The sequence below is a fragment of the Schistocerca serialis genome, chromosome 3, assembly GCF_023864345.2.
Source record: "Schistocerca serialis cubense isolate TAMUIC-IGC-003099 chromosome 3, iqSchSeri2.2, whole genome shotgun sequence".
Taxonomy (NCBI): domain Eukaryota; kingdom Metazoa; phylum Arthropoda; class Insecta; order Orthoptera; family Acrididae; genus Schistocerca; species Schistocerca serialis.
Genome location: NC_064640.1, coordinates 611,911,905 through 611,983,993, shown reverse-complemented (window position 1 = coordinate 611,983,993; position 72,089 = coordinate 611,911,905). Strand labels below are relative to the sequence as shown.

General features: G+C 39.6%; 1 protein-coding gene across 1 annotated transcript; it reads left to right on the top strand.

Annotated features, from left to right (window-relative positions):
• The first annotated feature begins 49,244 nt into the window (after positions 1–49,244).
• LOC126470491 (uncharacterized) lies at positions 49,245–68,808 on the top strand. The gene is made up of 3 exons (XM_050098364.1): positions 49,245–51,240; positions 54,366–54,571; positions 65,392–68,808. Exons 1-3 carry the CDS (start codon positions 50,969–50,971, stop codon positions 65,406–65,408), a joined length of 495 nt encoding a protein of 164 aa, XP_049954321.1. The 5' UTR covers positions 49,245–50,968; the 3' UTR covers positions 65,409–68,808.
• The last annotated feature ends 3,281 nt before the right edge of the window (positions 68,809–72,089 follow it).

Here is a 72,089-nt window from a genome sequence, read left to right as displayed (position 1 = left end):
GGCCTACACGTGAATAGGAGACGGATAGATAAGATGGCCGAGCTTCCTGCAGATAATATATTGGGGGGGGGGGGGGGGGGGAGGATGGGGAGGGTGAGGCATCATCCCACAAAGCAAGATCCTTGTTGTTACTGGTGTCAGAGAGGCACATTTAGGTTAGAATCAGGATTCAGGCACTCTGTTTTGAAAGAAGTCCCACAAAATGCTTAAGAATGCACAGAGAAGTAAGACATGTCATGCTATCAGCCATTATCCAATTGGGAAACAATTATATGTGGTGTCCCACAAGGTTCCATCTTAGGGCTCTTACTTTTTCTTGTGTATATTAATGACCTTTCATCTGTAACATTACCATATACTAAGTTTGTTATGTTTTTCAGATTATAGAAACAGTGCAATAAATAATCTTAGAAAGATTAGTTAGTGAAATTTTCATGGACATTAATAAATGGTCCCTAGGCAGTTCTTTGTCATTAAACTTTGTAACACACATTACATACAGATTAAAACCTGTAGGAGGTTTTCCACCAGTAGATGCATAAAATATGAGGACAAAGAGATAAAAGAAGTTGACAGTGGTAAAACTTGGGATTACAGCTTGATAATAAATTCAACTGGTAGGAGCAGACCACAGGACTGTTGAAGTGCCTACACAAATCTCGATTTGCAGAGTGAATGTTGTCAGACTTAAGTGATATAAAAATAGAAAACATAGTGTACTATGCTTACTTTCATACCATAATGCAATACAGGATTTTTTAATTTTTATTTATTTATTTTTTCATTGACTTCTGGCAGGCATACTACAGCATTAATTGATAAGCCATCTGGAAAATAATGCAGGAATTCAGCATACTAATGAATTGCATTTGCCTGATTGCAGCTTGTTACTGTGGACCCAGTTACCAAGTATGCTTTGCAAATCTAATGTGGGGCACCCTTCACAGTTGAGAATGGGTCAAGACAGGGTGATTCTCTGTCACCAGTTCTCTTCAGCTTTGCACTGGAAGAGGTGAGATGTGCAGTTGGCTGTAATAGAATGATGGAGATGGCTGGAAGTGAGACAATCCTTGCATTTGCAGATGATGTGGTGATTGTGGGCAAAACTCTAAATGAGGTGACAGCAAATACATTTTAATTATGCTAGAAGCAGGCTAAGTAAGGTTACTTGTCAATGATGAGAAAACAAAGTATATGGTAGCAACTATGAGGCACAGGTAACTAGACAGACAATGAAAGAATGCATCTTTGCATTTGATAGGAATATTTTAAGGAAAATTTTTGGTTTGGTATACAATACAGAAACTGGAAGGTGGGAAAGAAGGCACAATGAAGATCTGTGGCAGTGATTTAAGAAAGTTGATACTGGGAGAGTGCTTGTAAGAATAAGACTACAGTGGGCAGGACATGTTCTCTGTGCAGAAGGTACTCTCCAAGTATTAGTAAATCAGCCAACTGGTAGACATTCAAAAGGCTATTTGTGAGCAAGGTGGAAAGACAAAGCTTTAGTAACCCTTGAAGAAGCAGGTCTAACAACCAGAATTGAGGCTGCCTAAGACAGAAGTAAATGGACAAACATATGCAATCAATGCTTGCGATGTTACAGTCCTATTTAGTCATGATTCATGGACTAGATGCGTTGATTATTTCATTACATTTTATGTTCATGTATTTCTATATTTTTTGTCTTCTGCCATGGGCCTAAGTGGCCTGTTTACGTGCAATAAATTATATATTTTGACATTTGAAGGAGAAAATAGGTGATATCATCGGAACGAAAATGCCTTTGTTTTATTGACTGCCACCTGAACTTACTTATCATATCCATGATTCTATCTTCCCTATTTCATTATAGTACAAAATGAGCCTTCTATGAAGTTTTTCGATGTCCTTTGGCAGTCCTGTGTGGTAAGGATCCCACACTCCAGAAGGGGATGGAAAAGTGTAGTGTTGGCAGTGTCTTTAGAGGTTTAGTGTCATATTGCAGAAACAAGCAGAAATAGTAAACTATAAAATCTTCACACTATTTGCATGATGAGATAAAAGAAATTATTCAGGTAGTTAAGGGAGATGAAAATTTAATAGTGATGGGGGACTGGAAATCAATAGTAGGAAAAGGAAGAGAAGGAAAAACAGTAGGTGAATATGGAATCGGGGAAAGGAATGAAAGAGGAAGCTGACTGGTAGGATTTTGTACAGAGAATAATTTAATCATTGCTAATACATGGTATAGAATCATGAAAGAAGGTGGTATATGTGGAAGAGACCTGGAGGTACCGTAAAGTTTCAGATTGATTATATAATGGTAAGACAGAGATTCAGAACCAGATTTTAAACTGTAAAGACATTTCCAGGGGCAAAGATATGGACTCTGACCTCAATTTATTGGTTATGAACTGTAGAGCTAAACTGAAGAAATTGCAAAAAGTAGGAAATTAAGGAGATGGAATCTGGATAAATTGAAAGAACCAGATGATGTTTAGAGTTTCAGAGAGAATATATGGAAACGATTGAGAAGAGAAGGGGAAATAATACAGTAGAAGATGAATGGAGAGCTTTGAGAAATGAAATAGTGAAGGCAGCAGAGGATCAAATAGGTAAAAAGGCAAGCCTAGTACAAATTCTTAGATAACACAGGACATACTGAATTTTACTGATGAAAGGAGAAAATAAAAATACAGTAAATGAAGCAGGCAAAAGAGAGAACAAATGTTTAAAAATGAGACTGACAGGAAGTGCAAAATGGCTAAGCAGAAATGGCCAGAGGACAAATGTAAGGATTTAGATGCATACATCACTAGGGGAAAGATAGACACTGCCTACAGGAAAATAAAAGAGGCCTTTGGAGAAAAGAGAACCAGCTGTATGAATATCAAGAGCTCAGATGGAAAATCAGTCCTAAGCAAAAAAGGGAAAGGTGAAAGGGGTACACAGAGGGTCTATGCAAGGGTGATGTACTTAAGGACAGTATTACTGAAATGAAAGAGGATGTAGATGAAGATGAGATGAGAGATATGATACTGTGAGAAGAATTTGACAGAACACTGAAATACCTAAGTCAAAATAAGGCCTCAGGAGAAGACTACATTCCATTGGAACTACTAATAGCCTTGGGAGAGCCATTCATCTCATGAGCAAGATGTATGAAACAGATGAAATACCCTCAAATTTTAAAAAGAATATAACAACTCCAATTCCAAAGAAATTAGGTGCTCACAGGTGTGAATATTACTGAACTACCAGTTTAATAAGTTAAGGTTGCGAAATACTAACATGAATTCTATAGAGACTAATGGGAAAAAACTGGCAGAAGCCGACCTCAGGTAAGATCAGTTTGGATTCCGGAGAATTGTACATACATGCCAGACACTGATGACACTATGACCTCTCTTAGAAGATATGTTGAGGAAAGGCAAACCTACCTTTATAGGATTTGACGACTTAGAGAAAGCTTTTGATAGTGTTGAGTGGAATACTGTCTTTGAAATACTGAAGGTAGCAGGGTAAATATAGGGAGCAAAAGACTCTGTAAACTTGTACAGAAATCAGATGGCAGTTATAACAGTTGAGGGGCATGAAAGGATAACAGTGGCTGAGAAGGAAGTGAGACAGGGTTGTAGCCTATCCCTGATGTTATCCAATCTGTACACTGAGCAAGCAGTAAATAAAACAAAAGAAAGATGTGGCGTAGGAATTAAAGTCCAGGGAGAAGAAATAAAAACTTTTGAGGTTTGCTGATGACACTGTAATTCTCTGAGAGACAGCAAAGGCCTTTGAAGAGCAGTTGAACGGAATGGACAGGTTCTGGAAAGGAGGATATAAGGTGAACATCAACTAAAGCAAAACAAGAATAATTGCAGGTAGCCAAATTAAATCAGGTGATGCTGAGGGAATTAGATTAGGAAACAAGACACTTAAAGCAGTGGAGATGAGTCCTGTTATTTGGGCAGCAAAATAACTGATGATGGCCAAAGTAGAGAGGGTATAAAATGTACTCTGGCAATGGCAAGAAAAGTGTTTCTGGAGAAGAGAAATTTGTTAATATCAAGTATAGATTTACATGTCAGGAAGTCTTCTGTGAAAATATTTGTATGGAGTGTAGCCATGTATGGAAGTGAAATGTGAACGATAAACAGATTAGACAAGAAGGGAATAGAAGCTTTTGAAATGTGGTGCCACAGAAGAATCCTGAATATTAGATGAGTAGATCACATAACTAATGAGTAGGTGCTGAATATAATTGAGGAGAAAAGAAATTTGTAGCACAGCCTGACTACAAGAAGAAATTGGTTGATAGGATACATTCTGGAACATCAAGGGATTACCAGTTCAGTACTGGAGGAAAGTGTGAGGGGTGAAAAGTGTAAAGTGAGAGCAGAAGATCAATACAGCAACCAGACTCACAAGAATGTAGGTTGCAGTAGTTATTTGGGATGAAGAGGCTCGCATAGGATAGAGTAGCATGGAGAGCTGCATCAAACCAGTCTTCAGACTGAAGGCTACATCATCATCGTCATTGTATCTCTTGTTGAGATGGAGATTGATATGCCACAGAAATGCAAACAAAGTGACAAGAGTTGCAAAGATTTCATTTACAGACTACATCTTGTTGCCATGAACAGTCACAGAAAAGGAAATGGCTGATGAAAGTTATCCCCCCCCCCCCCCCAATATGAATTCCTCCCTTCCTCATTAATTCATAGATGGAATGAGGATGAGGTGGTGTGTGAGGGGAATTGTATATGCTGTCATATATGAGGACTCATCTGCTGTCTTATGTTAAAGTTATTATGTAAAATAATATGTTGCATCATAATAACCTTTTTTTTTTTAAGGACACTTCAAGGTCTTCTATAAGAAGAATATCAACAACCTTCCAATAATTACCAAATAAGTTTCTGAGCACTTCCATAACATTCTGATATTAGGTAGACTATTTGGTTACAATTTTATCAACTGCATCTGCTACAATGCTGAAAGCTCTTTCAGGATGATGACTATAAACATTAAGTTAGTGCTCAACAACAGACTATTAGATGAAACTTTTCTAAATGTTACTAACATGAAAAACAAAAAAAACAGTACACTGACTTCTTCATAATCACATCTATCAATAATACTAGAGTGTTCATAGACTGCAAAATGCATGGGATCTGTTTGTAAGTCCACATCTAAATGTTTATTTGCTAAGCCTGTAATCAACACTGAAAAAATCCTTATATGAGAAACTAGTGCAGAAATGTTACTATTCAGTAGAAGAATTCATAAATGACAACCTGAAAATTTGAGCAGGAGGGAGCAAGTACTTAGGGCTGTTAATCTTAAAAGTTTGTTACTTTTGAAGAAAAATTATTAATTGTTTAATTAAGTAATTATTCAGTACTGTATATTACATTACTGGTATTATAAGGAAAATTGTAAACCAGTTTTTGTGTTTTGACGAGTCTCCTGTACTTTTAAGGCAATGGCTTGAAATTTTATGTTATGAGACAATAAATGTCTACTTCTACTTCAACATCTACATCTATACCCTGCAAACCACTGTGAGGTGCACTTACTGCTCAAGTCCTGTGAAGATACATTGTTTAGATTTTGAGAAACTTGTTGAATTATGCAGAATGTGTGAGGCAAAACTCAGGTCTCGGAGATTCAAAACAAATGAAGAAATAAAAATAAACTTAAATGATCTTTCAATTTCAAGGTTGTTAGATATGAAATACCAGTGTAGACTGGACAAAAATGAGCCACAGGCGAATGACTTCAACCCATTGTCAAAAAAAACTCTTTTTTATCAGTAAGTTAGCAGTCAGTTAGTGCATCAGTAGTAAGAAAAATTCTCAATTGTTGTGCTTGAAAAAATCTTGGAAACATTTCTAACAGTGGAAAATCCAGGATGGAATGTAACAATATTATGAAAAGGAAAGTTGCTACTCACCACATAGCACAGATGCTGAGTTTCAGATAGGCACAACAAAATGGTGTCACAAATAAAGCTTTCAGCCATTAAGGCCTTCGTCAACAACACACACACAGACACAGACACAGACACAGACACACACACACACACACACACACACACACACACACACACACACACACACAACTCTCACATATGATTTCAGTCTCAGGCAGCTGAAAACACACTGCCACTTCCCATAAGCATCCAAATAGAGGCTGTGTTGCCAAAGTATCTGTACAGTGAGGGTACATCCATAGACTATGTTTACCATACCTGTCCACTTTAACTGACAAGTTATTCTAAGTTCTCAAACAGTTCCCATGTAAGCCATTGATCTCAAGGGTAAGTATTTGCATTAGCAACATTTCTTCAGTCTGTGTAACACTAATATAATGCTACAATATTTTGCCTACTTTCCAATGAAATGTTAAGAGATGTATCTAATTTCACAGCCAATAATGCCTCAGTGGGGTGGGGGAGGTGGATTGGGAAATCTGAAGAAGAACCAATATGCATTATCATGTAATTTTTAGGTGGGGGATATGAACTGCAGATGTTAAGGAGGTACATTAGCTTTACATATTATTGAAAGACGTGTATGCCAACAAAGGAAAAAATCCTCAAGGTTTTATCCAGTGACATAATGACTCTTGAATAAGAATACTGTCTGAAAAGTCTTGGCACTTTTGACATGAAAATGTGCACAGGGAACTCATAGGAATGCTTGGAATTAATTAATTAAAAAATAAGATGCATTGGAATTGCTTGAATTACACATAAACAGAAAATTTATCCACATCCATCATTTAGTTGTTTAATGAGCATCAAAAACTGTGTATTGTAAACACCAAAATGCTAATGTTTTAGTCCCTGTGGACCCCGAAATACAAAACAGAATACCAAAAATATTTATAAAATAGTTATAGTGAGAATTAGTATTTTTTAAAGTTGGTATCATACAGTGATTACTCATCTGCTTGTTCCATCTTCACAACATTATTATCCACCATTGCCTTGGTTGACCTGTGTCTCTCCTTCCTTTCAGATAGGAGTTCAGGATTCTCTTGAGTAGTTGTTCATCTCTCATTCTATCCATATATCGTCCACCTATCTCTGTACTCCATTATTTCCTTGTTATTAGCATACACAGGCAACTCATTACAAGTGTTTTCACTTCTAATTAGATATTTTCTTATACAGGCTTTCACTTTCCCCAAGACTCTAATCTCTGTTTCTTGTATTTCGCAGTCATCTTGCTTTTTATTTATCTATCTCCCACTGTCACACAATGGTAATTGTAATTTGTTCTCTATACATTTTCATGTTTGTAATTGTATCTTATTATTATTTTACATATATCGCCTAAACTTTTTTCTTTTTATCTATATCATTATCATATTCATAACCTCTGTCTTAATCCTGATATTTAAATTAATCATTTAAAATTAGTATTCGTATTTATCTTGAAATGAGATAACTTTCATCTTGTCTACTGAAGTTTTAATGTTGTACTCTGACTTCATTTGATTTAGCCAATGTATTGATAGCTTGTGGTTCATGGTGTGGGTTCCTGTAGTCATGTCCTAGTTCATGAACCATGGGAAACGTATGAGTGGCCAAGTAAGTGGTCCCGACAGTCGGGATGCCAGTTACTTTGGAATAAGGCTGGGCATCTCGAACATATTCTGAGTCGTGGTCACCTTTGTGCTCATATAGCAAAGACTACCAAATCCACCAGTTAGTCCCTCAGCCATTAGGGGTAAAACCCAATGGGACTTGGGGCAAGTAAGGCTAGCAACCTGCTTCCCTGGTACTTTAAATATGATGCTGGCAACAGTCAGAGCAAAATGCCTCGGACCTATGGAGGTGACAGAGTCCCACCTCTAACTGACAAACCAGGGACTCCTAAGATACGATTTGGCAAACAAATGGTAGTGAGATGGGGAGCTATTAATATCAATGGGGGCTACTCTGGGAAGAAGGTAGAGCTGGCAGAGGCTGCAAGCAAGATGGGGCTGGACGTTTTAGCTGTTAGTGACGTTCGGGTAAGGGGTGAGAAAGAAGAGGAAGTGGGAGAATACAAGGTCTACCTGTCAGGAGTCAAAGCAGAAATAGCACAATGGGGTGTAGGGCTTTATATCAGGAAAGAAATGGAACCCAGCATAGTTGCAATAAGGTATGTAAACGAACGACTGATGTGGATAGATTTGACAGTGTCTAGCAAGAAAATTAGGATTGTGTCAGTATATTCGCATTGTGAAGGGACAGATCAAGATAAGATAGATAGTTTTTATGAGGCACTCAGTGATGTAGTTGTTAGAGTAAAGGACAAGGACAGTGTTCTGCTCATGGGTGATTTTAACGCCAGGATTGGAAATCGAACAGAAGGGTATGAAAAGGTTATGGGTAAATTTGGAGAGGATATGGAGGCCAACAGGAACAGGAAACAACTCTTGGATTTCTGTGCCAGTATGGGCTTAATAATCACAAACTCCTTTTTTAGACATAAAAACATTCACCGGTATACTTGGGAAGGCAGGGGAACCAGATCTGTCATTGACTATATAATAACAGATCAGGAATTCAGGAAGGCTGTGAGGGACACACGTGTGTTCAGGGGATTCTTTTATGACACTGATCATTATTTAATCTGCAGTGAAATTGGGATTGTGAGGCCGAAAGTGCAGGAGGTCAGGCCCATATGAAGGAGGATAAAAGTGGAGAAACTTCAGGATAAGGAAATCAGGCACAAGTACATAACAGTGATTTCAGAAAGGTTCCAGTTAGTTGAATGTAGTCAATTACAGTCATTGGAAAAGGAATGGACAAGGTACAGGGACGCAGTACTAGAAGTGGCTAAAGAATGTCTTGGAACAGTAGTGTGTAAAAGTAGGATGAAGCAAACAGCATGGTGGAATGACACAGTCAAGGCAGCCTGTAAAAGGAAAAAGAAGGCGTATCAAAAATGGCTACATACTAGAACTCAGGTAGACAGAGAAAGTTATGTTGAAGAAAGAAACAAAGCCAAACAGATAACTGCAGCATCCAAGAAGAAATCTTGGGAAGACTTTGGAAACAGGTTGCAGACCATGGGTCAAGCTGCTGGAAAACCATTTTGGAGTGTAATTAGCACTCTTCGAAAGGGTGGTAAGAAGGAAATGACAAGTATTTTGGACAGGTCAGGAAAACTGCTGGTGAATCCTGTGGATGCCTTGGGCAGATGGAGGGAATATTTTGAAGGGTTGCTCAATGTAGGTGAAAATACGATCAGTAATGTTTCAGATTTCGAGGTAGAATGGGATAGGAATGATGATGGAAACAGGATCACATTTGAGGAAGTGGAGAAAATGGTCAATAGATTGCAGTGCAATAAAGCAGCTGGGGTGGATGAAATTAAGTCAGAACTCATCAAATACAGTGGAATGTCAGGTCTTAAATGGCTACACAGGATAATTGAATTGGCCTGGGAGTCGGGACAGGTTCCATCAGACTGGACAAAAGCGGTAATGACACCAATCTTTAAACATGGAAACAGAAAAGATTGTAACAACTACAGAGGTATCTCTTTAATCAGCGTTGTGGGTAAAATCTTCTCAGGTATTGTTGAAAGGAAAGTGCGAGTATTAGTTGAGGACCAATTGGATGAAAATCAGTGTGGGTTTAGGCCTCTTAGAGGTTGTCAGGACCAGATCTTTAGCTTACGGCAAATAATGGAGAAGTGTTATGAGTGGAACAGGGAATTGTATCTATGCTTTATAGATCTAGAAAAGGCATATGACCGGGTTCCTAGGAGGAAGTTATTGTCTGTTCTACAAGATTATGGAATAGGAGGCAAACTTTTGCAAGCAATTAAAGGTCTTTACATGGATAGTCAGGCAGCAGTTAGAGTTGACGGTAAATTGAGTTCATGGTTCAGAGGAGTTTCAGGGGTAAGACAAGGCTGCAACCTGTCTCCACTGTTGTTCATATTATTTATGGATCATATGTTGAAAACAATAGACTGGCTGGGTGAGATTAAGATATGTGAACACAAAATAAGCAGTCTTGCATATGCGGATGACTTAGTTGTGATGGCAGATTCGATTGAAAGTTTGCAAAGTAATATTTCAGAGCTAGATCAGAAATGTAAGGACTATGGTATGAAGATTAGCATCTCCAAAACGAAAGTAATGTCAGTGGGAAAGAAATGTAAACGGATTGAGTGCCAAATAGGAGGAACAAAGTTAGAACAGGTGGACAGTTTCAAGTACTTAGGATGCATATTCTCACAGGATGGCAACATAGTGAAAGAACTGGAAGCGAAGTGTAGCAAAGCTAATGCAGTGAGCACTCAGCTACGATCTACTCTCTTCTGCAAGAAGGAAGTCAGTACCAAGACTAAGTTATCTGTGCACCGTTCAATCTTTCGACCAGCTTTGTTGTATGGGAGCGAAAGCTGGGTGGATTCAGGTTACCTTATCAACAAGGTTGAGGTTACAGATATGAAAGTAGCTAGGATGATTGCAGGTACTAGTAGGTGGGAACAATAGCGGGAGGGTGTCCACAATGAGGAAATCAAAGAAAAACTGGAAATGAACTCTATAGATGTAGCAGTCAGGGCGAACAGGCTTAGATGGTGGGGTCATGTTACACGCATGGGAGAAGCAAGGTTACCCAAGAGACTCATGGGTTCAGCAGTAGAGAGTAGGAGGAGTCGGGGCAGACCAAGGAGAAGGTACCTGGATTCGGTTAAGAATGATTTTGAAGTAATAGGTTTAACATCAGAAGAGGCACCAATGTTAGCACTGAATAGGGGATCATGGAGGAATTTTATAAGGGGGGCTATGCTCCAGACTGAACGCTGAAAGGCATAATCAGTCTTAAATGATGATGATGATGACGATGATGATGATTGATAGCTTGAGGTCATCTTTGCTGCCTTGTATAATTACTTCATCATATGTAGTGTTCTTACATCAGTGTGCTTATTCAATTTAATTCCTGGATGATTGTCTGATACCGGCAGCACTGCTGTCTCATTACGTCTTAAAAACAGGTTTGAGGTACTGCCTGCTGCTGAAAGTACATCTGAGTCAACATAGGATGATGCCTCATCTGTTGGTACTGTCGCTGATCTTCCTCAGGGGTCTGGACAAGCTTACAGGTCGAGATTGTTTGTAATTGGGAGCTCCAGTGTAGGGCAGGTGATGAAGGGAGACGCTCAGGAAAATAGCAGGCAGGTTGGGAAAGAAGGCCAGTGTTCACTCTGTTTCCATGCTGGGGGATCTCATCCAAGACAGGGAGGAGGCTCTGCCGCCTGGGTTCAGAGGCCATCCTTGGTTCCTACAGGCTGGTGTCTGATTTGGTGAAGATAGCTAGCCTCGCCTTTGGGGAGGAAGTGGAACTATCATTTGCTCCCAGAACTGATTGTGGTCTTCTGGCTTGTAGCAGAGTGGACGGTCTAAACTAGGGGCTCAGATGGTTCTGACGTGGTATCAAATGCAAATTTCTCTACCTCTGCTATCATGTGGAGAATTGCAGGGTTCTCATTAATAGGTAAGGCACGCATTACATGCAGCAAGCAGGTACTAGGGTAGTGGAGCATGTGTGGCATGGACATGTGGCTTTTTAGGACAGAGAAATCCCTCCACAGGTGCGATAAGATGTCTTCTGAGTCCAGGCAGAGTAACTTTTGTCGTAACGGATCAAAGAAAGAAAATATTAATACAGTATTAGTTAACAGCAGGAATTTCTATGGAAATGTCCTGGAAATAATGTCACTTATAAGTGGTAACAATACCCACATACACAGAGGGAAAGAAAGCTGGCTGAAACCAAATGTCAATAGGAATGAAATTCCCCCACTGCTGGAGGCAGCATGTTTATAGCCATAAAAAATACAATATCTAGTGACATTAGTACAGATTCTGAATGTGAAATAATTTGGGTGAAGACAAATGTCAAAGACGGACATAACATGGTGAGGATGTGTTTATAGAACCCCTCTCCCCCCCCCCCCCCCCCCCCCCCCCCGCCCCCTGCCACAGCAAAAGTAGTGGCAGAACAACGGAGGGGAAACTTGGAGAATATTTTGCTTACATTTCCTATTTATATTGTAGTTTTAGATGGGGATTTTAACTTATCAGCTGCAGACTGGGAGACTCAAATGACTAGGATAAGTAATAGAAATAGAGAATCATGTGAAATTGTTCAAAGTGCTTAATTCAAAAATTACCTTGAGTAGTTGATCAGAGAACGAACTTGTGGGGATAACATTTTTGCCCTGGTGACGACACACGCACCCAAAATTTTCAACTCAGTTGGCACAGAACAGGCAGTCGATGCTCATAATGCCATTACATCATCACTGAATATATCTGTAAGTAGGAATACCAAGAAAGGCAAGGAGATCTTTCTGTTTAGAAAGAGTAACAAGAAACAGATTTCAGATTACCTGAACAGTCAGCAAGAAAATTGCACTAACAACACCAGTATCAATGGACAAAGTTCTAGAGCACTGCCACGTATACTTTAGACAGGTATGTGCTGAGCAAAGTTGTGAAGAATGGCAAAGACCTGCCCAAGGTTATACAACCCTTTTAGAAAACTGCTATGAAAGCAAAGAGAGCTTCACTCCAAATAAACATAGCCAAAGCCTTGTAGGCAAACAAGAATTAATAAATGAAGCCAAAATTAACACACACAGAGCTTTGCATCTACATCTACATCTACATCTACATTCCTACATCTACATTTATACTCCGCAAGCCACTCAACGGTGTATGGCGGAGGGCACTTTACGTGCCACTGTCATTACCTCCCTTTCCTGTTCCAGTTGCGTATGGTTCGCGGGAAGAACGACTGTCTGAAAGCCTCCGTGCGCGCTCGAATCTCTCTAATTTTACATTCGTGATCTCCTCGGGAGGTATAAGTAGGGGGAAGCAATATATTCGATACCTCATCCAGAAACGCACCCTCTCAAAACCTGGCGAGCAAGCTACACCGCGATGCAGAGCGCCTCTCTTGCAGAGTCTGCCACTTGAGTTTGTTAAACATCTCCATAACGCTATCACGGTTACCAAATAACCCTGTGACGAAACGCGCCGCTCATCTTTGGATCTTCTCTATCTCCTCCGTCAACCCGATCTGGTACGGATCCCACACTGATGAGCAGTACTCAAGTATAGGTCGAACGAGTGTTTTGTAAGCCACCTCCTTTGTTGATGGACTACATTTTCTATGGACTCTCCCAATGAATCTCAACCTGGTACCCGCCTTACCAACAATTAATTTTATATGATCATTCCACTTCAAATCGTTCCGCACGCATACTCCCACATATTTTACAGAAGTAACTGCTACCAGTGTTTGTTCCGCTATCATATAATCATACAATAAAGGATCCTTCTTTCTATGTATTCACAATACATTACATTTGTCTATGTTAAGGGTCAGTTGCCACTCCCTGCACCAAGTGCCTATCCGCTGCAGATCTTCCTGCATTTCGCTACAATTTTCTAATGCTGCAACAGCATTATGCGTGAAAAGCCGCATGGAACTTCCGACACCATCTGCAAGAAGTGTTCAGTAAATTCGGAAGTAAAATTCTGTATACTGACCTGACAGAAAATCCTAATAAGTTTTTGTCTTATGGTAAATCAGTGAAAGGATTGAAGCCATCTGTCCAGATACTCTGTGACAAGAACGGCATTGAAACAGAGGCCAAAATACTAAACGTCTTTTTCCAAAACTGTTTCACAGAGGAAGATAGCACTGTTGTACCTTCTTTAAATAGTTGCACAAATCACAAAATGGCTGATATTGATGTACATGATCATTAGGTAGAAAAGTGACTGAAATTGCCCAACAGAGGAGGTCACTGGACCTGACAGGATAACAGTGTGATTCTGCATAGAGTATGCGAAAGGGCCCATTCCTCTTCTAGAAGCAGTGTACCATAGGCACTTTGCAGGAGCAAAATGTTCCTGATGACTGGAAAAAAGCACAATTTGTTTCTGTTTTCAAAAAGTTCGTCAAAGAGACGTGCAAAGCTATAGGCCTATAACTCTGATGTCGATCAGTTGTAGAATTGTGGATCATGTTGTATGCTCACGTATTATGACATTTCTGGAGGCAAAAAATCTCCCCTGTAGGAACCAACATGGGTTCCAAAAACAACAGTTGTGTGAAGCCCAGCTTTCTCTGTTTGTGTATGAAATCCAGTAATCAGTAGATACAGGCAACCAGTTAGATGCCACATTCATTGACTTGCAAAAGGCATTTGATACAATTTGAGACTTCTGTCTAACAAACAAAATACAAGTGTATGGAATATCAGACCAATTATGTGATTGGATTGAAGAGTTTATTTATTTATTTTATTTATGCATTAAGTTCTGTAGGACCAAATTGAGGAGCAAATCTCCAAGGCCATGGAACGTGTCAGTACATGAAATTACAACATAAAAGTAATAACAGATAAAAATAAAATGTTATCAGCAAACAGAAATATTTTAGAGTTACCCATAATACTAGAAGGCATATCATTTATATAAATAAGGAACAGGAGCGGCCCGAACACTGATCCTTGGGGCATGGCCCCCACCCCCCCCCCCCGCCCCCCTCACTTGACTGTACCCCACTCAGACCCCACATCACAGCCATCTCAACCTTGTGTATAATGACCTTTTGCTGTCTGTTGCTAAAGTAAGAGGTGAACCAGTTGTGAGTTACTCCCAGTATTCTGTAATGGTTCAACTTCTGGAGCAATATTTTGTGATCAACACAATCAAATGCCTTAGTTAAATAAATAAAAAAAATATGCCTAGCGTTCGAAACCTTTTGTTTAACTCATCCAGTACCTCAAAGATAATGCACCATCTTCAGTTGTTAAAAGACTTCTAAAGCCGAACTGTGCATTTGATAGCAAATCGTGTGATATAAAATGATCAATTATCCTTACATACACAGCCTTTTCAATAACTTTAGCAAACACTGATGGCATAGAAATAGGTCTAAAATTGTCTATATTATCCTTTTCTCCCTTTTTATAAAGTGGCTTTACTACTGAGTACTTTAATTGTTCAGGAAACTGACCATTCCTAAAGAAAAACATTACAAATATGACTAAATAGAGGCTAACATGTGCAGCACAGTAATTTAATATTCTGCTAGACACTCCACCATAGCCATGAGAGTCCATAGTCTTCAATGATTTATTTATTGACTCAATCTCTCCCTTGTCTGTATCACAGAGGAGTATTTCAGACATTAATCTCGGAAAGGCATTTGCCAAGAAAGTTATGATTCTCTTTAGAAACTAAATTTTTGTCTAATTCACCAGCAATGTTCAGAAAATGATTGTTAAATACTGTACATATATCTGATTTATCAGTAACAGAAATATGTTTACTACGAACTGACTTCATATCGTCAACCTTGTGCTGCTGACCAGACACTTCCTTGACAACTGACCGTATGGCTTTAATTTTGTCCCGTGAATTAGTTATTCTATTTGCTTACCACATGCTCTTTGCCTTCCTAATAACATTTTTAAGCACCTTACCATACTGTTTGTAATGGGCTATTGTAGCTTGATTGTGACTACTTCTAACATTTTGATATAATTTATGCTTTGTTCTACAAGATATCCTTATCCCACTAGTCAGCCACCCGGGCTGCCTATTACTGCTAGTACCCCGTTTTGAACATTCTAATGGAAAGCAACTGTCAAAGAGCATAAGAAATGTGTTAAGGAAAGCATTACATTTATCATCTATGGCTGCGCAGGATTAGCCGAGCGATCTAAGGCGCTGCAGGCACGGACTGTGCGGCTGGTCCCGGCAGAGGTTCAAATCCTCCCTCGGGCGTGGGTGTGTGTGTGATTGTCCTTAGGATGATTTAGGTTAACTAGTGTGTAAGCTTAGGAACTGATGACCTTAGCAGTTGAGTCCCATAAGATTTCACACACATTCGAACATTTTATCATCTATGTTATTGGCACTATAAACATCCTGCCGCTCTTGTTCCTTGACAAGGTTTCAAAAACTCTCTAATTCTGTTGGATTAACTTTCCTACATAGTCTGTAATTATATGTGACATTTGTTTGGGTACAAAAGCCTTTTAGTGTTAAAATTTGTGCATCATGGTCTGAAAGGCCATTTACCCTTTTACTAACGGAATGTCCATCTAGTAATGAAGAAAGAATAAAAATATTTTGTATGGCTGTGCTACTGTTCCCCTGCACCCTAGTTGGAAAAACACCATCTGCATCAGATCATATGAATTTAGGAGAGCTACCAACATCCTTTTTCTTGCACCATCATATACAAAATTTATATTGAAGTCACCTCATATAACTAATTTCTGGTACTATCTAAATTCAACTGCCCCGGCACAACATTCAAATATCTGTTCAGTGCAGTGCCATGATATGTCTATGGACTCAGGTGGAATACTGTTTTCTACGTACATAGCCACTCTCCCACCCTGCATGGAACTCATTGAAAAACAGCCAGCTAATCTGTATCCTGGTAAAGGAAGCCTCTGAATTGTCAAATTGAGTGGTACTCCGATATACCAAATTTCAGAGTCAACATCTATAAGCCATCAACTAACTTTGTCTAATGCCTCTTATATTTTTATGAAATATACTAATTCCTTCTGTATTTGGAAACATGATGTCCTCTGAAGGTAGGCCTTAGTGAGAGGGACTTTCTTTAAGCAGGTATACCTGTCAGTTGACTTCAGTCTAAAAAAGGTGCAGCTCTAACACCAACTACTACAGGAATTTTTCCATGAGTGATCCCACCACCACCCACTACACTCTCACCTACAAGCTTTGCCAGCCTCCCCTTCCCATACCTATTGAGGTGCAGGCCATGCCTTGCAAACAAAATGCAACATGTCATTGTGGATGGAAAAAAGCCTTAAAAGTAAATGTAACTTAGGGCATGCCCCAGGGGATTGTTATAGGACAATTACTTTTCACAATTTAAATAAATGACCTAGTGGATGATGTTGGAGTTTCAATCAGGCTTTTTGCAAATGAGATTGTTGTATGCAAAGAAGTCGTGATGCTAGAAAGTTGTATCGAAATGCAGAAATACCAATAGACAATCAATGCTTGGTGCACAGAGTGGCAGTTGAGCCTCAACATAAACAAATGTATCGCATTGTGAATATATAGACAGAAAGACCCTTCACTGTATGATTACACAATTGGAGAACGATCATTGGGAACACTTACTCCTGTAAAATATCTGGAAGTTCGCTTACAAAGTGATTTGAAATGGAATGACCACATAAAATTAATTGCAGGTAAGGCAGATGTCATACTGAGATTCATTGGAAGAATTATTAGGAAATGTAGTTAATCAACATAGGAAGTAGGTTACAAAACAATCATTCGACCAATAGCTGAATATTGCGCGTCAGTATGGGATCCATACCAGATGGAATAGGTAAAGGAAATAGAGAAGATCCAAAGATGAGTGGCAAATTTCTTTAAAGGTTCATTTAACAAGCAGAAAGTCTCTATGATGAACCACCTCCAGTGTCATAAGCTGCAAGGGAGGCATTATGCATCATGGTGTGATTTATTGTAAATGTTCTGTAAGTGTATATTCTTCAAAGAAACAACAAATATATTGCTTTGTTCTATATATATCTCACAAAGAGACCATGAAGATAAAATTAGAGAGATTAGGGCACATACAGAGCTTTACCAGCAATCGTTCTTCCTGTGAACTATTAGCGACTGGAATAGGAAAGTAGTGAAGCAATCATGGTACACAAAGTACCCTCCACCGCACACTGCAAGGTGGCTTACAGAATATAGATGTAGATTTCCAGTTTATAAGACTATCACCAATACAAATGTTAAAAAGACTAGGTAAAAGAGACTACCCTTGTTCCACTACTTATCCCACTTGTCCTTTTCTCCTCTGTATTTATTATTAGTTTCATTTTACAAAATAAGCTTTTTATTGTCCACATCAGATGTGGTGGGTAGCCACTATCATATTTATTTTTGTCAACTTGATCAAAAGCTATTTTAAAATGTAAGTGGGTTTCAGTATTAAACACTCTTAATTTTTCTATGAATTTTCTAACAATTTTTCAACATATGACCTAAAAATAAATCATTCAAAAACAGGTGTGGTAATGAACAGCCAGAGAAGTTAAAATAAAATGAATAAACTTAAAGTTAATAACATCAAGTAAGAAAACTCATAAGACTAAGATCAATTTTATTGAAGAGTTACAATTACAGATATTGTTTATGTTCTGAACTACAGTGGATTATTTATATAAAAAATCATTAAAATAATACGCAATCTGATCAAAAGTATCTGGACATGCCTATGTAACGCAGAATTGGCCACTAGATGTCATGAGAAGTGGACCGGCCAGTATAAAAGGAGATGAGTAATATTGTATTATCAGTAGAGAAGCGGTAACAACAGGATGGGTCATTCAGGAGAGCTCAGTGACTTGAGATGTGAACTATTTATTGGATGTCACCATATAAAAGTTTGGTAACACCTAAGAGAATGAAAAAAAGAGAAGATACTGTATCATGTGACTAATAACAACAATATTGGAAGGGAAGTTAATGTCATTGTGTACCCTATGACCCTGAATATTATTATACTTTTTAAAATGAAAACAAAAGGATAGTGCTAAAATTGTTGCCAAAACTAGTTCAAGTATATCAAATAAAGTGATTACATCAGAAGTGCAGCTACAAATCCAACATTTTTTCTGCAGACACTGACCAATCAGGTGAAGAACTAGGGTGTACCAAGTTAAAGAAGTTTCTGGTGAGAAGAGCTTTAAGCTGATTAAGACATGTGAGCATTAGTAAAATATTTGGTATGAGGATGTCTTCATTGGTTTATTGTAGACATACTTACTTGCTAATGCTTAGAATCCACACTTGATAAACACGATATTGACATGTGATGAGAGATAAAAGAATAATGCCTTTATGAAGAATATGAAGATATTAATGAAAATGGCGAGCAGATATTAAACATCTCCACAAAAATGTAAATGCAACAAACAAACTCATGACCATTCAGAAACTTGAGAGGAAAGTGAAATGACAGCTACGATATTTCAGAATTGCACTAGCATATGGCAGTGATAATGTCAGATTTGTTTACTAGAGTGACTAGGGGTATAGTAAATGAAGGTGAGCAAACTGAAAATCATGAATATTAAAGATTGACACCACATGAACAAGTTGAAACTACAAGCACATGAAGATGAGAACAGGTTCAGATACCATGCTATTTGTAAACCAATTTTATTTTTTAATTTTTATACATTGTGTTGCACTACAAAATCTGTATCACAGAAGATTCCAGCTTATTAATTTGTTCTCCTCACTTTGCTATAATATTTGGGACAAATACAGATAGTATGAATTGTGTAGCAGTTCTATGTAAGAGTGTACAAATGAATACTTCCATGTTTCACAAAATCTTGTTGCCATACAAGACATGTTTTACCCAGTTCACATCATCAGACACATGCACACTACCACTCAGTGAATGATACAAACAATGGAAACTCCGGGATGGAATAACAACATTATGAAAAGGATAGATTGCTACGTGCCATATAGAGGACACATTGAGTCACAGACAGGCAGAATGAAAAAACATTTCATTCTGTATTTTCCATTGTTTGACAGTGAAAAGACTGTTACAAATTTAAGCTTTTGAACAAAAGACCTTCTTCGAAAATAGAAAACGTGCACACATGCAACCACTGTTCCTGGCCACTGTGGCATATTCAGAGTGACACACATAATTAAAAAACAGAATAAATGACCTTGATTAATGCAAGTACCATACAGATACTCCACACCACTGTGGTTCAAATATATTACTTTACATTTGAAAATTTCCACCATATTAGGAACTCATATTTTAAGATTATCCAGGGCTGCTTACTTTTCTTCCCACTTCTCTTACAACTTCTGTGACATACTTCGGAAGATAGTGTAACTTTTATTCATTTTAGTTCAGCCAGTTTACACAGATCATAGGTTTATTTATGTATAGCTGTAATAACTCTGAGTTTTCTGTTTACTTGAAGATCTATTATCTTATTCTTGCTAATCTCTGTTGTTTACAACAAGCAAGAAGTGCTTAATATCAGGAAGTGCTTAATATGCCACTGGGCTTAACATGCCACTGGGTCATTAGCTCTCGTGTTTCCTGTGAGAGTTGTAGTTTATTTGATTGAGGTGACTGTTGTAGTGTGACCATTGGCAAAATAAGAGACTTTTGTAAGATACACAGTAGAACCAGTATAATCGCGAAAAAAGAAATGAAGTGGCAGACTCGGATAAGACAAAAAATATCTGAATGGGTTAAGTAATAAGAAAGATTATGACAGAAGGAAAATGTAACAGATAATACAGAGAACAGGAAAAAAACGAACTCAAGGCTGCTTTAGGCATAGATTTTAGGACATTCTCCAGGATGTAGAACATGTCAGATGAAGAAGAAGAATACACAATAAATGTTTACAATGTAAAACAAATGTCACACACACACACACACACACACACACACACACACACAACACACACGCACGCATGTAGCGGGTGCAGTAGCTAAACTGTTTACGGTTGCTGGCAAGTTATTGTAAATGTGTTTTCCTGAACAATGGACACCTTTTTGGACCAAAGCAAGTGACTTTAAATCTTTGTGAAGATTATTCTTATTTCTAGTATTGATTCCATGAAGTGAGCTGTTGGTTTGAAAAGAAGAGAGAAAATTTTAATGACAAATTTCATTATGGAACAGATATATTGGGAAGCAGTAGTTAATATCTCTAGTTCCCTACACAGGCCTCTGCAGGATGTTTTTGAGTTTTACCACAAATAATTCTCATTACATATTCTTGTAACTGGAAAACTTTAGCTTGGAGTGACGAGTTACTCCAAAAAATAATCCCATACAGCATTAAGGAATGGAAGTAAGTGTAGTATATCAGCTTTTTCATTTTTATATCTGCTATCTCTGACAACATTTTCATTGCAAATAGAGATTTGTTTAAGTGCTTTTGCAGTTCTGTGGTGTGCTCCTCCCAGTTTAGTTTATTACCTAGTGTAATCCTAAGAATTTGAAACTGTCCATTTCTTCTGTCTGTTATCATATGTTAGGCATATACTGGTGGAAAACCTGTAACAAGTTCTGAATTTCATATAGTTTGTTTTTTCAAAGGTCAGTGGCAAACAATTGGCTAGGAACCGTTTATTAATGGCCATGAAAATTTCATTAACTGATCTTTCTTAGACTACCCTTGATTTGTTATTTATTGCAATGTTTGTATCATCAGCAGATGAACCTGGCATCTTGTAATGTTACTGATGAAAGGTCACTTAAATACACAAAAGAAAGCAAGGGCTCTAAGATGGAACCCTGTGGGACACAACATGTAATTAATTCCCTGTTGGATGATGCCTGCTGGCTTAAGTAATGTCTCTTTCCTAATGACACTCTTTGCATTCTGTCAATGATACAGGATTTGAACCATTTTGCAGTATTTCCTATTATACCATAATATTCTAATTTACTTGAAAGGATGTTGTGATTTACACTGTCAAGTGCCTTTCAAAGGGCACAGAATGTACCAGTAGCCTATAATTTATTGTGTAATGAATTAAGCGTGTTTTCACTGTATGTGTAACTATTCTCAATATCAGATCCTTTAGAAATCTGAAGTGAGACTTGGGCAATGTATTATTTGGTGTAAGATGATTAAGAAGCTGCCTGTATATTTCCTTTTCTAAAATTTTTGAGAACGTTGGCAAAAGTGAAATTGGATGGAAATTTGACAGTATTTTTTTATATCCTTTCTTAAACAAAGGGTTAATTTCAACACATTTCAGCCATTCAAGAAATCTACCACTGGTAAATGACTGGTCAGATAGGTAGCTTAAGATGTTACAAAACTCAGAAGCACACTCTTTAATTAACCTTGTTGACATTTTATCATAACCACTAGAATTTTTTGATTTTATAGGTTTTATGGTGGATAGTACTTCCGCTTCGGAAGGGAGGGTCATATTCATGTTAGTGTAGTTACATGTACTGTATGGTCTTAGGTACTCTATGCCAGAATCTACGGAACCTGATAACTCCTCCTTTTCAGTGACAGTTATGAAATATTTGTTAAAAAGTTTCGCGACCCTGCACACATCTGTTCCCATCCATTGATCAGTTTTACAATAATTTTTAGACATGTAATGTTGCAAAATTTATACAGAAATAAACAAATTTCTTGTGTGGTTATACCAACCTCTTCCTTTACTATATTCCACATTTTCTTTATTTTGTTATCTGATGTGATTATCTTTATCTTGTAATGTATTTGCTTTTGTCCATATTACTAGCTTCAATATTTTTAATATGTCTTGCATCAGAACTGTTTCTAATTGACAGATACAGTTTCCTTTTTGTTTTATATGATACCCGAGTAATCCACGGTTTCTTTGTAGACTTAGGTCTAATCTGAGTTAGTTTTTGGGGAAAAGTGTGGTCAAATACGCTAATTACTTTATTAAGAAAAGTGTTGTATTTTTCATTCATGCCATTAGTGTTGTATGCATCACTCTAGTTCATGTCTTTGAGAAGTGTCCAAAAGTAATTGATTTCTGGCTTACTAACCAATCTCTTGAATTTAGATTTAATAGATTTTATATCCTGTTGAGTATTAACATTTAACAAAAGTAACTGCATGTCATGGTCTGAGAGGCCATGATAGAGATCCTGGGTACAATATATAGTAAAATTTTGTTCACTGGACCTTTCACATTTCTGTAAATATATTATCAGTGGCTATTTGCAAGCAATTAGCTATCCTGGTTGGGAAGTTTATCGTACGAACTACGTCAAATGACAGTGTTACTGACTCTAATAGATTCTTACCAAGAAATTTTTTTAAGATAATCATGTTCAAGTTACCAGCAACCACTATTTCTTTGTTTTTTTGGTGTTAAATAGGCCAATAGAGCTTCATTGTGATTTACGAACAGATTAAAATTACCTGCATGTCCTCAATATACACTTACTATTATAAAGTATTTATTATGAAATTCTGCTTCTGTTGCACATGCGTCATATGCTGCTCTAGGCAGAATTTATGAGTGAAATGATAATTAAATCGAAACCCTTAGCTGCTGACAGGTGTTGTTGATATACATCAATGAGGACAGCTGAAAATGCGTGCCCTGGCCGGGACTTGAACCTGGGATCTCCTGCTTGCAATATGTCTTGCAATGTGCTATAGGATCAACATCAGAGCTGTTTCCTACCTGTTGGCAGCTAAGGGTTTCAATTTAATTATCATTTCTTTCTCAAGAAGCTGCACAGTCGTCAATGGTATCTGTTCTTTCAGGAACAGATACCATCTTCATAGAATTTATGAATGTCTATGTTCTTAAATTTATGGCAATTCCTGGTGACTGTGGCAACTCCTCCATTCTTCATTTCTGCTCTGCAACAGTTAGATGCTAACGTAAACCCTGTAACACTTAACACATCTATACCAGTGGTCACATGATGTTCAGAGAGGCAGATTATATCGTATGGGTTTGATGACTCTTAATTCATCAATGCAGAAAATTAGTTCAGTAATTTTACTTTTTAGTCATCAAATATTTTGACACAATAAATATAGCAGACATTCCACACTGACTGAGTTAAAATTGGGTGCAAAGATGAATTTCTGCTGATTGCTAAAAATTTGTTACCAACAGCTGTTTATGCTGATGCAGCATACGAGAATTATGTTGTTTGGTTTATTTCTCAAACTGAAGGTTTGTTTCAATTCCAGCCTCTCTTAAAACGTGCTTTCTTTCCATCCTCCCTACCCTACAAAAGGTGCATTTCTAAACCCTGTAGCCATTGATATTTTATCCTCATGATGGATATCCCCCCCTCCACCAAATTTTCTGCTATTAGCCCAGCTAGTTTACCCTTCCCTTTCCTGTTGAAGTGAATGTCATGCCTAGTATAAGCCCATCTACTGAGAAAATCAACATGAACCATGCCAATACTTGACCCACCACCCAGCATAAGCAGTCATTCTAACTCCAAATTAACTCTCCTGACTCAAGAGGTCATTGTACCTGAGAGCAGATATAAATGCAACATTGGTATATCTCAATGCTGATGCAATCTTTGTCAGGTCACACTGTATACTATACCCAGGATCTCTATCAGTGTTATCACGTGACCCACTCACTATGACCACAGTGTCTTTCTTGGTGATGTCTTTGCAAAGTGATCCTAATACTTCTGTCACCTGTTCCAAACAAACACTAGGTTAAAAAAAAATTCTGACCTGGTACTCAGATCCTGCAAAAGTTGGCCAACACCTCTAGCATGATAACTACCAAACAATAAACTTTCTTTCTCTTTACTGATTTCCATACTGCCTTACTTTTGAGTCTGATGCTGAAAGTTTGTTGTGCCTTGTCTATCCCTGCATCTGCTTGAGGCTTATGAGCTTCTAACTGAAGCAACGGGTCAAACTTATTTTTCACATTCACCACAAAGCCGTCAGATGTAATTCTAAGCATGTTTCTCCTGTTCTTCCTGTTGCCACTTCCCACCTCTCTTTACCCTTCTCTCTCCTTAATGTGTCCAGATCTTTTTTAGCCTTATCTACACTCCTGGAAATGGAAAAAAGAACACATTGACACCGGTGTGTCAGACCCACCATACTTGCTCCGGACACTGCGAGAGGGCTGTACAAGCAATGATCACACGCACGGCACAGCGGACACACCAGGAACCGCGGTGTTGGCCGTCGAATGGCGCTAGCTGCGCAGCATTTGTGCACCGCCGCCGTCAGTGTCAGCCAGTTTGCCGTGGCATACGGAGCTCCATCGCAGTCTTTAACACTGGTAGCATGCCGCGACAGCGTGGACGTGAACCGTATGTGCAGTTGACGGACTTTGAGCGAGGGCGTATAGTGGGCATGCGGGAGGCCGGGTGGACGTACCGCCGAATTGCTCAACACGTGGGGCGTGAGGTCTCCACAGTACATCGATGTTGTCGCCAGTGGTCGGCGGAAGGTGCACGTGCCCGTCGACCTGGGACCGGACTGCAGCGACGCACGGATGCACGCCAAGACCGTAGGATCCTACGCAGTGCCGTAGGGGACCGCACCGCCACTTCCCAGCAAATTAGGGACACTGTAGCTCCTGGGGTATCGGCGAGGACCATTCGCAACTGTCTCCATGAAGCTGGGCTACGGTCCCGCTCACCGTTAGGCCGTCTTCCGCTCATGCCCCAACATCGTGCAGCCCGCCTCCAGTGGTGTCGCGACAGGCGTGAATGGAGGGACGAATGGAGACGTGTCGTCTTCAGCGATGAGAGTCGCTTCTGCCTTGGTGCCAATGATGGTCGTATGCGTGTTTGGCGCCGTGCAGGTGAGCGCCACAATCAGGACTGCATACGACCGAGGCACACAGGGCCAACACCCGGCATCATGGTGTGGGGAGCGATCTCCTACACTGGCCGTACACCACTGGTGATCGCCGAGGGGACACTGAATAGTGCACGGTACATCCAAACCGTCATCGAACCCATCGTTCTACCATTCCTAGACCGGCAAGGGAACTTGCAGTTCCAACAGGACAATGCACGTCCGCATGTATCCCGTGCCACCCAACGTGCTCTAGAAGGTGTAAGTCAACTACCCTGGCCAGCAAGATCTCCGAATCTGTCCCCCATTGAGCATGTTTGGGACTGGATGAAGCGTCGTCTCACGCGGTCTGCACGTCCAGCACGAACGCTGGTCCAACTGAGGCGCCAGGTGGAAATGGCATGGCAAGCCGTTCCACAGGACTACATCCAGCATCTCTACGATCGTCTCCATGGGAGAATAGCAGCCTGCATTGCTGCGAAAGGTGGATATACACTGTACTAGTGCCGACATTGTGCATGCTCTGTTGCCTGTGTCTATGTGCCTGTGGTTCTGTCAGTGTGATCATGTGATGTATCTGACCCCAGGAATGTGTCAATAAAGTTTCCCCTTCCTGGGACAATGAATTCACGGTGTTCTTATTTCAATTTCCAGGAGTGTAATTCAGCCTGAAGAGTGGCAATTTTCCCCTCTTGTTCCACTTCTGCAGCACGCCAGGCACTTTTCATTCATTATGAATCTGATACTTTAGTAAGAATAAGTCAGTTAAATTACTGATAAACAAGAAAACATATTTAAAAAATTAGGCCTATACACAGCTGTATATAAAAACACTACCTGACTAGTGCAAAGTTTCTGAATTGAAAACTTAAATATAACTACTTTCCAGAAATGGGAGCTAAAGTAATGAAGAAGAACACTCTAATTAAATTGCTGGAAAGAGAAGTAGTATGGAAAATAAATTTGACCTGCTGATTCAGTTAGAAATGGATGACACTTAAACAGATATAAATATCTGTAGGATACAACTAATTTCCAGTGCGAATTTGGAAAATAGTAGGAAAATCAGTAAAGAGAAAGGATCAACTGTTTTGGTATAAATTAGGACCAGATTACCAGGTAACGAGTTTTTTTTTTATCTGTCACTGATGTGGGTAAGGAAATGGAGGACACAGTCACTACGTAAAAATTTCATAACAGAAGACAGAATCGTGGGCTTGGCAGTTGCATTGACAGAAATCCTAAGTATTTTACAGTGAGTGATGTGCTAAAGGCAGTGCACTATCAAAACACACCAGTGTTGATTTGATCTCGCTTGAAGTCATCTCTCAGCAGTGGAAATTTAGAGTGGGGGCAACTATTCATGTCAGGCACAGAGTCACATATTGGTGCAGATCCTATTGCTTCTGGGAAGATAGGATTATGGGACTACACCAAACATGGCCTTTACCTCAACAGAAAAGAGAGAGAAAAACTGAGTAGGCTAAGAACAAAGAGCTTAGGAGGTAGTGCATTGTCATGAGTGGTAAAATATCAGTAAGAAATGAGTCACAGCAGAATCTGTTTAAAAGAACAGTAAGTAAGAAGAAACAAAGTTCAGACATAAGTAAGGACTGAAACAAACATTCAGTTTGAGAATGTACCTAGTCAACATAATTTTACTGTACTGCATTTATACAAAAGGCTGTTAGTTGAAAAAATAAACACTAGCAAAAATTTTTCCTACCCAGTTATTATTCTGTCAGTATAATATTGTCAGATTTCCTAATGGTTTTCAAAATATTTGGTGACTGAGCAGAAAATAAGGAACAACTTGCAAATCTTCCTGTTCTCGCAGTGTGTCACTTGATCCCAAAAACTGCAGGAATTCAGCCATAACCAAACTTTGTCAGAGTGAGCCAGCTTTCTGTGAAAATGACTGAAAGGCAAACAGCCAAAGCACAGGGATTGGGCAAAAAATATGGAAACACTGTGAGAAATGTATGCTTGATCATAAATGCAGATGCAAGCCAAGTCTCCAGGTTGCACTGTTGTATTTAACCATGAGCAGCCGCATTTGAGCATGGATGGCCACAGGAAGGGCCTCTAACCTTGCCAAATCCAGAAACTAACATGCCAACACCATGAAGATATGGGATATAGGCTAGGAAAAAGAAGAAAAGGGACCCTTAAGTATTATTTGTCATTACTTATAAAATATTAACTAATTAAGTTTGACGTATGATGTACAGAAATTCTGTGAATGGATCACTTGAATGCAAGGGCACCCATATGATAGATGTGGAGAGAGTGGGAGGGGGGGGGGAGACCTGTGGGTATGGAGTATGTTTAATATTTTTAAAGACAAATGGCGACTTGTACGTAACCATAAAAAAGTTCCAGTTCAAACCATGTTAAACACTTACATAATACCAACACCTGACTATACTATATTTTTTTTCCTTTTGCTAACAACAGGGGGGGGGGGAGGGGGGAGGGGGAGGATACAGGGACGGGTACGGGAACAGGCACGGGGACGGGAGGGGAGGATGCCCCCAGGTATGGGTGCCCTTGCCTAGATGCAACAACTTGGGCTACCTGCACTGAAATGTGTGATAGACTTTCACAATAAGAAATTCTGACCTAAAGATACTATAGTTTTAATTTACAAAATCCCAGAGAAGTCACTTACTATGTTTCATGCTAAGTTTCAATATTTGTTTGCGAACCTAAAAAAATAAAAGAAGAAAAACTGCTTTCTAAGTCGTTAAAGCCTCTGGTGATGTCTCCAGCATTGGAAGATGAAGTGTAAGGCAGAGAATTATGCCTTGGACCAGGATCTTATACCCATAAAAAAAATATCAGGAGTAATGTAAATAGCGTGCATTGTAAGAAAAATGTTGTTATAGTAGCTGCTTTCAATATCATAATGCCAAGAAATGATGCAATGAATGTCAAAAGTAGAATGAAAAATCATGGTTTCAGCTATATTTTCTAAAGTGACTACATTAAATATTCGAACAGCAATATTTGTTTGTTGTATTTTAAAAAATTAAAAATATTTCTAAATTTTACTAATTAGGAATATTCAACCACTCAGCAATACTAACTGAACTGCTGTAAAGAGTCAGAGAAATTTCTTATTAGATGATAATGTTAATGAAATAAAAGATTATGTTTAGTAGTAAGTTAAAAGAAAAAGTATGGCCTTTTGACTAAAATTTAGAACAGTTTTTTGCATAGTCCTACATAAATTCAGAAGCTCCTTTCTGTTTATAACAACTTGAAACAGAGTAAGGAGTAAACTTAAATAGAGAACCCAAGATGTAAAAACTTCTAATTCCACAAAAAGGAAACTGTAAAGTGAACTAAAATATTATAATAGTATTTCGTTGAGTGAGTAAGTTGTTATAAGTTTATGTTCTTAAAAGTTGTGAAGAAAGCCAAGGGTTCTGGCTACAAGCAAGTTAATCTTAAAACAGAAATTAAACAAGTAAAATGTCAATTTCTGTTAAATCAGAGTTAGGCGTTAGAGTCTGTAAGATTCATATTTAATATCCTCTTGACAGTGAGGTCATTAAAACCATATTACAAGTTCAGAATAGGAGAGGAGCATTAGGTTTTAATGTCCTGTCAACAATGAGATCCTAGAGATGGAACACAAGCTTACATCTGGGGAAGACAGGAAAGGAAACTGATTGTGTACTTTTCAGAGGAACCATCCCAGCAACAGCCTTAAGCAGTTTAGAGAAATCATAGAAAATATAGATCTGGATGGCAGAATTGTAGAATGCACCTTTCTGTATAAAAGCCTATGTGAAAGTAGCACTTTTTAAACATATACACTCCTGGAAATTGAAATAAGAACACCGTGAATTCATTGTCCCAGGAAGGGGAAACTTTATTGACACATTCCTGGGGTCAGATACATCACATGATCACACTGACAGAACCACAGGCACATAGACACAGGCAACAGAGCATGCACAATGTCGGCACTAGTACAGTGTATATCCACCTTTCGCAGCAATGCAGGCTGCTATTCTCCCATGGAGACGATCGTAGAGATGCTGGATGTAGTCCTGTGGAACGGCTTGCCATGCCATTTCCACCTGGCGCCTCAGTTGGACCAGCGTTCGTGCTGGACGTGCAGACCGCGTGAGACGACGCTTCATCCAGTCCCAAACATGCTCAATGGGGGACAGATCCGGAGATCTTGCTGCCAGGGTAGTTGACTTACACCTTCTAGAGCACGTTGGGTGGCACGGGATACATGCGGACGTGCATTGTCCTGTTGGAACAGCAAGTTCCCTTGCCGGTCTAGGAATGGTAGAACGATGGGTTCGATGACGGTTTGGATGTACCGTGCACTATTCAGTGTCCCCTCGACGATCACCAGTGGTGTACGGCCAGTGTAGGAGATCGCTCCCCACACCATGATGCCGGGTGTTGGCCCTGTGTGCCTCGGTCGTATGCAGTCCTGATTGTGGCGCTCACCTGCACGGCGCCAAACACGCATACGACCATCATTGGCACCAAGGCAGAAGCAACTCTCATCGCTGAAGACGACACGTCTCCATTCGTCCCTCCATTCACGCCTGTCGCGACACCACTGGAGGCGGGCTGCACGATGTTGGGGCGTGAGCAGAAGACGGCCTAACGGTGTGCGGGACCGTAGCCCAGCTTCATGGAGACGGTTGCGAATGGTCCTCGCCGATACCCCAGGAGCAACAGTGTCCCTAATTTGCTGGGAAGTGGCGGTGCGGTCCCCTACGGCACTGCGTAGGATCCTACGGTCTTGGCGTGCATCCGTGCGTCGCTGCGGTCCGGTCCCAGGTCGACGGGCACGTGCACCTTCCGCCGACCACTGGCGACAACATCGATGTACTGTGGAGACCTCACGCCCCACGTGTTGAGCAATTCGGCGGTACGTCCACCCGGCCTCCCGCATGCCCACTATACGCCCTCGCTCAAAGTCCGTCAACTGCACATACGGTTCACGTCCATGCTTTCACGGCATGCTACCAGTGTTAAAGACTGCGATGGAGCTCCGTATGCCACGGCAAACTGGCTGACACTGACGGCGGCGGTGCACAAATGCTGCGCAGCTAGCGCCATTCGACGGCCAACACCGCGGTTCCTGGTGTGTCCGCTGTGCCGTGCGTGTGATCATTGCTTGTACAGCCCTCTCGCAGTGTCTGGAGCAAGTATGGTGGGTCTGACACACCGGTGTCAATGTGTTCTTTTTTCCATTTCCAGGAGTGTAGTTTGGCATAGTATCAACATTTACAGATATGCGCATTTCTACCCCTTGTCATTTTGTGATAGGTTCATAATGATGACACAAAGTCTTGTTAGCAGTGATAATTTGTACAGAAAAGAATTGTTCGCATTTTGCATTTCAATCAAGTCAAAGCAGCCGTCCTCACATTATTTTTGTTTGTGAGTCAAGGTGCCGGACAATTTTTTTGTACATTTATCTCTTCGTCAAAATATTTTGGAGACTGTCTTCAGCATTTGATTTAGAAGTGTTCCTTCATTGAGATTTGTGACACATTAATGTTGACACACTATGGCCACATGTCCACAACTTAACACTCCTGCTCACAACTGATGGGTGAAATTCACATCTGTTATTTACAGTAGTTAGTTCATGCTGCCACCATAGTTACTGTGATGATGTTGCTTATATGGCAAGAATAAAGTCAGTATCAGTACTTTTTGGATGAATGATGTATAATAAATTTCAGGAGACATTCTAGTTAAAGTATAGGACCAGCTGTTCCTATCCATCTTATAGGTTAACTGTTCATCAGCAGCAAGCAGAAAATGAGTCATAGCCTCATCTTGCGGAAACAATATATGTCAGTAACTTGAGGAAACTGTTGTAATAAGTTGTTCATCTCAAACACAATGGAAACTGCTACAGTTAACATATGTGCAAAATGAGATATTAAAATTTGAAGCACTGTTCAGTATGTGTACCCACATTTCTATGTTTATATTCATGTTTATTCCCCTCTGGGAAATTTATGAGGAACCTGGATTCCTTGCTGTGCAATCTGTCGTACAGCAGCAAGCAGTTCATTGTCTGTGGTGACTTCAATGTAAATTTTCTAAAGGATTCTGATAGGAAAACTATCTAGAAACCTTATTTGGATACTAGAATTTGATCTCAGTAACTAACTTCCCAATGCAGGAGGATAAAGATACCATAACTGTTCATGTTTTCTCTGGTGAAGCTCAAAGCAAGAAAATAACTGTTTATCTAGTAACAAATGCTCTCCCTGATCATGATGCACAGTTAGATAGGACTAATGACACAGTGTGTTACAGTATGGATTCTCTGCTATGGGAATCAGTTACAATAATTAATGACTCCAGGACAAATGTTATTATGAATAGTTTACAAGAGATGACCAGGGATGAAATTTATAATTAATCACATGCTAACATAAAAGTTAATCTATTGCATGGTTAATTCATATTATTATTTGAAAATAGCTTTCTGTACAAGCAAATCAGAAACGGCATTTAACAACTATGTAAAAAACCATGTATCACTAGAGGGATAAAAGTATCTTGTGGAAGGAAAAGGGTAATACATCTGTTGGCAAGAACAAGTAGAGATCCTGCAGTAGTTGCGCACTACAAAAAGGTTATTAAAAAGTTGAGGAACATGTACATAATGTCAGAAACCAAACAACAGACTTATGGCTATATGGAATGTAGTGAAAAGAGAGATAGTGCAACTAGCCACAGAACAGGATCTACATCTATGTAGATACTCTATAAACCACAGTACAGTGCGTGGCAGATGATACCCTGTACCGCTGTTACTCATTCCCTTCCCTGTTCCACCCACAAATAGAGCAAGGGAAAAATGACATCTATATGCCTCTGTATGAGCCCTAATTTCCATGTCTTATCTTCATGGTCCATATGCAAAATGTATGTTGGTGGCAGTAGACTCATTCAGCACTCAGCTTCAAATGCTGGTTCTCAAAAATTTCTCAATAGTGTTCCTCAAAAAGAATGTTGTCTTCCCTCCAGGGATTCCTATTTGAGTTCCCGAAGCATCTCCACAACACTTACATGTTGTTTAAAGCTACCAGTAATAAATCTAGCAGCCCACCTATGTATTGCTTCAATTCAATGTCTTCTTTTAATCTGACCTGCTATAGATCCTAAATACTCTAGCAGTACTCAAGAATAGGCTGCACCAGTGTCCTATATGCAATCTCCTCTGCGGATGACCTGCACTTTCCTAAAATTCTCCCAATAAACTGAAGTTGACCATTTGACTTCTCTACCACAACCCTCACATGCTTGTTCCATTTCCTATCGGTTTGCAACATTACACTCAGATATTTAAACAAAGTGAGTGTGTCAAGCAGGAGACTAATAATGCTGTATCCAAACATGACCGGCGTGAAACATTGTTGTGATGCCCCGTGTAAGGAGGAGAAATGCGTACCATCACGTTTCCGTCTTTGATAAAGGTCGGATTGTAGCCTATTGTGATTGCAGTTTATCGTATCCCGACATTGCTGCTCGTGTTGGTCGAGATCGAATGACTGTTAGCAGAATATGGAATTGGTGGGTTCAGGTGGGTAATACAGAATGCCGTGTTGGATCCCAATGGCCTCGTATCACTAGCAGTCGAGATGACAGGCATCTTATCCGCATGGCTGTAACGGATCGTGCAGCCACGTCTCTATCCCTGAGTCAACAGATGGGGATGTTTGCAAGACAACAACCATCTGCACGAACAGTTCAACTAAGTTTGCAGCGGCATGGACTATCAGCTCTGAGACCATGGCTGCGGTTACCCTTGACACTGCACCACAGACAAGAGCACCTGCGATGGTGCACTCAACAGTGAATCTGGGTGCACAAATGGCAAAACATCATTTTTTTGGATGAATCCAGGTTCTGTTTACAGCATCATGATGGTTGCATCCATGTTTGGTGACATCGCAGTGAACGCACATTGGACACGTGTATTTGTCATCGCCATACTGTCGTATCACCTGGTGTGATGGTATGGGGTGCCATTGGTTACATGTCTCGGTCACCTCTTGTTTGCATTGACGGCACTTTAACAGTGGACGTTACATTTCAGATGTGTTACGACCCGTGGCTCTACTTTTCATTTGATCCCTACGAAACCCTACGTTTCAGTAGGATAATGCATGACTGCATGTTGCAGGTCCTGTACGGGCCTTTCTGGATACAGAAAATGTGCAACTGCTGCCCTAGTCAGCACATTCTGCAGATCTCTCACCAACTGAAAGCGTCTGGTCAATGGTGGCCGAGCAACTGGCTCGTCACAATACGCCAGTCACTACTCCTGATGAACTGGGGTATCTGGGCAGCTGTACCTGTACACGCCGTCCAAGCTCTGTTTGACTCAATGCCCAGGCGTATCAAGGCTGTTATTACGGCCAGAGGTGGTTGTTCTGGGTACTGATTTCTCAGGGTCTATGCACCCAAATTGCGTGAAAATGTAATCACATGTCAGTTCTAGTATAATATATTTTTCCATGAATACCCGTTTATCATCTGCATTTCTTCTTGGTATAGCAATTTTAATGGCCAATGGTGTATATAGAGAACAACCAGTCCAATCACACTTCCCTGGGGAACTCCTGATGGTACCTTTGTCTCTGATGTGCACTCACCATCGAGGGCAACATATTCGTTTCTATAACTTAAAAAGTCTTTGACCCACTCACATATCTGTGAATCTATTCCATATGGTTGTACCTTCATTAACATCCAGCAATGTGGCCCCACGTCAAATTATTTCTAAAAATCTAGAAATATTAACTCTGCCTGTTGCACTTCATCCATAGTTCACAGCATAACAGTGAGAAAAGGGCAAGCTTAGTTTTGCATGAGCAATGCTTTCTAGAACATTGCTGATTCATGCACATAAGCTGAATAGAAAGGCTATAAATGATGAGTCTCAGGTAGTAAATGCATTTAATTATCATTTCCTAAATACAGTTGAAAGCATAGGACAAACACTTCAAAAGGAAAAAATTACAGAACTATGTTAAAAAAAAATATCTCTCATAAAACTGAATCATATGAATGTATACACCAACTTCTCGTTCTGTAATTAAAAATTTTTGAGAAGGCGATGTATTCTAGAATAGTATCTCACCTTAGCAACAATAATATCCTCAGCAAATCGCAGTTGGGGTTTCAAAAGGGTTGCTCAAGTGAGAATGTCATTTTCATATTTATTCACTCACCAGATTTTACAAGCAGTAAATAATGTTCTGTGGCCTATGTAAGGCATTTGACAGTGTGAATCATAGTATTCTCCTACATAAATTGAAGTTTTATGGCATTGATGGTATAGACAACCAATGGGTAATGTCATATCTAACCAAAAATTTGCAGTAAGCTGTACTTAGTGATTCAGCCAATACAGTCCAGGGACATAATTCTGACTGGAGAGAAATCACATGTATGGTTGCCCTAGCCTCAATCTTAGGTCTACTATTCTTCCTCACATACATAAATGATCTTCCATTTCATATACAACAAGCAGAAATAGTTCTTTTTGTAGATGACAGTAGTATTGTAATCAATCCAAGCATACATACAGAAATGGAAAATAGAGTTTGTAAAAGAATCATTGACTTATTTTCTGCAAATGATCTTGCCCTAAATTTTGAATGTATTTGTTGCTCCACATCTAGGTGTACTACACCAATGCGAAGTGTAACACATGGTGAGGAATAAAAAATAGGATGGAAACTTTAAAAATTCTTAGGTGTCCTTATTGGTGAGAAATTAAAATGCAAAAAGCACGTTTTGGAACTCCTAAAACAACTTAGTTCAGCCACATTTGCAGCTAGAATCAGAGGATCCAATCCATTCCATGTAAGCAGAGCCCACACCATTATGGAACCACCAACAGCTTTCACAGTGCCTTGTTGACAAGTTGGGTCCATGGCTTTGTGCAGTCTGCACCACACTCTGGCTTTATGGGGTCACACTCAAACCCTACCGTCAACTCATAGCAACTGAAATTGGGCTCATCAGACCAGGCCATGGTGTTCCACTTGTCTAGGGTCCAACTGATATGGTCATCAGCCCAGGAGAAGCACTGCAGGTGATATCATGCTGTTAGCAAAGAGATTCGTGTCAGTTATCTGTTACCATGGCCAATGCCCAATTTTGTCACACTGCCCTAACAGATACGTACATCCCAGTTTTGCGTGTCTGTTATCACTGACAACTCTACACAAACACCCCTGCTCTCTGTCATTAAGTGAAGACCGTTGGCCACTGTGTTGTCTGTGTTGAGAGGTAATGCCAGAAATTTGGTATTCTTGGCATGCTCTTGACACTGTGGATCTCTGAATACTGACTTCCCTAACAATTTCCAAAATTGAATGTCCCGTGTGTGTAGCTGCAACTACCATTCCACATTCAAAGTCTGTTAATTGCTGTTGTGTGGCCATAATAATGTCAGAAGCCTTTCCACATGACTCACCTGAGTACAAATAACAGCTCCACCACTGTACTGACCTTTTATACCTTGTGTATGCGATACTATAGCCATCTCTGTATGTGCATATCACTAACCCATGACTTTTGTCACCTTAGTGTAATGTTGACTTTAGCACAGAAAGGGGTGCATGCTGCAACGAAAAGTTTTGTTCACATACCCATTGACATTAAATGTCTGATGGACAGCAAAGTAAAATTTGAAAACAAATAGAGAAAGTTTCTGCTTGACAATTCCGATCCCAAAGAAGAATTTCTTTTTATTGTGATGAGTAAAAGGTGGTGGGTAGGAATTATTAATTCACATCCATGTATCTTGTTTTCTTTTTGTAAAAAAACTAATATTAGAAATGTTTAGAATGTAATCATATGTACATATTAAACTGTGATGTGAATGTAAAATGACTTGTTCCACATCATTGCAATTTGTTATGCAAAATGATCCATGGAACCTGAAACTAACAGAAAATGTGTTGTGACTGTTGCTCAGAATAGAGGAACTGGAATTTAAATAATTTTTTATGTGATGAAATTTAGTTTGAAGTATCATATATTTAGTGAAACAGGTTTCATCTATGAAAAGTAAGAAAGTAGGCCTACATAACTGAGGTTCAGACATTACTACAGTAATTGTCTGTCATGTGATCATGGCATAAGAAATGAATTCAGCTAGTCTTAAGGTATGCACCCTCCATAGATGGCATAGATGCAAGAGCTGTTTTTATAGTACTATCCAAATGATATTGTTGCAAACTCATTTTATGTGAACTCAACAGTGTTTTACTTTGTCCTTAAACCGAAAGGGTAACTATCCTCAAGTGTGTACTGTGTGTGACTGATCATAACTAACTGTAGTGTTTACCGTATTTACTCGAATCTAAGCCGCACTCGAATCTAAGCCACACCTGAAATTTGAGACTCAAAATTCAAGGGGAGAGAAAAGTTTTAGGCCGCACCTCCAAATTGAAACAAAGTTGGTCCCTTGTAATATGAGACACAATTTAGGTCGAATGAATGACGATACAGCTACAGTAGAAAAGCTTAGCAGTTAAGCTTTACCAAGTAGCCATTGCTATTTGTCCGTCCGTATTTATACGGGTACCCTTGCTTTTTCATGTGCTTCGTCTGGTTTGAATTGATTGCTTATTTTTCTTTGATCTGATAAGTGCCGTTCTCTTTGTTATAGGTGTTTACGTCACTCTAAGCTGAATATGCATTACTGTACTGTGTCATGCATTGTTTGTCGCATTCTGATAATGAGTGTTTACGGCCTGTCGCCGCTCGCGGCAAGGCTTGCTTTTGTGCGTGCTACCGACGTAAAAAAAAAAAAGAAGGAATCGTCTCATTAGCGAAACAATGGCAAGAGACTGCTATGTGTTGTTACTTACACTGCTGCTTTCTTTGATAATGATCAACAAGAGCCAAATAATAGACTGTGTATGATAGAAGATGTTCTGAACGAGAGTTTAGCGAAAATTTTTCTCCGTTTGAAAATCTTTGCAGACGCCTCTTTAGTACATTACATTCTGTACAGAAATTAGAGTCGTCTTAGATTTAAAAATCTAGTCAAGCTTCAATTCTGACTGTATCACTATTACGCATAAGAATAATACGAATATAAACATGACATGATATGTACATTCTTCCGCGTTTGCTATTGTCTCACTCTAGTTTCGTAGTTTATTAGGCAGACAGAATTTAAATGAGATAGCAGCAAACACGAAAGAATACGTGGCAAAATGTTTATATTCGTATTATTCTTATGGTGCAGAGAATACTGCATGTGATTCACAATTCATAAAAGTTCCTATTAGCAACCATCTCTTCTCACAGGTAGGAATAAATTCAGAACGTAGGGTTGGCCATATTGACACAAACATCCCTAACAGTCTTGCCAGTCTGATTTTCGTAGTACATTGAAAATCTGCAATATTCGAAGATGAACAATACGGAATTTGTATTTACTTCAATGGATAATGTATGAAAATGCAGTGGTCGAAACTCGGGGCGGAGCAAAAAAAGCTCGTCTTCCACGTTTTTTTTAAATTTATTTACCGCAGAGGTTTTGGCACCAGTATTTATCTTTGTGCCTGCAAAGCATGCCTGTATAGCGTTGTTGGCACTTGTACATGTTAGTTGGTAAAATATTCATAGGATGAAAATACGTAATTCATGATCAAACTTACTGTGCACATCTGTTAATCCCATACAAACTTTGACACAATATAATGCCAGGATTAAAATTTATCTGTACTATTCACTTATTCACTATTAAACAGCACATCATGATGCAAATAATGCAGTTATGAAAGTATTTGTGAATATACAGTGTGAATGACACATTACTTCTTCTTCATCACCATTAATCTTTAATTGGTTGACAGGTCTCCAACTGTTTCTGTTATAAGTTAACCTCTTTATTTCTGCATATTTATGGATTCCATAATTATTTATGGCTCTTTGAAATGAAAACATAATATTTTGAAAATGAGCAGGCATATTCCATATCATTGCAAATTACTGTTGACCCAAGCTATTGAACATCAGTTAATTAACTAACCCATTTTCACTGTGATTGAATTTTCTCATTATGAGAGTACAGAATGGTGATCTGTTTTTAAATGTTAAAAACCATTCAAGAGCCAAGATCACACAAAATGATTTTATTCAAGACAACTGGTTTCAGCAATCTTAGCTATCATCTTCAGGTCTTACACTTAAGTAAAACATGTTCATTTTATGCTGACCTCAGGAATAAGATTTCAAGTGAATAAAACTCAGCACATCATAAATGTTTGTCATTGCTAAAATATTTTAGAGATGTGACAAACATTTATAATGTGCTGAGTTTTACCCACTTGATTTCTTGTGCATGAGGCCAGCATAAAATGAACATGTTTTACTGCCAAAAAATGCTTAAGACCTGAAGATGATAACCAAGACTTTTGAAACTGCCTGTCTTGAATAAAAAATATTTTATGCAGTATTGGATTTTGAATGGTTTTTCACAATACTTTCACTGTATTATATGATATTTTGTTAACTCATCTGCCAAATAAATGGTACAAGCTGTTTTACTAATTTATACTTGCATCCTGTTTCTTTTACAAGAGTTTTACCATTTTGAAAAAAATACAGCTATTAACAATGTTTGTGAGGCACTACAATACACTCTAAAGTGGAGAGAGATAGGGAAAAGTCTAAGTGTCAAATGAACTATAACTTATTAAATACCTGCATCCCAATAATGGCATAGATGAAAAACAGCATGGCAATAAGGAGGCAGACATATGGCAGCGCCTGAAAGTATACAGAAGTAAGATAAATATCTTAATAGAATGGATCTTCCACATATTTTGCATTATATTACTATACACAACATACGACGACTTGCTATAAATTTCTTCATCGATTCTCTTTCTCTAAAACTGGTGTCACAATGAAGGAATTTTACCAAGAGCTTAATATCCATGAGTTGAGTGAAAATCTACAACGGATTGGTTAGCTACAAAATTAATGAATTGCATTTTCTCTTTAATATGGGACACAATGATTTACTTCATACAAACAATATGCAATTATGTTGTAAAGAAGGGTGAAAGATATTGTTGACTGATGATTTGCTTGCCGACACAGTCTGCTAAGCTGACACTACACTACTTCTGCTCTCTGAAAGTAATGATGTTGGTATCTGACATAGTTGTAAGAAATCTGTATGAAAATTTTTTTCTGGTGCATATTTTTCTACAGAACTCTAGATCTTCATTTGTCTATGACTGAATAATAAGTATTGTCCTAACTTGTGTAAATTACACACTGATCTCAAACTTCTTTCTTTATTCATGGTTATCCTGATGAAATTGAGTACCAGTGTATTCGTTTTCTAGGCACTAACGACAGTTACTTTAATTATGTAGTCTTTGCCGTATATTATTATGGGCAATGAAATGGCAAATGAAGCAGATTGACTCCTCATTATTTAATTTTGTTCTTTTGCCGATGTCATACTGATATATCAGCAAAAGAAAAATTCAGTTTCTTGTCTTTAGCACTTTTTTCCTACTGTATGATATAATGAAGTAAAGCATTTTCTGGTACAGTTACCAAGGTGTGAGCCAAGTAAATGCTCTGACTCATAGCTGGTTTAAAAAATAGAAGGTGCACGGAATCATATTCTGCCCACTTAGAATTAGGGCGCCCAGCTTTTTATTCTTTCCAGGAAGAATACAAGTTAGTGTACAAACACAATGAGAACATCATTTGTATGTGTCAGTTAAAAGATTAATGGGCACTGAAATAAATTTTGTTAAAATTCAATGGATTTTGTAGCCAAAACGTTGTGGTGTGAGAGTTGATATCGTCATCATCATCGCACCTCTGGAAACACTGAAGGAGATACCACTGCTTTTCCTTTCTCGGTACCCTTCTGTGCCATCAAAATCAACATAATAGAAAACATTCTGTATCACTTGAAGTGACAGAATTTGGGAATGATAAACTCATTCCAAAAATGAAAGAAAAAAAAACAGTGTAGCTCTAAACAAACAGCAAATGTATTTTTGATACACTCATGTTCAGAAAAAACAGGACACCTTGAATGACTAGAGATAGGATGCTCATATTCACAAGATGTACATTAGTATGTTCTGCAAAAATAATTAGCATTTCAGTCACCTTGATTCAGCAAGTGTCCTGTCGCCTAGTAGGCCACAGGGTCCACCATGGGCCCTGATTACTTGTTCCATGTGTGATGGCATTGACACATATAAGGTGTGAATGGCATCCTGTGGTATAGCCATTCGTGCTGCATTCACCTGGTTTCAAAGTTCATCTGTGGTGGCTGGCATTGGGTCACAGTGCTGCACTCATCGTTTCACCATATCCCACACATTTTCGACTGGAGCAAGTCTGGTGATGTGGTGGACCAGGGCAAGAGGCTGACATCCTGTGACACCAAGAAGGCACGTGTTCACGCAGCAACATGTGGTCGTGCATTTTCTTGCTGAAAAATGGCGTCTAGGGTGTTGTGCAGAAAGGGTATGGCTATGGGTTGCAGGATGCCATTCACGTAGGTCATACTGGTCACAGTGCCCTGGACATTGCACCCACTGTGATTTGTGGTTGTACCCAATAGCACCCCACACTGTAAGGCTCGAGTTGGCGCTGTACGTCTTGTGCGAATGCATCACCGTGATGCTGCTCCCCCTATCTGCAGTGAACCAAAATGCGGTCAACATCTTCAAACAAACAGAACCTGGCTTCATCTGAAAACACTATCTGACACCATTTGTGTCCCCAGTGATGTCGTTCCATACACCATTGCTGTCTAGCATAATTCTGCACATTCATCTAAGGCAGGCAGAGATGAGGACAATGAGCACATAACCTATGCCATAACAAACTGCGACAGACTGTCACCCCTGATAGTGTATGATGTGTTACACTGTTCCACTGTTGTGCCAGATGTGAAGAGGATTCAGATTTGTCCTGCAATGCCATTCGGAGGAGGTGCCGATCTTCTCAGGGGCTGGTCTGGGTGATGCAACCTGACCCACCTCGTCGTGTTCTATGGCCTTCTGTGAACTATTCTGCACACACCTGTTGCACTGCTGAAACACTTTGTCCCATATATGCAGCTATTTCCTAGATGGTTGCATCAATTTCTCTCATGCCAATAATGTGCACCCTTTCAAACTCACTGATTTGACTACATCTGTGAAGCATCTTGCATGCTTTCTCACATCACACTGATCCCTTACCTTTGGTTTATAGTGACAACTAGAGCTGCTGGCACATTTTGATGGTAGATGGTGTTGTGCCACGATATTGATGTTGACATCGATTTCATGGGCTGACATGGTTCAAATGCCGATCAGTTCTTCAGAACATACTAATGTACATGTCCTGTGAATATGAACATCCTGTCTCTAGTCGTTCAAGGTTTTCTGTTTTTTCTGAACCTGAGTATATTTATTTCTTATGTCCAGCATTGGTATTTGATAGTCTCTTTTCCTTTCTTATGCTGTCATCTCAAACCAATGGTTTTATTTACTTTGCTGTATTTTTTAAAGGTATGTGTATTTTACTGTTTTTCAGTTTTGGTTTTCTCTTTTTCCTTCTCTTCCATTTCAGTCCCACTTTTGTGTATTACATCTTCTGTAAGCCATTACATGAGTTGTATCTGTACCACCACTTCAACTATAATCTATTGCTTGTCTTAATATCAGTTTTCTGTTTTGCTTTGAAAATGAAAATATGTGACCCTAACAGTCCAAGATCCATGATTTATTTCTGAGCATCATGCAAATATGTCTTAATGCTTTAGGAGGGTTTAGACTTTTTTGATGCAGTGTTATTTTGTGATAAAATGTGAAATCTCTGCAATAGCACATCTCAGACATGCATTCTTCATTGCCTAGCCTCTTCATTTACACAGAGTGTATTATAAATTACAAAGTTAAATGACTTGTAAAAGGCCACTACTAATAATTGGCGGATTTTCTGGACTGTCCAAATTAGTCTCTTAGTGGGTTCTATAATTCACAACAACCTGGTGCTGACTGGAATTGTGAACTATGTTTCCATATTTTCTGCATGATAAAGAGACTGTTGCACCATAGCAGGTGTAACATTCGTGATGAGGATTCAAAGTTATACTCCGTTCATCATAAGAATAAATCTGATGTAAACATTACACCTTGTATTCTTCCACATTTGCTTGAATCTCATTGGATTTCATTTCATGTGGAGCAGAAGCCAAGCTGTGTCCAGTAAAGTCAAGTACGAACATATGGATATGTTTTATGCTGTATTACATGCACACGGACTGAGCGATAATCCAGGAAAAAAGCTTTACTGGCATTACCGGCACATTTAACTTGGACAACACTGGCCAGCCATCTGGTCCAGCTAACCTGCAATGATGTGAGCAGTTGTACTTCAGATGTAAAAAGAGATGAGCAGAGAAGCAATATATATTCAAATGTTGTTTGATTTTTAAAGAGAATGAAATAATATTTGGCAAAACTCTAGCACTACCACACGCTCCTTAGGTGACCAGACGATAACCATAAAATGCTCTAGTTCTCACCTAACATAGTATTCCAATTACAAACAAGAGTGAAGAAAATTCCTAACTTAAACACAGGGTAATTCTTCTGAGTGAGCTATGTGTAATGCAAAAGCATGCTGCAGGGATGACACCGTACTGTTCAATACTGAAGCCACTTAAGGTATTAAATACAGTCATTCTTCTGCTAATCTCTTAGCTTATTCCTTATTTGAAACAGAGAAATAAATTTCAGCTCTGGAACGGTCATCTGCTACATTAATAACAAGTTGATCAACAACAGAATCCACGCAGCCACCTAGGCACTACATTTTCTCCTCTCCTGTTATGAAGTGCTGTCGTAATCCCACCAGCGTTCGGCAGCGACATGTGGAAGAGCTGTGTGCGATAGTTCCAGTAGATCTGGCAGCTTAACAGTCCTGTTATTTCTTGCAACAAAACCCTTAACTTGGCTCCAGATCAGCTCTGTTGTGTTCATATTGTAATGGTACAGTGGCAAATGTAAAAAAATGCAGCATTTGTTTGGTGTGCTCGATGCTGTGAAAATCACTGTTTTTCATGTTTGTATGACACTCATTACTTCGGTTCATGTGAGATTACATCTGTGGTATAAAACAATGGACATAGTCCAAATAAAGAGTATCTGGTTTTTCATTTTTGTCCTAAAAATTAAATTGTTATGTTTCCTCAATTTAAGCAATTTAACAATCTTTCATAAAATATCGATAATTAAGAATTTGTATTTGAAATGAAAAGAGAAATTTTGCATGCAATGTGTAATTAAGAAACAAGGAGGTGCATTATTCATAAAAAAATGGTGATGAATTTTAGAATTAAGAGATGTAGGTATTTCATATTGGACAAAAAAAAGGTGACCAAGGTGAAATTTGAACCAGCAATCCATGAATTAGATTACCAATCTACCACACTACTGATACCACTACACAGCTAACATGTATTTGTATGTCAACTGTATCAAATACAGTCCTTCGGAAAACTTCGGAGCTGATTTTTTTATGTAAATTTATGAAAAACAACCTATTTCTCAGCACTTATTAACAGTGTTCCACACAGGTGTTTCACTATGGTGCAGGAAGCAGCCTCAGCCATTGTCATACTGTCTATTAACACTACGACAATGAGAGCACAATGGTACAGAGAATGTGACTGTACATGATATTTGAAATAAAAAAAAAACCCATAGCTAAAGCATGATTAATGGCTGTCAATACATTAGAATATCTTAAAGCTTCATTTAATGTAACTTAGTAATAACATATCTAATACATAAGTAGGACCTACTTCCAAGAGCGTAACGACATCAGTGTACATGCGCTACAGCTTCTGACCAGTCATCGCATTTCTGTTTGTTTACGTAAGGTTTATTCTTATGTGAACAGAGTATAGACTGTATGTGAGGGCAACAGACTAAGTTCAGTGATCATGGATCCGGAATTTATGAAACTGTGGCAGCAATAGCTACAACTTCAAATGAAACAGTAGGCTCAACAAGAACAACAATGAAAGCAACAGCTGTGACCTCAAATGCAATACCAGGCACAACAAGAAGGACTACAAAAGCAAATTCTGGAAGAACAGAAGCAGCAACAGCTTATACTACAATAGTTCATCAAGCTAAGACATCCCCCCCCCCCCCCCCACTCCCCCCTCCATCACTGCCGCCATTTCATCCAGAAGACAAAGACTGGAACTCATACTACAGATGTCTGCAGCTCCACTTCTAGGCAAGTATCATAACCAATGTTACTAGATGAAGTACTTTTCTGTGCCTTCTACAAAAATTACATCCCCTCGATAAATCCAGCTCTAGTTGTGACAACTAGGCATACATTTTTTCATTGTCACAAGAAGTTGGATCAGTCATGTGCTGCATGAGCAGCTGATCTCAGTGGGCTGACCCATAAGTGTTGATTTTTGTGTGAAAATCAGAACTGTAAACAATCCTATGCTGAATTATTACTGTGTGATTTAGTAATTACCTGTGTGCCCGATAAAGAGGTTTGTGCACAGGCATTTCAGTTAAAAAATCCTGCCCTCAAAGACATGTCAACAAGTAGCAACCCCAAAGAAGTGCCAAGAAGTAGCAACAGCTTTTGAAGCAGCTCAGTATTATTTTGATCAAAGCCCAAAAAGCAAATCAGTAGTGGCAAGTATTTGACTTAGTCTTCACATAGCCCCTCTATTACCCAACCTCATAACAACAGCAGGAAGAGGTTGAATTGAATTGAACTGAATTTTATTTGATCCTGTAAGATTACATTGTGTACAGTAAATGTACGTGTAATATAGGACATGTCAAAGTATTAAAATTCTTTATCACTTATTTTTCTACACATTTAGCTTACATTTTTACATCACTGATAATGAGTAACAATATATACAAATTTAATGGCATAAGTGTTCTGCAACACTGTAAAACTCTTTTTCAATGAGATAGTCTTTAAGTTTCTTTGCAAAGTCATTGTGAAGTACACTATCTTGCAGGGTTTTGGGCAGACTTCTTAGTAGTCTGATACCAGAGTACTGGGGTCCTTTTTCTAGCATTGCCAGTCGGCGGGGTATGCTCCGTACTTCATTCTTCTTTCTTGTATTGTGGGTGTGTACACTAGCATTTGTAATCCAGTCCTCACTACCTTTTGTGATGTACATTATTGTTTTGTATATATACAACGATGAAAAAGTTAAGATACCTAAATTCTTGAAACAGTTTCTGCATGTTTCAGAGGTCTTTCTTCTTAAAATGGTCCTAATTGCTTTTTTTTGTAATGTGAACACTCGTTTTGTCTCTTGTTTGTTTGAGTTTCCCCACACAGTCACTCCATACTGTAAGTATGGTTCGAAAAGTCCATGATACACTGTACACAGAAGGTTCTTGTCTGAATACTGTGATAGCTGCATCATTAAGAATATGACAGAGCTCAGTTTCTTACAGACATTATTAATATGTTTTTTTCCATTTCAGTTCATTATCCACAAGAATACCTAAGAATCTAGCAGATTCTACTTCTTCCAGCCTTGTTCCATCAGCCTCTAAATGCATGTCTACAGCCTTTTCCTTGTTTTTAAACACTGCATACATAGTCTTTTTTAGATTTATAACCAGTTCATTTTCCAACAGCCATTGAGCTGTGACATTTGCAGATATGTATGCTCTTCTCTCAAGCTGTTCCATATTTTGGTCACTATTTAGTATTGTCATGTCATCAGCATACAATATTTTCTTTTCTTCCTCCTCAACACCCATATCATTAACAAATACATTAAATAACAATGGCCCCATTACCGAACCCTGCGGCACTCCATATTTGATGGATTTGGTTTCTGATTGGTACAAGTTTCCTAATGATACATACTGCTTGCGGTTGCACAAGTATGATTTTATCCATTCACCTGGTTGCCCCCGAATGCCATAGTTGCTTAATTTTTGTATCAGCATTTCATGGTCAATGCCTTTGAAAGATCCAGAAACATTGCAGAGACAACTTTTTTCTCATCTAAGGACTGTAAAATGTATTCTGTTAGACTGACAATTGCTGATTCTGTAGATTTAACCTTTCTGAAACCATGTTGTGAGGTCATGAGAATGTTATTTTTGTCCAAATAGTTAACTAATCTGGTATACATAAGCATTTCTAGGATTTTTGAGAAACCTGATATCAGTGAAACTGGTCTGTAGTTGTTGGGATCATCCTTACACCCTTTCTTGTACACTGGCACTACATTCGTTATCTTCAGTTTTTCTGGAAAAAATGCATCTCTGAAAGAACAGTTTGCTATGTTCAGCAGTGGTGTTATTATCTCCTCACATACCAGCTTTATTACATGATTTGATATTTCATCATCACCAGCTGATTTCTTGGACTTCAGTTTCTGTATAGTTTTCCGCAATTCATCTTCCGTGACTGGTCTTAAGAACATAGTACTGCATGATCTTTTTGATACCTTAATACCCTTCTGTTTTTGACTATTTCTTTCCAATTTTAGGTTTTCTACTACACTGATATAGTTATTATTCAGTATGTTTGCTATTTCCATACCATCTGTGACAACTGTGTTGTCTACTTTAATTGACCTAATACCTTCTTCTTTGTTTGACCAATCTTTTTCCTTTCTTTCAGCATTGATTGCATTCCAAGCTGCCTTTGCCTTGTTTTTTGAGTTTGCTATAGTGGTGTCAATTGCTCTTGCTTTCACTTCTCTTATTGTTTCTCTATACTTCTTTTTTAACATTTTATAGTTTTCAGCTTCGTCCATCCGTCTCACGTCCTGAAGCTTCCTTCGCTGTTCTAGTATTTCACTCGTAATCCACTGTGTTTGATCTTGATGCCTTTCTTGTCTCTTTACTTTGGGAAATGCTACATTAAAATGGTACTTAATTGTTGAAATAAATGCATCATATTTTTCATTTACACTCTGGGCCTGTAGGGTTTCATTCCAGGTTTCCTTACTTAACATTGTTCTAAAGATGTTGATATTTTGTTCACTGATGATCCTAATTTCTTCAGTTGTTTGTTTTGGTTCTGATACTGTGTCATTACTTCTGCAAAAGCTGATTAGTTGTCCATGATGATCAGATATTTCTGTCTGAACTACATGTGACTCATAGTTACACATATTAGTAATTATGTTGTCAATAATTGTCTCACTTTGTGAAGTCACTCTTATTGGTGCAGTTTTTGTCACTTTCATGTTATGCTGTATTAACAATTCTTCAAAATCCTGTCTTATTTTTGTGTCTTTTCCCATGTCAATGTTGAAGTCTCCACATATAATAAGATTTCTCTTCATATTCATTCTCAATAAGCTAGCAACTTTTTTTAGAAAGATGCTAATATTGCCACATGGTGACCTGTACACACAAAACACTCTAAAATCCTCTGCCACTATACCAGTAACTTCAAAGTCTTTTTCTCTAGCTATGGGAAATGTAGCAGCTTCACTGTTTACATTCTTTGATAGAGTACCTGTTTTAATATATATACAAATGCCACCACCCTTATATTTAGATCTGCAGAAGTAACTAGCTAGTTTGTAGTCCTTTATTGCCACATTATGTATTTTACTTTCAGTTAGTCCATGTTCACTTATGCATAATATGTTTGGTCTTACTTCACTCAGGAGTACTTCTGCTTCTAATTTTTTGTTACCAAAGTATTGAATATTTTGATGAAGTACTTTTATGTAATTTTTCTTTTGTTGGTTTAGATGTTGTGAGCTGTATTCTGGGGCAAATTCTTTAGTATCGTCTTTTTTTGTATGGTGCTTATATTTTTCTTTTCCAGCTGGAGTGTATGATTTTTCATCCCCTTCAGGCCATATTAGTTTCCCTTGCATCTAATGATTTTGCAGACATCTGCAAACATTCTGCTGAACGTTACAGACCCCAGTCTATTTAAATGCAAGCCATCCTTCGCTAGTGAGTTTTCACATAGGAATTTGTTTGGGTCTATAAAAATTGCCCCAAGACGATCACATTGTTCTTTAAGAGCACAGTTTATTTTGGCGATATATTTTTCACTCACCGACCTTCTGTTTATGATTCCGCTAAGTATCAGACGAGATCCTGCATACATATTTCTTGCAGAACGAATCATGTTTCTTGTTTCGCTTGCCATTTCTTCCTCACTGCTGCTCCTTAACGAATTCGTCCCAACATGTATAAACACCCCATTATAGTTATGTCTGGTTTCAGGTATCCAGGATGTCCAGATTTTTTTTGCTAAACAAATGAATATGCCATTCTGACTGCTGAATACTGAACTCACAAAGTGGTAAAATTCTCTTGATCACTAATATTACACTGTAGTTATAGGATCATATTGCCCTTTTTTGTTTTTTGGGCTCAGATAAGTGAATAAATCACAGGTCACCAGGTGAGGTATCCAAGTTCAAAAATTTTTTAAACACAATACAATCCTAAAGCTCCAATGTAATATTAATGATCAAGAGAATTTCACCTTTCTGAGTTCAGTGTTCTGCCAGAATGGTGCAGTCATTTGTGACAAACAAGTATTCAGTGTCACAGCATTTGCTTAGATTACTGCAAACTAACAAGTGTTCAGAGACCTGTCGCACCCCACGTTTACAAAGTTAATCACTGATACCCCATGTTTTCAAATTAGTTGTGCAACTTGTCACTCTTGTTCCTAATCTGTCTAGGATCATCCAAGCCCTGTATAGGAGACGGCACCATTCTCTTCTGTTGTCCATAATCCTCCAGGGGGCTTTGTTCTCCTCAAACCAGGTTGCAAAGCTTGTGCTGATGTTGGAGGAAGTTTTTCCTTGATTGATTTTTAATCATGATAGATAAGTATGACTTCCAAACAATGGATGGTGTTAGGCAATCTGTAACACCAATCTGTAACTATGCGGCCTGTCTCATGAAGAGCCACATCAACTTGATTAGCACTTGCAGAGCTCCTCCAGACTAGAGCAGTGTACTCTGCAGCAGAGAAACATAGAGCAACAGCCAATGTGCAGAGTGCTCTGGACTGCACTCTCCACATTGTGTTTGTCAGTTTTGCAGATGAGATTGTTCCTGGTGCATACTTTCTGTCTGGTGTCTATATGATGTTGTTTATAAGTTAAAGCACAATTCAATTTTAACCCTAGGCATCTCGGATGAACACAGTGATTTATGTCCTTTCCAGGTGATGTTCTTCTTGCCTCCTTATTGTGTAGGTGGAATACACACATGAGTTTTATCTGGATTGGGTTTCAAGTGTTCGACCTATGACCAGTCAAAACATCTTATACAGACTACCTATGGGGCCACATCCCATATATGACTCTCGAGAAACACTGCGTTTGCAAACAAGATGACACCTCACAAGACCACCTACAACAGTTTCTTGCCACTGCATTCATAATTATGGAGGAGACATCTGAGGTTCTTATCCTCAAACAAGTTACGAAATACAATCAGCAAGGTTGGATGGAATTCCTCTCTCCTCACGCCATTCCAGAACTCCACACAAATTTTTCCCTAAAAAACAGGATTCAGATGGTACATGGAATACTGATGTTGAAACAGGGCAACAATGACTGTCATGTGTTTATTCTGCTGCCACTACATCAGCAGAACATAAACCGCCTGCACACTGACCACTGAGGGATGACACAGATGAAGCTACTAGCAGGGTGTCCCTACTGGCTGGGCTGGGCTATGTGCGGGGTGTCGAGAGGATGCACAACCTATGCATCGACCCAGTCAGCACCCCTCAACAGTTCCACACCTCACCAATGCCTCTGCACCCACTGGAGTGCATCCGTATGGACTTCACCAGTCCCTTCCTCAGAAAGATGTGGCTCATCATCACAGACTTATTTTCCAAGTTTCCTTTGGTAGTTTGAATGTCAGATACCACAGCAAGGGGAAAAATGCACCTTGCAGAAATTATTTACCATTGAAGGGGCCCCCAGAAACAATCATTGCAGACAATGACACACAATTTTCACCTAGTATGTTGCAGGATTTCTGCTCTCAGAACACCATCGTGGCCCTCAGAGCCAGATCAATGTAAATTCTGATGCCTGGCAGACTCTCGTCCCCAGGTTTGGGACAGTTGGAGCTGCTCCCTCATGGAAAGGAACACACGTCCACCTGTAGCACCACTGACTTTCAGTATGGACCAAAACAACAGTTGCAGCTAATTTCAGCATCAGCACCATGGCACACACCAGACGGCAAGACAGACAGCAAACCTTCAGGTGACCTGCACACCTGCACCTCCCCTCAACCAGTACGACAAGCATACTGCTGATGGACAGTTTCAGCCTATGTGGGGATTAAAGGGGAGAGGGATGCTATGTCACCTCACCCGACACAAGGTTGGTATCCTGTTATGTCTGCTATTAATGACTCCTCCGGCAGCCGGTAAGGGGTGCCAGCATGCCATCACCTGGATTTTGTTGCTAATGTCAAGTCAGAGATAAAATCCAGCCACCAGGCTGCTGTAAGACACTTTGAACCATGCTCTGTAAAGTCTCTATCCCACTTAAACTGTATATTTGTGACCTGGCTGTTTTCTGTATTTCAACTCGACTACGTTTTGGATTATTGTTCTACAGATTATTGGTGGATTTACTTTACCCTGGAAAATCGAGGTTATTCTCTTGGTGGGATCTACAATCTGCAACAATCCAGCTTGGACTCGAATTGGGAACTATCAAGTGGTTAGAGTGTACATCTATTTTCTGTGTATTAGATAGTGTGTTGCTGTATATCTGGTGTGATACAGATAGGTATGTTTGTATATCATTTAAGCACAGAGGCAATGACTACAGATACCCACTGTGAAAATTATTCTTATTATTCTTATAATATGTTTTTGACTAATTAATTTTTTCTCTCTTAAAGATGAGTAGCCCCACGATGTTATTCTACATGTCTTTACTGGGAAAAATTGACACTTTAATGTTTTAAATGTCAGGAAAATTTAGCAAATGATAATACATGGGGATCCAGTATTAACGGAGTGAAATGTTTTGATTATCATGTGAAAGTACAGGATTATTATATGTATCATTTCTACACTAACCCTCAAAGTTGTATGCGGCAGTAGAATAATAACAGGCAACATATTCGTATGTCAGAACACAACCAGTGTGTCAGACATCTGTCCACCCATAAATAAAGAATCTGATTGAAATATACACTAAATTACAGTTAATAACAACTACTTTTGGCATGCTGACATTGAGCAAAACTAGATTAATTGACCAGTTCCGCCCTATCAAACTTTTTTAGAAAATAGTTTTTTTGTATGAACTGGACAAAGTATGACACAAATTTGAAAAATTTTAAACAACTTTGTAAATTATAAAATATGGCAATGGCACCATTGCAACAGCAGGAAAATGAAAGCTCTTAAAAGAAACAAAAATATTGTATCATAAGAAGGGAATTTTACGTAATGACCCACCAAAGCAATAGTGGAGTCTTTGTTTCAGATAATACATGTTACAATGAGAAGTATTATCACAAATTTAAAAATATGCATGTTATATTTGAAACTAATTGCTATAATAATATTTTAAAAGCATGAATACTGGGGAAGAGACAGTAATAAAAAGAATACTGCCAGCTTAACCAAGAAACAAATTTCTTAGAGAAAATGGTAGCTAATAATACATACATAGCAATTTCTTATATTTTCTACACAAATATAACTGAGAAATTTGATGTCGTGAGCTCATGAGAAAGGGCAATGCAGTAAGCAATCTCAAAAACATTCAGTAAAAGAGAGATTACTACAAATTTATATAGTGCAATCAAAACCATGATAAACAGTTTCAAAATCAATTGCTCAACTAGCTCTGATTATGAAAAGTGAAAAAATGGAAGCTTATTTTTCCCTTATAGGCATAGATAGTCTCATAATATAACACATCACTCTCAGAGAGGCTGAACCAAAATGTGGTAACATAAAAAATATTAATAATTGCTTGGGGTAAAACAAGAAAAAGGAAAAATGTGTTGCCACAGCTACACTTGTTTAACTCATTTGTTCAGCCATTTACTATTGTGATGGACAAACATAATTTTCAAATGATTCAGATACAATTATTGTAATCATATATCCTAAAACAATTCTGTAATTTAAAATCACAAACATTAGGACCAGATATGCTCAATGAGATGTCCAAATTATGGGCATGTGGACTATAAAGACAAGTACTTTGAATTTGCCCCACATGTAAACACGAACACTTGATTGTGATGAAGAAAATGGTAAGTTACTGTGGAGTTTCATCATTCATATTTTTTAAGTAGTTCATTTTAGTAAGGTGAAACATTGTGAAAAAGATGTACTGTAACAAAAATAATACACTTTTCCAGTCACTTCAGAGATATCACAAAAACCTCTTCAGTGAACATGCATCTTGTTAACTCAGCATCCATATGAAGAAATAGTTAAATGATGATGAAAAATCAAATAGCATTCTCAGGGTGATTTGAAGAATTTGACTGTGCAAATCTGAATGAACTTTCAATAGATCCATATGCTACACATTGAAAGACTTGAGTAGAAATTACATCATGCTTTTTTAATATACTGTGGTATTTCATCTTAGGACCACACACATTTTCACTATACAGGGTGAAAAGTATTTAAACCGACAAACTCTGGGAGGTTGTAGGGGACATCAAAACAAATATTTTTCCCTAATGTCATTTTTTCCTATGAGGAGTATTTAAACCGGTAGAGGAACTGTGCTCTGGGTGGACAATCAACTGGTTCCAGGTTGTGGACACACTGTAAGTGAAATGGACGTAACAATTGCTCTCGACGGACTGTTCTTACATTCATCTGATTCGTCCCCATGTTACGTGCAATTTCACAAGTGCTGATTGAAAAATCCCGCTCCACATGCTGCAAGACAGCTTCCTCAAATTGCAGTGTTCTTACCGTGCGACGGTGTCCCTGTCCAGGTAATCTGCTAAATGACCCGGTCTCAAGCAGACGTTGGTACACAGCAGCAAAGGTCGTATGATCCGGGATACGGTGATTAGGATATTGTTGTTGATAAACCCGCTGTGCAGCTCGTCCATTGTCGTGCGCTACACAGTATGCACCAACCATATCAGTGTACTCACTCCAGGCGTATCGCTCCATTAGTAAACAGAGACAATGCACTACTACATTGGTGGACAGCAGTTGCCTACAACTGAAGAGCGTAATACGCCCTCTAACAACTGAAGATTGTAATACGGCCTCTAACAACTGAAGAGCTTAATATGCCCTCCACCTGCTTAAAATAATCCTCATAGGAAAAAATGACATTAGGGAAAAATATTTGTTTTGATGTCCCCTGCAACCTCCCATAGTTTGTCGGTTTAAATACTTTTCACCCTGTGTATACAATAGCCACATCTCAGATTATGAAGCCTAACAGGTTCTTTTTTTATGATGCCAATATTACCACTAAATATACCAGACAACGATTAGTTGAATACATGGTGGTCAGTATATTTGGATCAATGGTAAATGAAATGTCCATGAGAGTTATTGTGGTAGTCTCTATAGGTGGATTCACAATTTATGTAAAACTGAGTACATTCACTTTTGTAACCTCATGAATTTACTGTGTCGTAAATATGAATAAATAATACCAGATTATCAGAGCTTCGGATAATCATAATGAGACTAAACTGAAGTAGCAATAAGAAGTAGCAAATGTGCTTCAGTGCCTTAATACTATAAGTATTGTATTGTATTGTATTTGGTTGTTGATTTTGCAAGTGAATATACAAGAAACCTGACACTCTCATTAATATCTTGTACATAAAGAAATGGAATAAAATTCTACGTACTGTTATTCCAGCATTTTAATTCAAGGCAAACAAATTATGTTTTATTTTGCAGCGGAGTTTTCCTAGCTAACCCTAGCACCATCACCTCCACAATCCGCCACTTGACCCCATCTGCAACATTGGCCTTACTCACACTGGATTGCTATAGAATGTTATCAGAAGTACTTGTGGACCTTGTGTGGCAACTGGTACCAGCACAGTCGACCTCCACGCAGCATGGCTTCGCAACCAAAGCATGCAGTTTCGTCGAACAGTGGGGTGAGTGAGCAGACTATTGGTTTTTTCAGTTTTATTATGCATAGAGGGCATGCAGCACGTGATGGACAGGGATTTGAGGTTTACATTTGTACAGCCTGGGGAACTGGCTGATTTTTCACAGTTCTGTGGTAATATGGAGGAGCATTGTATATATCTGTGAGGTATGGTAACTGAAACTTGTGAGAACATTCTGCATCGTATGAGGGGTGAGTACCAGTAATTTGTGTTAACTGTTGTTGCTTTGAACATGTGGTTAGTAATGCACAGTCAGGATGGGTAATGATAAGATGTAAGATATAAATGTGTATGGGGTCGTACGTCCTCTTGTAAGTGAATTTTGTATCTCTTAGTGTATACTGGAGATTAAGTGTGTAGTGTCACTAGTCAGGAGGTAGTTAAATCATTGGTTAATGAAATGGCACAGTTAAAACCAGAAAATACATACTTGCATAATAGGCTTGCAGCTAGGGAGGAAGAATTGGAATTGGCTGAGTAATCTATTATTAGATTCAGCCACAGCCAGTTTGATCATGTCCTTTGTTGGGAAGTCGACTGAACATATAATGTGTATTTTGGGTGACCTGCAGTTAGCAGGTAATATGGGGGGGGGGGGGGGGGGGCTACAGGAACAGCTATTACAGGTGACACAAAGTTACAGTTAGCCAATATGTGTACCAGATGTACAGGGGGAGTAAGAGGCACATAGGCATTTGATAACCAGAAAATCACACATTACAAAGGTACAAGAAGCAAAACAGCATGAGGTTTTTTCACGAGTAGTTGGGTAGTATGTCAAAGAAGCCTAATGAGTTGGTAGAGAATTTTGCAGAAAGACTACAGAAAGTTATTTTGCAGACATATGTACACACATCAAAAAAAGTTTTGCATCACTCCGGTTCCCAGAACTCCTGAAGACAGATGTTGACTGTGGATATTGTATCACAGACACAGTCCCTTTGACTCTTCAGAGATGTCACTAAACGCACCCTAAGATGTAAATAACCACGCATGAACAGCGCCTATTTGATGGAGGGGGTCCAACAGTCAATCAGTTCCAGTCATTCCACCCGTGTCCGCATTGTTACTTTGTGGCAGGAAGAGCTCTCAACAAGGGAAGTGTCCAGGTGTCTTGGAGTGAACCAAAGTGATGTTGTTCAGACATGGAGGAGTTATAGAGAGACAGGAACTGTTGATGACATGCCTCGTTCAGGCTACCTACGGATTCTGGCTCGGAGGAACCCTGACAGCACTGCCACCATGTTAAATAATGCTTTTCATGCAGCCACAGGACATCGTGTTATGACTCAAACTCTGCACAATAGGCTGCACGATGCCTGAGGTCCTTCTTTGCAACCACAACACCATGCATGGTGGTACAGATGGTCCCAGCAACATGCTGAAAGGAACCACTCAGGATTGGCATCAAATTCTCTTCACCGATCAGTGTCACATATGCCTTCAACCAGACAATCGTTGGTGACGTGTTTGTAGGCAACCCAGTCAGGCTGAACACCTTAGACACACTGTCCAGCTAGTCCAGCAAGGTGGAGGTTTCCTGATGATTTAGGGTGGCATTATGTGTGGCTAACTTATGCTGCTGGTGTCATGGAAGGTGCTGTAATGGCTGTATGATATGTGAATGCCATCCTCTGACCGATAGTGCAACCATATCGGCAGCATATTGGCAAGGCATTCGTCTTCATGGACAACAATTGGTGCCCCCATTATGCACATCTTGTGAATGACTTCCTTCAGGATAACGACATCGCTTGAGTAGAGTGGCCATCATGTTCTCCTGACATGAACCCCATTGAACGTGGGATAAATTGAAAAGGGTTGTTTATGGACGACGTGGCCCACCAACCACCCTGAGGGACATACGTCAAATCACCATTGAGGAGTGGGACAATCTGGACCAACAGTGCCTTGATAAACTTGTGGATAGTATGTGACAGTGAATACAGGCATGAATCAATGCAAGAAGACGTGCTACTGGATGTTAGAGGTACTTGTGTGTACGGCAGTCTGGACCACCACCTCTGAAGGTCGCATTGTATGGTGGAACAGCATGCAATGGGTGGTTTTCATGAGCAATAAAAAGGGCGGAAATGATGTTTATGTTGATCTCTCTTCCAATTTTCTGTACAGATTCTGGAACTCTTGAAACCAAGGTGATGCAAAACTTTTTTTGATGTGTGTGTTAGGGGAAAGTGACGAGGAAAAGAGTCATACTCCATGAAGCAAAACAGAGAGCATTGGACACCTCTTTGAGGGGCTTGCCACCTGATATGTCTAGAAGGATGTGAATAGGTACCCCAAAGTATTTGTACTCTGCAGTCAGATTAGCCACAGAGTATGAAGAAATTGATGTAGTAACAAGAATATGGGATAAGATAAGAATATTTTCTACTTACTTGAGGTATTATAGATGTGAGAAGATGAGACATGTGTACAGGCAATGTTGCCGACTTCAGTGTTGTAGATGTGGTGTGACTGTACACCACCAACATGATTGTAGCAACGGTAAGTGGACACAAGGGTTGAATAAGAAGGTGTTAAATGCAAAAGGAAACCCAGTGCCCACTACACGGAGTTCCTGATAAATTTCAATGCAATGGGTACTGATGCAAAGATGGACTGTAACATAGTGGGAATAATGAAGGGTAGAAAACACAAGTCTTAGTTGGACACAGAGGATTATGTGTTGGTAACAAGTGTGGACCACATCTGTCAGAGGTGATTGAACCCTCCACAGTATAATTTACGTGGAGTCAGAGATATTGATGCGGAGTCTTCGAGCTCAGTGTTTGTAAATTTTCAGGTGGGGATGCAGTGTTTCTGGGAATGCATGAAAGTCGTGCCCCAAGTACGTGATGATTATTGCATGATCTTGAGGCTGGACTTTCTGAAAAACAGCATGCCAAGCAAAGTACAAACACAAAGTGCACCAATCTTGGGGTGAACCACTTAAACTGCAGCCAACAGTACTAAGAATTAGTTTGCATGTTATTGTGCCTCAAGGTACCATTGTCCCATAAGGAGAAGCTTATTATGTATATAGGAGAAATTGGACAGGAAGGTAGCACCAATGAATTTAGATAATTTTGGCACCAATGGAGTACAGGTCACCAAAGGAATGTCGATAGCTAATTTGGAAGTCCTGGATGATGTGGATAGGGACTCAGTCACTGTGCACCTGCATACACACATGTACAGTGCTATGAACTCCACTCTCTGCAAAACAGCTGCAGCATCTTCACTGCTGAATTGACGGCCATTAAATTAGCCCTTAGCCATGTTCGTTCTGCCACTGGCAAGAGTATCCTGCTCTGTAGTGACTCCCTTAGCAGTCTTCAAACTATAGACCAATGCTGCTCTCCTCACCCACTGGTTTTGGCTATCCAGGATTTTGTCTCAGACCTTCATCAAGCTAGGCAGCCAGTTGTTTTCGTTTGGACCCCTGGTCATGTTGGGATTTCAGAAAATAATTGAGCTGACCAGTTGGCCAAGCTGACCACCAGGATGCTGATTCTGGAAATGGGGTCCCAGAACCAGACCTTCTGTTGTTTATATGCCATTGATTGCTGGAAGTCTGGAATTCAAAATGGTCTGCCCTGATCTCCCCAAACAAACTGAGGACAATTAAGGAGACCACGGCCATGTGGAAGTTTTCTCTGTATGCTCCTCACAGGGAATCCACCATCCTCTGTATTATCCGCATTGGCTGACCCATGGCCACATTTTCAGACATGAGGATCCTCCTCACTGCAGGTGCGGAGCCACCTGACAGTGGCCCACTTACTCATAGATTGCCCTAATTTGGCTGCCTTGAGACGGCGTCTTAAACTTCCTGACGTGCTCCCTCTGGTACTAGCAGAGGTACTAGCAGATGAGGCCTACTTGGCTGACCTAGTGTCACATTTTGCCCACTAGGCTTTCCAGGATTTGTCTTTCGACTCCTTTCTTTGATGACTACTACTGGTTTGCCACTTAATGGATGAAAGAACTTTTGACCCTGCAGTTTAGTCCCTTTCACTCTAAACCAACCAACCAGTGTGCACCTGGGTAGTGCGCAAAATGCCAATAAAATTGCATTGCGTAGGTAGATAGAATATCTTAGAGGTATGGATAGGCTGGAAATGGAGAAATTATTGTTTGAATTTGGTGATTTGTTTTACCCTTGGGGACATTTACTAGCAATACCTACAGGAACAGTAAATCGTAGACCTTACCATGTACTGCGATGTATGCAACCAGTATTAGAAAAATTCATTGAGCAACAGCTAGCAAATGGGGTAACAGAGAAAAGCACTAGTCCTTGGTGTGCAGTCGTTGTAGTCGTACTGAAAAAGTCACTGGATGGGTCTAAAAGATACAGATTCTGTTGTGATTACAGACATTTTAACAGCAAAACCACACCCATTGCATATCTGATCCCAAACATTACTGAGACTGTTGACAATTTGAGGCAATGTAAGTACTCCTCTATCTTAGATCCGAGGAATGGGTACCAATCAGATAGAGGTGCAGCCAGAGATCTGTCCGAAAACAGCGTTCTTGGTCCCCTGGACTCATTTTCAATATTGTAGAATGCCATTTGGGTTGAAAAAAGATCTGGCAACGCTTCAGCATTTGCTGGATTGAGTGCTAAGGGGGTTCAAACCTCACCAGTGCATCGTGTACCTGGATGATGTCATTATTTTTGTGAAGGGTATGGCACAGGGTGACATAAGAGAATTTAATTGATGAAAGGAGAAAATATAAAAATTCAATAAATGAAGCAGGTGCAAAAAGAATACAAATGTCTCAAAAATGAGATCGACAGGAAGTGCAAAATGGCTAAGTAGGGATGGCTAGAGGACAAATGCAAGGATGTAGAGGCATATATCACTAGGCGTAAGTTACATACAGCCTACAGGAAAATTAAAGAGACCTTTGGAGAAAAGAGAACTACCTGTATGAATATTAAGAGCTCATGTGGAAAACCGGTTCTAAGCAAAGAAGGGAAAGCAGGAAGGTGGAAAGAGTATATAGAGGGTCTACACAAGGGCAATGTATTTGAGGGTAATATTATGGAAATGGAAGAGGACATAGATGAAGATGAAATGGGACATATGATACTGCGTGAAGAATTTGACAGAGCACTGAAAGATCTCAGTTGAAACAAGGCCCCGGGAGTTGACAACATTCCATTACAACTACTGATAGACTTAGGAGAGCCAACCATGATAAAACCCTACCATCTGGTGAGCAAGATGTATGAGACAGGTGAAATACCCTCAGACTTCAAGAAGAATATAATAATTCCAATCCCAAAGAAAGCAGGTGTTGACAGGTGTGAAGATTACCAAACTGTCAGTTTAATAAGTCATGGGTGCAAAATACTGACATGAATTCTGTACAGATGAATGAAAAAACTGGTAGAAGCCGACCTCGGGGCAGATCAGTTTGGATACTGTAGAAATGTTGGAACACATGAGGCAATACTGACTCTACGACTTACCTTAGAAGATAGATTAAGGAAAGGCAAACCTACTTTTCTGGCATTTGTAGACTTAGCGAAAGCTTTTGACAATGTTGACTGAAATACTCTCAAATTCTGAAGGCGGCAGGGGTCAAATACAGGGAGCAAAAGGCTGTTTACAATTTGTACAGAAACCAGATGGCAGCTATAAGAGTCGATGGGCAATGGTTGGGAACGGAGTGAGACAGGGTTGTAGCCTATCCCCGATGTTGTTCAATCTGTATAATGAGCAAACAGTGAAGGAAAAAAAGAAAACTTTGGAGTAGGAATTAAAATCCATGGAGAAGAAATAAAAACTTTGAGGTTTGCTGATGACATTGTAATTCTGTCAGAGACTGCAAAGGACCTGGAAGAGCAGTTGAATGGAATGGACAGTGTTTTTAAAGGAGGATATAAGATGAACATCAACAAAAACAAAACGAGGATAATGGAATGCAGTCACATTAAATCAGATGATGCTGAGGGAATTAGACTAGGAAGTGAGAGACTCAAAGTAATAGATGATTTTGCTGTTTGGAGAGCAAAGTAAGTGATGATGGTTGAAGTAGAGAGGGTATAAAATGTAGACTGGCAATGGCAAGGAAAGCGTTTGTGAAGAAGAGAAATTTGTTAACATCGAATATAGATTTAAGTGTCAGGAAGTCCTTTCTGAAAGTATTTGTATAGAGTGTAGCCATGTATGAAAATGAAACATGGACGATAAATAGTTTAGACATGAAGAGAATAGAAGCTTTCAAAATGTGGTTCTGCAGAAGAATGCTGAAGATTAGATGGGTAGATCACGCAACTTGAATAGGTACTGAATAGAATTGGGGAGAAGAGGAATTTGTGGCACAACTTGACTAGAAGAAGGGATTGGTTGGTAGGACACTTTCTAAGGCATCAAGGGATCACCAATTTAGCATTGAAGGGAAGCGCGGAGGGTAAAGATCGTAGGGGGAGACCAAGGGATGAATACACTAAGCAGATTCAGAAGGATGTAGGTTGCAGTACTTACTCAGAGGTGAAGAAGCTCGCACAGGGTAGGGTAGCATGGAGAGCTGCATGAAACCAGTCTCTGGACTGAAGACCATAACAACAACACATGGCACAGCATGTGCAACATTTGTGAGAGGTATTTACAAGATTATGAGCAGTGAAATTAACATTAAACATGGGAAAAGGTCACTTTGCATGACAAGAAGTTACGTATTTAGGGCATGTTATTAGCAGAGAAGAAGTTAAGACAGATCTGAGGTTATTACAGTCAGTACAAGAATTTCTGATTCCTAGTAATACCGAAGAGCTGCAGTCCTTTTTTTTATAAAAAATTCATAAAAGGATTTGCAAATATAGCATAACCAGTTACGCAACTGTTAAAAAGGGGGGTAAAGTCTGAATGGACAAAGGAAAGCTGAGAAATGTTCAGAGAGTTAAAGAGAGCTTTGACATAAAGTCCAGTACTCCTTTTTCTGGACTACAAGAAAGAGTCTACCTTGTCAGCTGTTGCTTCCAGTTATGGGTTGTGTTCTCAGACAGTTTTTAAACAGAGAGGTGCATCAAGTAGCATATGCCTCTAGGCAGTTGAAAATAGCAGGGAAAAACTACTCGACAACAGAAACAGAACTGCTTGTTGTGATATTTGTATTTCAGGTGCTATTTGTACCAAAAAAAGTTTAAGGTAGTAAGGGACCAAGAAGCATTTAAATGCTTGTTGGGACTTAAGAACCCTTCTAGTAGGTTGGCTAGATGGACACTGAGATTAAGTGAATTTAAGTATGAAGGTATACACAAGCCTGGTAAGAAGAGAAACATATGCAGATAATTTAAGCTGAGACGTAGATACCTTTGCAGAGGTTACCAGAAGCAATGAAGCCTTTTACTGGGTGTACATGCCCCAGGAAATCCAGGAAAACCTGGGAATTTTTTAGAGTTCTGGGACTTTTTCATTGTTTTAGTTTTCAGTGAATTTTTGTAAATTTGATTGGTAATAACTGATACTGTAAGGAAGAATTTTACTTTAGCCTGCTACTGCAGAATAATACTCCAGCAAAATGAAAATGAGAATATGGCTTCATTGGCCAGGAGGCCCTGTTTGAGGCAGTTCTGCTGCCAAGTGCAAGTCTTATTTCAGTCGACACCACATTGAGCGACTTGTGCACTGGTAATGAGGATGAAATGACGATGAGGATACCCCAACACCAAGTACAAGAGTGGAGAAAATCTCCAACACGGCTGGGAATCATACCCGGGCCAGGCAAGCACATTACCACCCAGCTAAGTACGTGGTCAATACTGCAGCAATAAAACATAAATGAGAAACTAACACCAAATAAAATTTTAGTTGCAAAGAAAATGCACCATTTACAACAACAAAACACAGTGTACACACAAGCATCTGCCAATAGCAAAATGTGTTGAAGGCTATGCAATACTTTGTAACAACAAACTACTTGGGAGTTACATTGGCATTCAAAAGTTAACACTGGGGACAAGCCAGTTAGAAAAATTTCAGGCTGAGAAGACCAGCCAACTACGCCATTATTTAAAATTTTACTGGCATGTTTGTGTTTGATGTATCTTACAGGGTAACACGTGCTAAGAAAGATGAAGCTTCAAAGTTAGTTTTTCATATTTATTCTCATTCTTTCGTAGATCACAAATTATGTACCAATGATGGCAAAAAGTATAATTATCTTAAAAAAAAAAAAAAAAAAAAAAAGAGGTGTGAAGTGAGTTCTGGAGCAATTTCATATGTAATTGGCATTTCCATGGAAAATTTCATGTGCTTGATGGTACATGTATTCAGCCAGGTAACCCTGAAATGTTTGGCGCACAGCAGTCAAATTTATAATCGTGCTTGTTAGAAATTTTCAGTTGCTCCAATTTAAGCTTCGCTGTTAGGATTGTGCCTAACCACACACTCAGAAAAAACAACAAAAAATTTTTGGCAACCTCTATGTACAAACTTAGTTTTTCTTGTAGCTATACTGCATGTATATTAATTTAAACCATTAACTTTTCCTATTTGTGTGTTTTCACTGCTGTTGGCTGACTACATCAAGTGACCTAGGTTCGGAATGTCTGCTGTCATTGGCTGGTGAGATCAAATGACATGAGCTATGACTGACTGACAAGAACGCATCACAATCTCAATTTCAGTGCTTCTCAGGTTAATGGTAGGACAGAGAGGGTACATCATTCAGTTGGAAGGATGGTGAGTCGTTATGTGGGCATGTACCATAATGATTGTGATGTGTATTTATCTTTCGTTGCTAGCGCATATAATTTGAAAGTCCATTCTGTGACAAGGTTATCACCAATTGAGATGGTTTATGCAAGGTGCGCTGTCACTGTTTTACAAAATCAGGCCAAGAGTTGGCAGGGACGGGGGAGTCCATTAAGAATTTTGCTAAAAAAGTTAGGAAAATTTGGAAGCGTACTCAGGGAGCAAACACCAGAGCCCTGGACTGTCAAAAGCAGTTGGGGAATTATGTGAGCAGGTTGCCGCAGTATAAAATCCTGCCAGCGGTTAATGTTATCAATACCCTACATCCCATAGGGTAAGACCAAGAAATTTGTAACTCGTTATCAGGGGCCTTACCAGGTAGTTGAGACATCACCAGTAAATGTCAAGCTTCAGTTACTGAATCATACAACTTTTGTGCATGTGGGAGGGTCTGAAGCCGTTTCGAAGTGCTGGAGATTGGTTAATGCAGGTGTAGTCATCCGTTGAGGGTAAGAATATGGGCAGTAGGACGAAAAGGAAGTGTGGACACTTTGTACAACCTGTACAGGAGATTCTGCATGGATGAACACCAGAGGGAATAGTTTACATTTGGGTTAGAGTATACATGTTATTTTCAGGCATAAGGATTAATGTTTGAGTAGGGGATGAGGATAGGAGGAAGGGAAGTAGTTTTGTCATGGTATTTCTAGGATTATATTTTTACATTCATTTGTGTGTAAGGTATTTTAGAATTGAGTTTCCTTTGTACATTTATGTAATGACAGACTTCTTGGAAGAGGAGAGGAGTGTGATGGGAGTTCCCTGTTTCCAGGTTACTGCAGGTCAAAATAAAGGATGAGGGGAGTCCTTATCTTAGCAGCATTTCAACCCTTCACCATGTTGGAGTGGGAGTGCTGTGGGTACTACTGTTGGAAACCAGAGTACTTTTTACAAGGCAAGAGGGTGTGGTACTCACAAACCATTGTTGGGCACTGAAACTGACTTTGAATCTTGGGGAAATTCATCCAAGTGAGGACACCAGAGGTACTGCTGATCGTGGAAGATGGTGATAGTCATGCAGCGATGTCACTAGAGGGTTACTGTTTGTGCAAATCGAGTGGTGCATATGGGTACTGGCACATGTGAGATGCAGTTGCAATGCAGGTCAGGATTGTCCACATGACATACTGGAGTCACGAACCTGTATTCAGCAATCTGGTTCAACTGGGTGTTTTCAGTAAACAGTAGCAAAATGGTACTAGCAAACTGCCAGAAGCAAGGAAAACTCGCTGGAACAGAAAGTTTGGGTCAGCACGGTAGTGGAAGACTTATTAATGGGAGGGATGGTGACATAACAGGACAGACAACTTCAATTGTCGACCTCTGCTACAGGGGAAACAAAGTTGAACATTACACAGCCATAGTTGTACTTGCCAGAGAAGCCACTAGCTATCCTTCCAGTGAATCTGCCCTTTCTGAATGAAGCACTGGATCCTAACATAATCCTGTCCTTAAACTGGCTAATAGACATGCAAGAGGGGCAGGTTTCAGTAGAGCAAATGTTTTTGCATGCTCAGCCGTATCAGGAGGAGCAGCAGCAGCACAGGATCAAGACCACAGGTGCCATGTTAGCCCTTATAGTTTCGTGCAGCCTTCATTGACCTTAGGTGGAGAGCCACTTGCCAGTGCAATCCTCCAGTACATAAGACATTGTTGGACTGGTTAGCCATTCATACCTGAGAAGGTACGATGAGTGCGAAAGCTAGTGTGTTATATTGTAATTTGAAGGACAAAAAAACCTTCAGTAGTCTTGAAATGAGCAATGTTGCTTGCTGTACAATGCTTCATGAGGTATATTAAGGGGATATTCATGTAAATATTAATGTTTTAGAGGGGTTAATGATTAAGAGGTAGCTCAAATGACAATGGAGGTTTTACGTGGTAGCATAAGAATCAATGCAGCCATTGTGCTGAGAATTGTAGAGGGAATCTGCCCCATTTTTGGAGCTTTGTTGCTTGATGTAAGAGGAAAAATTGTAACATAACTAATAGGTTTCATAACTTTGTGGTGAACTCTTTTTGTTTCAGATGGTCATGAGAGGTAAATTTTGGGAGTTACTGAATTAAAGCTGTGGTAACAGTTCTCACGACTCCAGAGAGTACTTCACCACTATCGGTAAGCTGCATTCGAAACCCTCACAGTACAGCAGCTGTATGCGTCAGCAGTACAAACTATACTGAGGACTGCCAGGGGCCGCAGCTGCCAACCCATAGGCATCGTGTGTGGATAGCGAGTCAGTCCCTTGTCAAATTCTGAAGCACTGAGCTATGGCGGATTGTTCTCTTTAGTGCATCGAATTGTGTATAGTCTCCAGTTACCGCTAAGTCTATAAGCTGCAGTGTTCATCCATCATCTTCGAGACTTTGGCTCCATAGGCATCGTGGGCCAGCTCTGGACTCTACATAGGCATCACTCAGAGGCACAGTGACAGGACTTTAATATTTTAGAGAACTTGAAATATAATTTCAAATGTCTGATTATTCTGGACATTTCACAAGAAGCATCGTTTAAGTTAAGTATTTCTTCATATTTAATAAGTATCATTTTATTACTAGTTGTTGGGAGTCTTTCTGATTGAAGGTAACCTACACCGTCATTCCCAACGCAGGCAGCTCCATTGCAGCTGTGCAAGGCAGGCAGTCAGGCATAGATGCATAGAAGTAGTGTAATGGCACAACATGGGTGCTTCTATTCACTATAAATACAGTCTGTTTTTAGCACAGTTACGTGCTGTTTGGCAGCAGCTCCTCGACATCGGGTCCATGCTAGTTCACAGTATGCCTCGGGCCAGCCATCAGCTGACGCCAGTCAGTCAGTCAGAGCATCCAGCTCAATCAGACCAGCTTACATTTCTAAGTCCACCTTATGGACTTCAGTGACACAATGAGGGTAATCCTCCAGGTGCCACAGCAGCACCAGACTTCTGCCTCGAAGGGCAGCAGTTCACAGCAAGGGCAGTACTGCTGCCACCTCTTTGCGCCAGGGTAAGTTTATAACCCAGCAGCCGTGGCCACCTGTGGGAATTTAGTGGACGTATGTGTCACTGACACATAGGGCTGCATAATGCTACCTCAGGCACGCACCAGTGAATGAGGTAAACACCATCAGCAAAGCGAGACACGGATGTCAAATGCCCACCCCACCTCCACAACCTTCCGACATCATCAGCATCACCTGTGGACTGCACGCCTGCAGGGGCATTGCGACACTCCAACACCATAATTCTAGACGAATAAAGTACGTTGTATCTTGCAGCAAAATTTTCCTAGCAACTCCTGGCCATCACCACTGCCTCCACAACCCCCACCATCTCTACACCACAGCGGCCTCACTCATGCCAGGTCACTAAGTATCAATTGGAAAAAGTCATATTAGCAAAAGTTAAATATTTGGATGAAACAAGAATGACATCCTGTAAGGCTTATCAAGCCTTGTGCTGGCACAGAAAGGAGGACATTATGTACAGTTATTAAGATTTTTGCCCTCTGCCTGATGAAAAGATCATGGCAGACAGTAATTTGAAAAAAAAAAATAATAATAATAATAAAAAAAAAAATTTTAAAAAAATGGATCCATTCAGCACTGATCCAGTTGACTAACATGTAATGTGGATAAATGAATTGTGGGAATGAGTTCCACCTGTTCATGTAAACATGTGTGTAATGGTAAGGATAACAAAAACAAACTGTAAGTACTGACAAAATATTGCCCGGAAATATTTTTGCACGAGTAATGTGATGTGGAAAGAAAAAGTTACTCTGTTAGCTTACCGACTGCCTTCACAATAGTGTCATATTGTTGCAATGTCAAATTGTCTGGCCAGTGAATGGGTGTCCTACAAAGCTTAACCGAACACAAATCGGTGTAAAAGATTATAATCGATACAAAATATTTTTAGACCAAATTTTTTGAGAATGCAACAAAATGAGACCTGCCGATGATGGCACAAATGTGTCAAAACGTTTTGGGGCAAGAAAATTAACGTGTGTGCTTTACCTATAGATACTGGACTTCCTTGTAGAGCACAAAAGGAATCAGTATGTCAATTGTAAACAGAGAAATGAACTTCCATTTTTGTGAAGAGTATATTATAATCGTCATCAAAATCTGTTCTACGATTTTAAAATTGTTATTTTTAATTTTGACTGGATTATATACAATTTCCTTCATTCCTCACACATTCGAAAGAGATTCTTGTCTTCTAAAATGTACCGTATGAAATGCCACTCGTACTTTATCATTTGTCGGTACGTCTGTAGGTGACAATCGCCGTACTATCTCCGTGGAGCCCTCTGCGTATAGTGTATAATAATGTCAGTACGCCAGTGGCTGCAACGAGTACAGGCCATAGCTGTGTTACGTTCTATTGCCTTTAATGCATAGCAAATGTCAATCGTCTTCTTGGTCTCGAACTAGGTGTTGCAAATTTCTGGTTCCATTATTAACATTTGTCTTTTCCAGTATATGTTTCCATTATTGTTGCCTATTTTCAGTATTATCAGCCTGTGTTTCAATATGTATTTAGTTACTTAATAGGCATGACCGTGTTAGAGGTGAGGTGCTCCACCTTCCACCTCCCTCTGAACTGATTACCCAACCAGTTACAGGAAGACCTACACAGGCTCTGAGAGAACTGAGCAACATTTCATATTTCACATTGCCAAAAGTGGAAGAAGCAGCAAGTATATTGTAGGATTGAATGGCTTGAAACCAAATCATTTGCATTTGTGTTCTAACAGTTATCCACTGAGCTGTACTTATTTATTAGCACTTTGGGGTACAAGTTCCTTTATGTTTATTATAATACAACTCCACTGTGCATGCTGTTGTTGTTAGGTGCAGAATGGGTACATTACAATTTCTGTAGAGTGACGAGATGCCGCGATTGCTGTCTGGCAACTACGAGCTGCCGGAAGTGAGTGTTATGGGAATCGCCCAGAAAAACGTACCCGAGGTACCTGACGTACATAAAATACTAGCATCTTCGACAGACACAGCTTTGTAAGATGAAATTGGCCTGCCGACTGCCCATTTATTTAATTGAGGGCAGCATTTCGACAGTGCGATACCAGTCGCACCTCCAAATACGCGTGCCGCCAGTTACAGCTCCGTGTTTCCTACGACTGCCACTACAGCTTGTGGGCCGTGCCACGAACAATTGTGCCATTGTCGGTGAGATGTAAGCGTCCCCTCTCTGGAGCTTTGGCGGCGAGTGTACTCGAGTTCAAGCATTCGTTCACTCGGCCCCATTTTGTGTGTTTGCCAGTCGAATAACGTTTGTGGACTTTCGTAGTGGCCGGGGTTTGCGATCTGCTAAGTAGTTATTGTATTGGAGACTGACCGACTCATAAATCTGTGTTATCTGTACGTGTTCCAACATTCAGTGCTACTGTTAGCAGCTGACTGCAACTACGGCAACAAATTTTTGTATTATTTTTACTATTTGATATTAGGTGCAGAATAAATTAATATCTGAATTCTCTGTTCGTGAGCAGCATCTGTTCCTCACTCCTGTATCCACTAACAAATCGTACGGTATGTAGAGGAAGTTACAACAATTAGTAAATTAGGTACTTTGTGAGAGGGAAAATGCGTGAAGGGAGCATTTGATACGGCACCCATACGCTGTACCGACGTGCAGAAAGTGCCAGTTGATTTACTGACAAGCAGAAAGTGCTGACTGAAACTGATAGTGTTTAACTGATGAAGATCATATTACGGTTCCTCCTCTAAATCATTGCATAAGTGTCAAAACAACAGACGTAAAATAAGTGACACCAGATAGAACATAATATGAAATCACTCGACAGAGGAAAGGCCACTGTGACTGGTGGGGTATCTGTGTGATTCTACAAAGAGTATCCAAACGAACTTTCTCCTCTCCTAGCAGCAATGTGCAGTAGATCAGCAGAGGAGCAAAACATTCCTAGTGATTGGGAAAAAGTTCAGGTCATTCCCATTTTCAAGAAGGGTCAGCAAACAGGTACACAAAACTATAGGCCCACATCATGGGTATCAATATGTTCTAGACTTTTGGAACATGTTTTATGCTTTCATATTATGACATTTCTGGAGACCAAAAATCTCCTGTCTAGGAATCAACATGGACTCCACAAGCAGTGGCTGTGAAACCCAGTTCACTCTGTTCGGCCACAAAATGTCGTTTTTAATTGAGAGAAATCTTCAAATGTAAATGTACCTTTGGACATACCCCACAGGAATGTTCTAGGACCATTAATTTTCACAGTGACATGACCTAGTGGATAACAATGGAAGTTCCATGAGGTTTTTTGTGGGTGATGCTATTGTATACAAAGGTGTCACAATGTTAGAAAATTGTAGCAAAATGTAGGAAGACCTGCAGAGATTGGGAGTTGAACTTCAACATAAACAAATGTAACATATTATGCATAAATAGGCAGAAAGAACAATTATTATATGATTACATGATTGCAGTCATATCTATTAAATATTTGGGAGTATGCATAATGCACAACTGCAGGTAAGACAGGTTCATTGGAAGACTTCTCAGAGTCTGTAGTCGACCCATAATTGGCGATAGCTTACAAAAACCATCATTCGATCAATACTTGAATATTGCTTGTGAGTCTGGAATCCACGCCAGATGGGACAGATAGAAGAAATAGAAAATACCCAAAGAATAGCAGCATGTTTTGTTAAAGGTTCATTTAGTATCCATGTATATGTCATGGAGATGTTCAACAAACTCCAGTGACAGATACTTCAAGCTACGCATTGTATAGAACAGTATGGTTGACTGTTCAAGTTCCAGGATCAGACATTCTTAGATTAGTCAACCAATATATTATTTCCTCCTATGTATATCTCATGAAAAAACCAAAAATGTAAAATCAGAGACATTTGAATCATTCTTCCCGCAGACCATCTGCAGCTGGAAGATGAAACGGAGAAACTAACAGCAATCAACAAAGTAACCATCACCACACACCATATGGTGACTTGCAGACTGTAGATGTAAAAAATGAGCCATATAACACAATTCTCTTGTTGGAATGCCTTCAATATAATGTTAAGTTCAAGCTTGTCCAGGTGGGGAGTGTTTTATTAATTGACAGCATTCTGAATGTATTGTACCACCACTACCATTTTAAGGGATTTAATTTCCCTGCCAGTGGACATTGTGATGGAGTCAGATGTGCTGGCGTGGGTAGTGCAGCAGAATAGTGCAGAAACCTTCCACGGAGGGTACACACTTTGTGTAGTATAAGCACATCTGCGGACATGAGTGTTTACCTGTGCGACAATAGGCTGAGTGGGCCAGTGCCTATACTGAGTTCATCCACTGTGGATCTAAGCCTGTGCTTCATGTTCAGTGTAGTTCTTGAGTGCTCCATCATCAGCCATCCATACTAGTCGCATGCTTAGTTTATTCCCTTGCACTTTCTGTAGATTGACTTGCATGGTGAGGTTTGTTTCCATTCACAGGGTTCTGTTCCCCAGCAATTATCAAGCCACCATTGGCTTGTAAAGTATATGCACTGACAGTGTAGTGTAGTGGCGGTGTCACGTCTTTTCAGTGGCGATGAAGGACGTTTTTATGTGTGTGACATACCTATTGTTTGTTTCCTTTCACCGAGTGTTAATTTTTGGCCATGATGGGCCTGACATTTCTGCAGTGCTGGCAGGAATAAATGCACCTATAGAACGAACAGCAACAGCAACACCAGCTGCAGATGCTGGCACTGATGAACCAGGATGCAGATTTCCTTTGTGCCTTTGCCCTGTCGGTGGCTTGTTGTGCAGTTTTCTTCCCGATCCCCACTGCCACTGATGCCGTTTGTTAGTTTTGATGAATCTACAGAAAAGTGGGAGAATTACCTGCACTGGTTCTTGCTGCACTACCAATAAAAGCATATCGTTGATCCAGTTGATAAGGCAACCTTGTTTATATCAAGTTGTCCAAAATTTGAAGCCCCCCACTGAGTCTGAAAAAAATGGTTCAAATGGCTCTGAGCACTATGGGACTCAACTGCTGAGGTCATTAGTCCCCTAGAACTTAGAACTAGTTAAACCTAACTAACCTAAGGACATCACAAACATCCATGCCCGAGGCAGGATTCGAACCTGCGACCGTAGCGGTCTTGCGGTTCCAGACTGCAGCGCCTTTAACCGCACGACCACTTCGGCCGGCCACTGAGTCTGAAAAACTCCCCTTTGTACTAGAGCTTTATCAGTTGCCAGCACAGTATTTGACATCAAACCCACATAGTGGTGGTACAGTCGCAGTTGGTTAACCAGCACCACAAGTGCCTGGATTGCTTATTTACAGGGCTTTTCATACAAGTGTCATTTTGAGTGTTCTAAATGTGCTATCTCCTGCACAAACTCACTAATTCAGGATGTGATTGTCCAATTATCACCTGATCTCGAGGTTCAAACTAGGGTGCTGACTTTGTCTGAACCTTCCTTAGCTGATCTTGCCCAGATTGCAGAATTGCATGAGCTGATGAGCATGGCAAGGGACATCCTTTCTGCTAATTGGTAGGTGGCTCATGTACATGGTAAATAGACCCTGGTGCCCTGCGGGGTACCCCAGGTGGTCTCACCTCCCACTAAGACACCATATGTTGACAGCATTGATGATTCTGGTGCAGTGACATCACAGTGCCATCCTTCTTCACCTGCGCTGACCTCGGTGGGTTCATGACGGTCGCAGCATTCTAATTCCAACCTACACAGGATT

Coding starts and splice junctions, on each gene's coding strand:
- LOC126470491 (XM_050098364.1), top strand. CDS start 50,969: ATGCTCTGTAAAGTCTCTATCCCACTTAAACTGTATATTTGTGACCTG. Junction 51,241..54,365: donor ATCTGGTGTGATACAGATAG/GTATGTTTGTAT, acceptor TTTATTTTGCAG/CGGAGTTTTCCTAGCTAACC.